At 49.2% G+C, this 68,093-nt stretch overlaps 6 protein-coding genes and 1 long non-coding RNA gene across 14 annotated transcripts; all 7 read left to right on the plus strand.

Annotated features, from left to right (window-relative positions):
* Window positions 1-4,377: 4,377 nt before the first annotated feature.
* On the plus strand, window positions 4,378-7,119 carry HOXD10 (homeobox D10). Its single transcript, XM_005519829.3, has 2 exons — window positions 4,378-5,122; window positions 6,502-7,119. Exons 1-2 carry the CDS (start codon window positions 4,381-4,383, stop codon window positions 6,777-6,779), a joined length of 1,020 nt encoding a protein of 339 aa, XP_005519886.1. The 5' UTR covers window positions 4,378-4,380; the 3' UTR covers window positions 6,780-7,119.
* A 2,302-nt stretch (window positions 7,120-9,421) lies between these two features.
* On the plus strand, window positions 9,422-13,247 carry HOXD9 (homeobox D9). 6 transcript variants are annotated; one of them, XR_015773087.1, is made up of 4 exons: window positions 10,584-11,529; window positions 12,102-12,268; window positions 12,647-12,862; window positions 12,997-13,247. XR_015773087.1 is itself a non-coding variant. In XM_014249256.2 (3 exons), the coding sequence occupies exons 1-3, from the start codon at window positions 9,537-9,539 to the stop codon at window positions 12,341-12,343; spliced, it is 882 nt and encodes a 293-aa protein (XP_014104731.2). In that variant the 5' UTR covers window positions 9,422-9,536; the 3' UTR covers window positions 12,344-12,634. The 6 variants fall into 6 exon arrangements, 4 of the variants coding, with proteins under 4 accessions (XP_014104731.2, XP_087915007.1, XP_014104732.2 ...); XR_001331251.2 differs by having other exon boundaries at window positions 12,647-12,763; XM_014249256.2 differs by lacking the exons at window positions 12,647-12,862; window positions 12,997-13,247 and adding an exon at window positions 9,422-9,540 and having other exon boundaries at window positions 10,894-11,529; window positions 12,102-12,634.
* Window positions 13,248-17,010: 3,763 nt separating this feature from the next.
* HOXD8 (homeobox D8) lies at window positions 17,011-19,263 on the plus strand. 2 transcript variants are annotated; one of them, XM_005519833.3, is made up of 3 exons: window positions 17,018-17,414; window positions 17,694-17,841; window positions 18,419-19,263. In XM_005519833.3, the coding sequence occupies exons 1-3, from the start codon at window positions 17,289-17,291 to the stop codon at window positions 18,712-18,714; spliced, it is 570 nt and encodes a 189-aa protein (XP_005519890.2). In that variant the 5' UTR covers window positions 17,018-17,288; the 3' UTR covers window positions 18,715-19,263. The 2 variants fall into 2 exon arrangements, with proteins under 2 accessions (XP_005519888.2, XP_005519890.2); XM_005519831.3 differs by having other exon boundaries at window positions 17,011-17,841.
* A 3,174-nt stretch (window positions 19,264-22,437) lies between these two features.
* On the plus strand, window positions 22,438-53,892 carry HOXD3 (homeobox D3). 2 transcript variants are annotated; one of them, XM_005519835.3, is made up of 4 exons: window positions 22,438-22,796; window positions 46,768-46,851; window positions 50,144-50,689; window positions 51,120-53,892. In XM_005519835.3, the coding sequence occupies exons 3-4, from the start codon at window positions 50,194-50,196 to the stop codon at window positions 51,869-51,871; spliced, it is 1,248 nt and encodes a 415-aa protein (XP_005519892.1). In that variant the 5' UTR covers window positions 22,438-22,796; window positions 46,768-46,851; window positions 50,144-50,193; the 3' UTR covers window positions 51,872-53,892. The 2 variants fall into 2 exon arrangements, with proteins under 2 accessions (XP_005519892.1, XP_014104718.1); XM_014249243.2 differs by having other exon boundaries at window positions 46,768-46,842.
* On the plus strand, window positions 29,563-32,034 carry LOC148183853 (uncharacterized). The gene is made up of 3 exons (XR_015773090.1): window positions 29,563-29,652; window positions 30,966-30,992; window positions 31,687-32,034. It is a non-coding gene; the product is annotated as an uncharacterized LOC148183853 (long non-coding RNA).
* HOXD4 (homeobox D4) lies at window positions 34,643-36,531 on the plus strand. The gene is made up of 2 exons (XM_005519834.3): window positions 34,643-35,492; window positions 35,897-36,531. The coding sequence occupies exons 1-2, from the start codon at window positions 35,084-35,086 to the stop codon at window positions 36,199-36,201; spliced, it is 714 nt and encodes a 237-aa protein (XP_005519891.1). The 5' UTR covers window positions 34,643-35,083; the 3' UTR covers window positions 36,202-36,531.
* A 6,610-nt stretch (window positions 53,893-60,502) lies between the features above and the next one.
* On the plus strand, window positions 60,503-64,505 carry LOC102107287 (homeobox protein Hox-D1). Its single transcript, XM_005520009.2, has 2 exons — window positions 60,503-60,923; window positions 61,061-64,505. The coding sequence occupies exons 1-2, from the start codon at window positions 60,503-60,505 to the stop codon at window positions 61,330-61,332; spliced, it is 693 nt and encodes a 230-aa protein (XP_005520066.2). The 3' UTR covers window positions 61,333-64,505.
* Window positions 64,506-68,093: the final 3,588 nt, after the last annotated feature.

The raw sequence follows: 68,093 nt of genomic DNA on the forward strand, positions 1-68,093 counted from the left end.
ATGTTGGCTTAGTCATATTCCGCATTTTTTAAAGCCCGGTCTCTCGTGAACGCATTTGTTTTGGATTGTTGGTGTGTGGTTTATTTTTTTCTTTTTCTTTGTTTTTTTTTTTTTAGAAGTTCATTGTTAACACTTTCCTAGAAATAGCCTTTCCGTCGGTAATAAAACGGCATTGTACAATCCAAAATCCTTGGGATCCCTGAGGCCAGAGGTATCCCTTGCAGGCAGAGCCGTATCCCGGAGGAAAATACCCTGGTCTCTCGGTGGACATACACTTTCCTAGGGGGAAATGTTTAGCGAAGTTTTGGTGTTTGTTTTTCTTGGCATGAGAGGGCTCCTTGCGAGAGCCCACACGAACCCCGAGCCCACCAGCCTCCATACGAGGTGCTTGAAGCCCTCGAAATTCCAGTGAGGCCGAACTCAGAGAACGTGAATGGGTGATGGGAGCCAAGGTGCTCTGGGCACTTTGGAAAATTCTATCTATACCTCAGAACATGGAAATGCCGGTTTCTTCTTTTTTGGAACCATTGTGTAAATGTGATGATTCTGTGCGAGTTTGTAACCTCTTCTATTTTTCCTTTTTACCCCTTTCTCAGTTAAATTCCTCTAGATAGAAAAGATTGTGAGCTATTACCAAATGTCTTTGCGTTTGTCCTTTACGTAGAATGAAAAGGGCATTTGCTTATTTTCTGATTAAAATATAAACGCGGCAGGAATCTGCCGAAAGATAAATGTGCAGCACAAATACCGAGGCTGAAGGCTGCACCGGCCACCAATATGCACGCTAAAATCTCATCACACTCAGGCACTTTTGTGTCCACAAAAATATGGAAATACTATAGGAGCAGGGCTGGGGCTTAGGGTGAAGTTGAGCATACTATGGTCAGTGCTACTGTGCGATCCTTACGCTCAGAAATAGCACCTTTGAAGGAAAGACCAGCCTGCTATTTTGTTTATTTGATAAGCTCTCATATTTAGGAAAAAGCATAATGTCATCAGTATGTCTGTCCCCTAACCTCGGACAAAAAAAATCTAGAGAATCTGAGCCCTCAGCCCAGACGCCGACTCTTTCTATGAAAATACGGCACATAGAAATCTGGGCAACGTGACAATTGTTTTATTAAAAGAAGAAAAGACACAATATCGTAGCCAATTTTTTTTCTTAAATAAAACTATTCTTCGATGTCCCTGCAATATAACAGCGTGGCATAAAATATACAGTCCGTGCGTTTAAAGGCACCCTAAATAAAATGGTGAAATCAAGTAAATCAAAGGAAATTTGCTTAAAGCTTCCTGGGTTCCAGCCCATTTTAATAATGAGACATTTCTCGCAAATACCTTTGTTACTGAAGGCATCTGCAAAATATCTAGCTTCTTTCGTACCCCTCTCCCATCCCCCTCACATAATGAGACACAAACACAGCAAATTGCAACTATGAGAACGCTCGGCACAGCCGAGACAAAAACATAATCATATCACCAGTAATAAGGTTCAGGGAGATAAGGCAGTGAAAATTAAGCCCTGCTGCCACGTCTGGTAACCTCCAGTTTTTAGCCCTGACATTTGCTAGAGGAGAAAACTGTAATGTCCACCTATGCTTTATTACAAACAGTAATTTACATCTGCATGGACCCATTGGTTGGGGCATTTTTCACCCTCGTTCCGAAAAATATGGGGCTCTGAGAGCAAAACCTTTATATTAATGTAGATTGTATATCTCATTTATTGCACAATATTGATTTATTTATTAATGTTAATTACTTTATTCCATTTTAATATGATTTAAAACAATAGTGACATTAAATGCCCATAGCCTAAGTCCACAGTTCCCCAATGGCTCTCGCATGTTTATTCAACTTCTATTTACATCAAACTTAAACTTTCTACTGTTCATTTTCAGTAAAAAATTGCTGCCCGTTTTTAAACCCCTCATGATTTACCGTGAGCGAAGGGTCTTACGGAGCCGTTTGCCAGTCCTGAACGTAATATTTAAATTATTATAATCACAACAGTCATCTGAGTTTCCGTGTAGTGACATGCATGAAATTAATATTTTCAATTACAAAAAATCAAAGAGCCCTCATGTCTAATCAGGAGCTCAGAATTCAGCTCCTCCAGCAGCAGCAGCAGCAGCAGCGGCAGCAGCAGCAGCAGCAGCAGCAGCGAGGCCGGCGTGGAAAGCAGCTCAGCATTTGCTTATTGTTTTAACTTTACTGTTGGGCGAAACCCGCCGCAAAGCTCTGCTCTGATACTTTCAGCTGGGATATTTCTGGGACCCCTTTTCTTACAGTGTAAATAAAGATTATGAAAGAACCATTTGATGGGCATAAAATTCCTGATTAGATTTAATAGTCAAGCCTTAAACCGCGTCAAGAAAAATAGTATTTTGTTTCTTTAAACTCTGTGGGTTGTCCAGGCTGTTGTTGAAGAGGAGGAAATTGCTAGAAGGCGAGGAGGGGGGGGACGCGGCGCTCGGAGGGAGCGTCGTGGGCTCCTCCGCGGCTTCTTCCCCGGCTCAGGCGAGTGTTAGCCATGGCTCTGATCATGATCTTACACGGCCAGCGCTCCGCAGCGCCCGGCGCTCGGCTCAGCCCGCCCGGCCAAGCGTGCCCGGGCCGGGCAGGGGCTGCGCCAGGCGCAGGGGATGTGCCGAAACAGCCTGCGAGCAGCGAATATTACGAAGGTAATATTTAAACTCTCCGGCAACCCCGGAGCTGGAGACTGCGGCTATAAAAGACGCTGGCTCTTAACCTGACAATGATGTTGTATTTGAACAGCTGCGATAAGGTTTTAAAAGGTCTGTCTCATTGCCACCGCGAAATTTTAAATAGGGTTATTGTTTCCAGCAGTCTAAAGTGTACGGTAAAGTACAAAACCGTCCAAATGCCAGGAAACAGAGGAAAATCCAAATCCCCGCTGGTGGAAAACGCATGTTTGTAAGCGTGCGAAAGAGGCATTTAATTTTTTTTAAAATCCTTTAACGTGCTGCCTGCTCTTGGGGATCTGAAAGGGTGTTTTGATGGTAGGAAGGCCCAAAATAAACAGGCGAATGAGTCCCAAACAAAAATTATCAACAAGTTCACTTTGTGTGCATGAGGGTCCTTGACAACATTAGTCCCAGATAAGAAATATTCTAGTTTGGAAAAAAAAAAAAAAAGGAGAGAGAGAGAGAGAGAAAGGAAAGTAAAACGATAAAGAGTAATAAACAGTTTCTACCGCCACTATTTAAAATGTAGTAACTGCGGGTGCAAATACGGGTAAGGAGTGGGAGGAAAAACAATAAAACACGTTTAAAATGTTGGGACAGAAAACTCTAATCTGCCATGTAGACAGTTACTGTTGCCTTCTGTTGGTTGCTTTCTTTGCTGTTTGTTTGCTTTATAATACAGATACATTTATCATTCTTATAAAAAAAAAAAAAAGACAGAAAAAGTTGCTTAAAGGAGTTAAAGGAGTTGCAGTGAGGATATGAGTTTCTGTATGTTTTTTGATGAGCAGTACTACAGAAGGAGAAATTACCTTTTTGATGCTTTCGGTTTGCAGGGCAAGTGAAAAACCCACTTTTTTTTTCCCTCTCTCTCTTTTTTTTTTCTTTTTTTTTTTTTTTTTTTTTTTTTTCCCAGGCGGTCGGGAGAGAGCATTGTAAAATAATTTTAGGAATGTAGCTTCCCTATAAAATTCGAGTTATGACAAAAGTCCACCTTTTAATATTTGACGATTTGTGTTAAAACAAAAATTGACCTTCTCGGTTAGCAGCTAGGAAAAAAATCAATAGTATAATTTTCAATAATTCATAACGCGAACGCCATTATGCTAAATCTTAACTATTAATCTTATCCTTTACAAAGTCTCGATTGATTTGTTAATAAAATATCTTCCCGTGCGCGGCAACAGAGGGTATAACTCTTGAAAAAGCTTCAGAAGCAAGAAAATTACCGAGTAGCCCGAGAATGCAGATGAGGGTTTTATTGATCGCCCCTGATTCTCCTTAATACGCATTAATAAATCCCGCAACCTTTTGTCCCCGCACTTGTCAGCGGCGGGGCTTTCAGGGGAGCGGCGGCGGGCGGGCGCGGGTGTTCCGCGGGCGCGGAGGCCCGCCGGGGGGCGGCTCGGCGGCGCGGTGCCGCAGCGCGGGCGCGGGGCGGTGCGGTGCCCGCGCGGCGGCGCAGGGGGCGCTGTTGACCGCGGCGGGGCGCGGCGGGGCGGCGCGGCGGGGCGCGTCAGCGGCGGGGCGGCGGCGCGCGGGGCGGCGGGCGCTGCCATTGGCCCGCCTGTCATGTGGTCGCGCGGAGGCATCCGCAATTACACGGGAATGTTTTCCTAGAGATGTCAGCCTACAAAGGACACAATCTCTCTTCCTCAAATTCCGCCCCAAAATGTCCTTTCCCAACAGCTCTCCTGCCGCTAATACTTTTTTAGTAGATTCTCTCATCAGTGCGTGCAGGAGTGACAGTTTCTACTCCAACAGCGCCAGCATGTATATGCCACCTAGCACAGACATTGGGACGTATGGGATGCAAACCTGTGGACTCCTTCCGTCTCTGGCTAAGAGAGAAGTTAATCACCAAAATATGGGTATGAATGTACATCCTTATATACCTCAAGTAGACACTTGGACAGACCCGAACAGATCTTGTCGAATAGAGCAACCTGTTACACAGCAGGTCCCCACTTGTTCCTTCACTACAAATATTAAAGAAGAAAGCAATTGCTGCATGTATTCCGATAAGAGATCCAAACTCATTTCTGCAGACGTCCCTTCCTACCAGAGGCTGGTGTCTGAATCATGCCCCATTGAGAACCCCGAGGTTCCCGTCCCAGGATATTTTAGACTGAGCCAGACCTACGCCACTGGGAAAACCCAAGAGTACAATAATAGCCCTGAAACGAGTTCAACTGTAATGTTACAGTTAAACCCTCGCGGCAGCTCCAAACCGCAGATATCTGCTCAACTTCAGCTGGAAAAGAAAATGAATGAAAGCCCGAACAACCAAGACAGCACCGCTAAAGTCTCTCAAGTGGAAAGTCCCGAGCCCAAGTCCACGTTGCAAGAGGAGCGGAGCTGTCTGCCCGAAGGCTCCGTGTCCAGCCCAGAAGTCCAGGAGAAGGAGAGTAAAGGTCTGTATTACCGAGTTTAAGCCGTGCCGTGGTGTAACTCCAACACGCCAGCACCATAAAGCACGCTCGAATATACTAACGAGCATCACAGCCATCACATTTAATGCTAAGGAGTATCGGGCTGCAGGTGCTGTCTCTCTGAAGATTTTGGCAGGCAAAAATGCGACACAAAACGGTCCAAAGATTTTCCGTAGAGATCTGCCTCTCCCGTGCACGCAGACAGCCTCTGTGATGCGGGGAATATAGCCGTGTGCTCCGTAATGCACTGCAGCAGCCAAAAGCAGCCCCATACCTCTAAAAAAAAGCAGGTCTGGAGGTTGTAAAATACGAGCAGCTCAACTTTTCTTCCGAAAGTATTTCGCCTTTTTTTTTTTTTTTTTCCACCGAGCCTTACTGCGGTTTGATTGCATTTAAAGTTAATTACGATCCTCTTAAAATAGGTGAGGAATAGGTGCTACCAGGCTGGGTAAAGTTGGAAAGAAATGCACAATGAAAGCAGCAGCCCGCTATCTGCCTGGTCCAAGGGTGGATTATTTCAAAGTGGTGCTTTAGATAACCTTGGGTTGGTCTCCAAAAGTGCACCAGTATTTTGAAATGCTTTTGAAAGCTGAAAATGGTGGCACTCTGATTTTATTTTCCTTTTTAAAATGCACTAACGCCTTTCTTTTGAACGGCGTATTTCGAAGAATCCCAAAATGAGAATTTTTCTGCTATCAAAATGTACTTTGCAACCTCTAGGTCGATTTTTACCTTCTGTGTGCTTTGAAAATTTCTTTATCTGAATTTTGTTTAGTAGCCCAGGTCTAGCTCCATGTGGGGTAAATTTATTTCTGGTGGGGAAAAGAGAACCTAAAAGGAAAATGAAAAAAAAAAAAATCCAAGACAGGGGGTCGTAATTTCTTGTATATCATTTTGTCTGGGAAATGTCTGTATCTGTTTATAGGTGTGCTTGCGTGATTCAGCTGATGTGTGTGGGGATGCTGCTTCAAATTACAGTGCGAGACTATTTTGTAATTGGAATATTTTAGTGGCAATTGTCGTGGGAGCCCGAGTCGGCCATGGCGAGGCTAGACCCGCTAAGATGTGTCCGTGGGGCGGATGGCAGGTTAAATATTGTTGAAATGTTAAACGCCGGCCGAAAACTTGAGAGAGCCTTACTGGCAGGAGCAGGAGAGCGGGGTGGCCGCAGGGCAGGGTGCCGTGCTGGGGACAGGCGAGCCCAGGTCCCCTCACCGAGCCCACACCTCACCCGAGCGGTGTTTAATGCCCACATCCACCATATCTGCCAGACACTGCAGAGGAGGGGTCATGGCCAAGGGTACACGCTAACAGTCTGAGGTATTTTTGATTTTTTTTTTCTTCTTCTTTGATTTTGATAGAGGAAATCAAGTCTGATACTCCAACAAGCAATTGGCTAACTGCAAAGAGTGGCAGAAAGAAGAGGTGTCCTTATACTAAACACCAAACACTGGAATTAGAGAAAGAGTTCTTATTCAATATGTATCTCACTCGAGAGCGCCGTCTAGAGATCAGTAAGAGCGTAAACCTCACTGACAGGCAGGTCAAGATTTGGTTTCAAAACCGCAGAATGAAGCTCAAGAAGATGAGCAGGGAGAACCGAATCCGGGAACTGACCGCTAATCTGACCTTCTCTTAAACCCTAACCCCGGGGGGGGCACCAGTGAGGAATGGGCACAGCACCATCACTTGATAAAGGCAGGAGAGACTCTGGCAAAACCCGGCATTTTCCAGTTTTGTTTTGTTTTGTTTTGTTTTCTGATAGAATGTGACTCTTCGTCCTTCTTTTAGCGCTGCAAGTGAATATGTATTACTATGATGAGTATATATAAAACCTAGCACGTGTAATTTATTTTTGTTCTCATCGTAATGCAGGGTAACTATTATTGAATATTATCATTTGGTCTTAACTTATTGGAACTGTCGAACATCCAAGCAATGTGACTTTTTCATGTTTTTACTAACAAAATGGTATTTATGTGGGGCTGTTACACGGGCCATAACATTTTGAGTACATTCAATACTTTCAGAAAAAGAGCGGGGGGAAACTGTGGGGGAGGGGGGAAAGAGAAGCACATTATAATGTAACTATCCTCTCAAATGAACTTAGAGATTGTCCTTCGTAAAATGGAATATCTCCTTCTTCTCCATTGTAGACATTTCCTTGTGGTGCATATGTGGAATAGTAGTCGTTCAGCAGCAAATTGTCCTTCTTGTGCATGTTCTGTTTGCATGTATAATGCAATAAACTCTGTAAACTACTGCGGTTCCTTTGGTTTTCTACAAATGTTTGAAGCACAGATGCAGGTTGGTCTCCTGATCTTTCTCTATCAGCAACTTTTTGGACTGGTGTACCTTTTTTACCATATTCTGGTCTTTGTGTGTGTCCTCCTGGCACTCTTTCTTTCTTTTCCTCCATTTTTTCCCCCCCTTCCTTTTTTTTTTTTTTTTCCTAAGGGGTGGGGTGGAGACTGGGCCGGGAAATGATGTAAACCTAATTAATTTATAAATGTGTCTGTAAACAACTGATTAATTGATAAAATGTTGTGTGATATTCGCAGTCTGACAAACTGAATGCAAAAAAACCCACAAAAAACAAAAAAAACAAACCAAAACAACAACAAAAACCCCAAAAACCAAACCAAAACAAAACAAAAAAAAAAGAGAATGGATAAAAAAAGTTGTAAAATATTATGACTTAAACTGGACATCCTCATCCAATCAACTTGTACAACTCGTAAATGGTAAGTGATAAAAATATCTTTCTACTACAAGCTGTCAGGAATATGTGTGTCATTTTATTTGACGTTTGTACATTGATTTAAAAAATATCACTCACTGCTTGCTTACAATGTGCAGACTTTGCTTTCGTGTCTTTGCTCGCTAAAATAAAGAAGGAAAAACCAACAAAAAACCTCCATAATAAACGCAAAGCTGGGTATAAGTAAACGTTAAGGAGCTCGATTTTCGGTCGGCTCAACAGCTTTCAGAAGACCGTGGATGGAAAAAATATTCCCTCAAAATATTCTCAGCATCTGGCGAGGTTGGCTTTTTTTGAGCAAAAACCCTCCCAGTCGTGCTTACAAAAGTACACCAGTCTCTTCAGACCTACTTTTGTCACCCTGCACCGTTTCTGTTTGCTCAGAGATCGTTTTATTTCTCGCAATTCCATTTTAGTAGCACACATCCAGCTAATGACGTTCACGACTCTTAACCCTTTCTGTACATAGCTGAAAAATGGTATTAGCAGGACTCTGCGCTGGAAGCTGAGGCAGGGCATGTGTGCTGAGAGCGGGGCAATGCCCGTGTGAGCAGATATACTAAGCAGAACTGCAAATAGCTTGCAAATGAACATGACTTCAAATTGAAGTGCAAATACTTGGGCATACTTTCACCTTCAAACGGGTACTGGAGAAGTAGCGTGGCTACTGTTCGCGCTGGGAAACCAGCTTGCTCACAATCAACGCCCATTTCTCCCCTAAGCTGTTTTTAAATCAAGAAATTAAACTCAAGATAGTGCCAATATTGTGCGACTTGGTGACAGATACTGCTCACAATGCTGTTGGTGGCATTGTGTTTGCTCTTTCGTCGCTGATATTTAATTTAAGCCAGTCCTTCCTCATGTGCACATTTACTCATAGGGAAGAGGCTATGTATTCCTCAAACCGAGGCATCATCATTTTGGAGCTGGGAGAGCCACAAGCACCTAGGTATTTTGTGCTTGCTCCAGTTTCGAACGATGCTCAAAAAAAAAAACCAAACCCAAAAAAACCTCAACCCCAGAACCCCCAAAACAACAAAACAACCCCAACTCCTTAAATATTTCATACATTCGCACGGCCTTTTCTTTTCTTTCAGCCATACTCGCTACACCACCAGAGAAGTTTCGGCAGTGGGAAGTAAATAGCTGGCTCCATACCAAGAGTTTAACGCATGTAAAAAGGAGGCTCACTCTAATCTGCCTGCTTTAGCAATTTATATCTGTTTGAAGTGAGGGGCAATTCTCCTCCATACCACAAACCCTGCTTCTAGAGAACAATGTAACAAAAATTATGAAATCGCAGAAGAAAATGCTTAAGTCAAATGACCAAAAGAAAATATAAAAAGGGAAAAAAAAAAAAAGGTTAAGGAAAAGGAAAAAAAAACCAAAAAAAAAAGCAAAAAAAAGGAAGAAAACAACCTAGGAGAGCAATAAATCATTAAATAAACAGGAATTTCAGTCCCTTCCTCATAACGGCCCGCGAGTAGGAAGTGTTTTCCCAGCGCTGCTGTCCGTGGCCCCGGCGGGCTGTGCTGCGGGCTGTGCTGCGGGCTCGCCACTAACTCTCTGCGTTTCCTCCAGATCCCGGCACAGCCACGGTCCCTCGCCCGGGGAAGCAGGCGTGGGCAGAAGACCATGGGTAATCCACTTTTCAATCCTAACGGGGCATCGCTTCGCTCGGGCAACAAAAACCAGGCCGGGAGGGAAGGGTGGGGATGGAAGGCATGGAAAAGAAAGCAAAGCGGGCAAAGAAAAATCTCACGTAGGCATTGAACGTGGCTCCCCCTGAACTAGGGGCGGAGGAGACGGCTCTGCCTGCGAGCTGGGGTCAGCGGCAGCCCCTTGCCCTCGGCGGGCCGGAGCCTGTCCGCCTGCGCTGGCAGCTGCGGGGCCAGGCCGCCTCCTCCGCGCTGCCTCTGCCCTCCCGGGCAGCGCCGCACACCTTCACGGGGGCCGTGTTAAGGCTGTGCAGCCCCAAAATTCCGCAGATAGAGGAGCGTGTGTTCAGCCACACGTCAGTTGTGCTCGGAGACACAGGCTTTGCTGTTTCCATCCGTCCATTTTATTAGGGACACATTAATCTATAATCAAATACACCTCATAAAATTTTTATTGAAAGGCATAAAATCATTACAGAGGTCTTCCACCTGTTTTAAAACAACACAATGGGCATCTCTTTTTAAAAGTATATCCTTTCCGTGGAAACTTTCTGTTCCGGGGTGGGGGGTGCGATAATAATACCCGCACACCCTCTGAAATATGGAAGTACCGCAATGTGCTTTTACTGTAACATTTTCCTGTTTTATGAGAAGTCGTTACAGTCCCAGCTTGCGATGGTTTGTTTTTACAGGCAAGAATCCCCCTTTCCCAGCGGGTTCCCTCAGCAGCTTGGAGTGTGATTAGCAAGCCAAGGCTGTTGGATTTATTTAAACACCCTGCCACTCATTGATTAAGAAATGAATGGCAGAAATCGCTCAAAGAAGGTGAAGAAATAGTCCGCACCCGCCTCGGCCGTGGGCTGCCAGCGCGGCCACGCCCGCCGCTCCCCGGGCAGGCAGGGCAGGCAGGCGGGCAAGTAGGGCAGGCAGGCGAGCAGGGAGGGCAGGACAGCACGGGCAGGACAGCACGGGCAGGGCGGGCAGGGCGGGCGGGCAGCGGGGCTCGCAGGGCGGGCAGGGCAGGGCGGGCGGCCCCGGCGCGGTGCGGGGGCGCAGGCGGTGCGGCACGCCGTGCGGGGCCGTTGTTGATGATGATTTTTTTTTTAATCACAGCAGCCCCAGTTTAGCGGATTGATTTACTCGCAGTATTGGTAAATATGATCACGTGGGCTCCGCAACCAATGGTTGAGGGTTGCAGTCTGCAAAATACTACGATTGTTCTCCGGGAGGGTATCATATACAGTTAACAGTGTAACCTTTTATATGACTAAGAGGGGAGCCTAAAATGTCGTCTAGTGGCACCATAAGTAACTATTATGTCGATTCTCTCATAGGCCATGAAAGCGAAGAAGTTTATGGGAGTAGATTCGTCCAGGGAGGTCACAGTGCGACCTCCAGGCCATCAGGTGTTGCAGAGAGTTCAGATTTTTCCTCTTGTAGCTTTGCACCAAAATCCACCGTGTTTTCCACCTCCTGGTCCACTGTTCACCATCAGCCGTCTGCGGCAATGACCGGGATCTACCACCCCTACATGCACCAGCCCCACTTAGGGGCAGCCGACGCTGGCCGCTACGTGCGCTCCTGGATCGAGCCCTTCCCGGGCTTCCCGGGCGGCGGCGGCGGCGGCGGCGGAGGCAGCGGAGGCAGCGGAGGCAGCGGAGGCAGCAGCAGCGGCGGCTCCGCGTCCAGCTCCGGCTCCTCCAACGGGCGCCACTACGGGATAAAGCCGGAGACGGGAGCAGCCGCCTCCTCGTCTTCCTCCTCCTCTTCCTCCTCCTCCAAAAGGACTGAGTGCTCCTCGTCTCGGGAGTCCCAGGGGATCGGTGTGCCCGAGTACACGTGCAGCTCCTTCCTCCAGGAGTCCCGGGAGAAAGCGCCTGCCGGCAGCTCCAAGGACCCCGCCGCCTGCAGCCACAACCCCAGCCCGAGCAGCGATCTGAAAGAGGAGAAGCAGCAGCAACTTGACCCAAGTAAGTAAAAGAAACAAAACAAAACAAAACAAAACAAAACCCCAAAAAAACACCAAAGAAAGAAAGACAAGAAAAAGAAAAGAAAAAGACAATCAAAACAAAATGGGGAGTGGGGGAGACAGAGAGGAATAGACACAGGAATAGGGGCGGAGAGAGAAGGGGAGAAAAAGAAAGAAAGAAAGAGAGAAGGAGAGAAGGAGGGAAAGTATGAAAGGAAGCAAGGAAGGAAGGAAGGAAGGAAGAAAGCGAGAGAGAAAGAAAGAAAGAAAGAAATAGCCCCTTTGATTTATTGCCGAAACCTGTAAGGCTCGAATGTGCAAAACTGATAGTTTTACTAACCTATAAAAACGTCTAGACGCCTACCCCAGCGCAAGCAGCAACAAGCACCCATAAAAGACTCCACATAACCACCTACCATCAAGACATCATTTGTACAGTAAACAGACTGGGGCATTAAGGCTTTTATGATAATTCCTCCAAAGTTGTGAAAACAGTCCATCCTTCGTTAAATTAATTTAACGACCTTTCTCTCCCCCCCCCTCCCCGTTCCCTATATACCTCCCTTCTTCCAGATAACCCTGCAGCAAACTGGATCCACGCTCGTTCAACGAGGAAAAAGCGTTGTCCCTACACAAAGTATCAAACTCTGGAACTGGAAAAGGAATTTCTGTTTAACATGTACCTCACCCGAGACCGCCGTTACGAAGTAGCTAGGATTTTAAACCTCACAGAGAGACAGGTCAAAATCTGGTTTCAGAACAGAAGAATGAAAATGAAAAAGATGAACAAGGAGAAAGGCAATAAAGGAGACTAACGCTGGGGTGGAAACGTAGCTGGGGACTATTGATTTAGTTTTGAGTTTGGATTTTTATAGGGGGAGTGTGGGGGTCCTTTTGGTTTTGGGTTGTGGCTGCTTGTTTTTGTTTGGTTGTGTGGGGTTTTTTTGGGTTCGGTTTGTGGGGGTTTTTTGTTGTTTTGGTTTTTTTTTTCCTTTTCTTAGTTTGGTTTTATTCTTCCTCTGCACCCCTTAGTTCCCCATACGTTCCTCCTGCCCTACTCCACCCCAGGGACTTTAAATCAATCGCGCTTTTTTTTTTTTTTTTTTTTTTTTTGGTAGAAGTGAAACGTGGTCTGTGTCAGGTATTTCGGGAAATTTTGTCTTGCTCGACAACGTGTTTTTCAGAGTCTCTTGATACTCCCCTTCTCCTTCCCAGACCATTTAGCTGACAATATTGTGAGTGCACGTTAGCTTTGGGAACTCTATCTGATGTTAAATGTTCGACATGTTTCTTAAAAGTGATGTAGACTAGATAGTTATTTTGCCAAAATGAAGGTAAGGAAATTAATTATAATTACGGTAATTAAAAAAAAATACATATTAAATTGCAGTCGCTTAAATCAATGGGGGTTGCTGTGCTGTCCACGACCTACTAAGAGGAAATCTTTCCCCAAACTTCTGCTTTCTAGGTCTGAATCCTTCGCAATAGATGCCACAGAGAGGCCACGAGCTGCTTCCCCCCCCTTTAGTGCACTGTTAGGAGGTTGTCTCATCCTTGGAGCCGCTCGCCATAGGCCTAACGCCTCCCGGTGCCCCGGCTCGCTGCCGTCCCTGCCCCCGGTGACTGTTGTATTAATTAACCGCTCCGTGTCTCGCACTACGGACCTGTTGTAATTGTTGTCAGTTATTACACAATAAAGTCTGCCGTGACCGAACGACAGCGCTGCGGTGAGAGGAGAAATCTGTGCGTCCCTCGCGATGTCCCCTGCGCCGCCGGCCCTTCCGCGCAGCGCCCGCGCAGCGCCCGCGCAGCTCCCGCGGGCCGAGCGCGTCCGGGCCGGGGGGAAAGGCCGGCCGAGCTGCCGGCCAGCAGCACCTCTGGCACCTTCCCCCGCCTCCCTGAGCCACATCTGCTGCCAGAGGTCGGTGCGGAGAGGCCGGGTAGGTGCCCCCGCCGCCTTGCCCGGGCCTCAGGTACCAGCGCTCCCTCAAACATCAGCGATCCCTTGGGATCGGTTAGGAAATACTTCCACACCAGTCCTCAGGAGCCAAGGAAACACAATGACGGCCATTCGGTTAAACGTGGTTCTTATTCCCAGGTTTTTTTTTCTTGGTGGGTCGCTTCTAACCTCTGCTTTCTGTAACTGGGAGGCTGGAAGCTCTGGAGGGGACACGGCTGCTGCCAAACGTTCGTTCGGCTTTGTTGGCGAGAGCTCATTTAGCAACGCGCCTCATGCCTTCTGCATTTATAAACACACATGACTTTATCAAGATAATTGAGATGAAGTTCATTGTAAAAAATGCTTTGTTTAAAGAGCAACCATTAAAATGAAGGACCCGTAAATATTTACGAGCAGTTCGGTTAATTCAAGATTAAGGGGAGAGCTGAGAGACCTGGTGTTGAATGTTTTTTACCTCTGGAAAAAAAAAAAAAAAAAGAAAAAGAAAAAGAAAAAGAAAGCAAAAGCATGCACTGCCAGGAAAAGGTGTTGCATTGCTTCCCATCCATTGTCGAGAAGATACCTATAATTCTTTTAAAACAGGAAGAACTATGGTATAATAAAACCATTGAGATGGCTAGACGTCTGGACCTAATGAGTTTACGATATGCTATGGCACTTTTCTTTGAAAGCACCTTATTTTGATGTTTATGTTTGTTAGGGGGAAAAAAAGGCAAAAAAATGCAGACAAACTAGGTCTTAAAACCTTGGACTATAAATTTCAGTATGTCAGCGTTGGGCCAAGGCAACAGACTGAAAAAAACCCTGAAGGTCAAGAAACAGAGATTTTACAAAGTCCGCTTATTTGTTCAAATGTATTTCATTGGATATTCTACTGCAATATGATGCCAATCTCAATATTTTCGCAAATACCCACAGAGGGGGGTGATCTGTAACAACACGTAAACAATATTCTTGTACACATAACTGCATTGTGTTGATTCCAGCAGAGGCTCTGTTAAGAAATTTTCACCAAGTCCACACCATCTTTTTAATATTTTATATCTGGCAGATTGACACATTTTACCTTGTATATGTATTTTTCCTTTTGTTTACCTGTTTTTAATATAGCGTGCATTTATTTCAAAATGGCAGAAAGAAAAGCAAACATCTCGATCGATGAAATGCAGTTCATCTATGGAAGTTACTTCTAGTGTCAAACAGAGTAATTTAATTCCTATCCATTGGTTGTGTTAATATATGTTTCCACATATGCACAGTCTTGTGCACACGCATTATATCGAATAATTCACAGGCATGTGCAATGAAGGAGGGGGTGAACAAAGATTCATCTTTACTTTCGTTTGCATAAATCAATCCATAAATACATAAAAGCACGGGCAAACAAAATAACATCTTCAATACAAAAACGTATAACTCTAAAACTACCACACATGGAGATTTCGTGGTGTAATATGTGGGGAAACATGATCGAAAACGCGATAGCAGTCGTCTTCAAAGCTCAGGCGTCTTTCCTGGCTGCCATGTGTAAACGAGGCACATTCTTTGTATGCAGTTAATTATAACTCTGGCAAAAAAATAAAAGAAGGTTACCGAAATGTGCTAAGAAAATGGCACTGTAAACTCAACGAGGGGGGGGGGGAGGAAAAAAAAGAAAAAAGAAAAAAATTTAAAGAAAGGAAAAAAGAAAAAGGAAGAAACCCAACCCAAAACCAGAAAGCAAAGGAAGAGTCGGTCAGCACTGGCCTCGCCGCTGTTGCGCAGTTTGAGTTTCTGGCGGGGCTGCGGTGGGGCCGAGGGGCCGGGGGCAGCGCGGGCAGTGCGGGGCGGTGGGCGCTGCCTGCCGCTACCGCACCGCGCCGCCAGAGTGCGCCCGCGCTCCACCCTTGCGCGCCCGCCGCGCCCCGCTCTGCGCGCCCGCGGCCCCGCTCCGGTCCCGGCTCCGCTCCAGCCCCGGCCCCGCTCCGAGTCCCAGCCCCGCTCTAGCCCCGGCCCCTCTCCAGCCCCGGCTCCGCTCCGAGTCCCAGCCCCGGCTCCGAGCCCCGGCTCCGCGGCTCCACCGCCGCCCCGGCTCCGCGGCTCCACCGCCGCTCCAAGCCCCGCGGGGGATGGTTCTGGCCCGCGCAATTACCGCCCCGGCGGCTGCGCGGGAGGAGGAGCGGGGGTGTCCGGCGCGGATGCGGGAAGCAGCCTCTGTGTGCCCCTCCGCAGGGTGAGGCAGCGTCTCTGGGCTGCCGCTCTCCCCCTGCCAGGCCCGGCCTTCTGCCTTCCTGCTGGTCCCTGGCGAAGGGTTTTCGCTGCTGTCTGTCCGTGCGTGTGTCCCCGGACCTTTCCCGCCTCCCCCGCCTTTCCGTGGTCTGCACGGGGGTCCCTAAACCTCCGCGAGTTCCTAAAGGCGTGCGGCCCGAGCCGCGGGGCCCCTGCCCGGGCCAGGGTGTCATTGCGGGCACAGGGCCCGTCGGGGTGCTCACATGCGGGGCAACCGGGCTGGTCAGCGAGACAAAGCGAGTTAAGCGGCATGGAGGCGTGGGGGTGGTGGAGGAGCGGGGTGTGATGGGGAAGGAGCCTGAGATGCCTTTTATGTAACCACAAGTATTTTTTTGTCAATTCACATCAGACGGTCACACGTGGCTCTGCCTGGGCCCGTATTATATTTCACCTACATTTTTCGTCTGTTTCCGAAATAGGGCGGATTCGAGCTCCTGAGGGTGTCTCTCGGAAAATATGATTCCCACTGAAGGACGAAGCGGGAGAGAGAGGACTGGAGACGACGCTTCTTGGGGCACGGGGGCCAGCGGGGGTGGCCGGCCCGAGCGGGGGCAGCGCCGAGCCTGCTGGGCAGCGTTTTTCTTCCTTCCTTCCTCCCGGAGAACAGGGCTTACTTATTTCGGACGGAGTCCCCGAGCGGTGCTAACCGTTCACCCACACATTTTTATTTTCTCCCCCGCCCCCCCATCCCCTTTGCCTCGGTAATGACGTCCACCAAGGGTGAAATGATGGAAAGTATATTCATAGGCATGATTTCCATTAAGTATCAATTAACCTGGAGCCTCAGCCATGCGTGCAAGGCGTCAAGGGTAAATGTGCATCTCATTTCCCAGCGATCTGCTCGCCTGGAAGGAAATTACCCGAAGGGCCCGTTGGCAAGGGGGGGCCTGGCCGCTGCACGCTGCCGCCCCAAGGGCGCCCCCCTGCCCTCTGCTACACCCCGGAGACCCCGCGATGGGCATCGGCTCCGTGTGAGGGGCTCTGCCCTTGCCGGCCGGCGGTACAGGCCGCGCTCCGGGCAGCGCAGCCTGGGTGAGCCGGGCGGTGCGGCCCCGGGCAGCGCGCCCGCGGTTATCGCGCGGGATCTGCGCGGCCGCCTCGCCCCTGCGCGGCGGGGCTTTCAGCGGCTCCTAGCGAGCGCACACCGGAGGGGGGAGCGGGGGTGCCGCGGCCGGGGTGGATCCGGGCAGGGCTGGGCCGAGTTTTTTTCTTGCCCGAGGAGCGGCACGTGTAAACTGAAGCCAAAAGTCCCCCCTGAGCTCATGTGCGTGTGTGTGTGTGTGTGTGTGTGTGTGTGTGTGTGCGTGCGCGGGCTGCTGTGTGCCTAATAGGAAATAGTAAAAGCAGTGAGGCAGGTCATTTTGGGAGCGATTATAATCCAGTCCTGGTCACCACATACACGGAGAGCAGGAGCGGGGAGCGCACGGGCCAGCGACGGCAGCGGCGGCATGAGCGCGGCGTAGAGGCACCGGCGGCGGCGGCGGCGGCAAGAGCAGCGCCCCGTGTCCCCGCCCGTCGCTGCCCCCTCCCCGATGAGCTCCTACTTTGTCAACCCGCTGTACTCCAAGTACAAGGTGGCGGCGGCGGCGGCGGCGGCGGCGGCGGCGGCGGGGGAAGCCATCAATTCCCCGTACTACGACTGTCACTTCGCACCCGAGGTGAGCGGCCGACAAGCCGCTGCCGCCGCCGCCGCTGCCGCCGCCGCTCTGCTCTACGGGAACGGCGCGGCCGCCGCCCGCTTCCCGCACCCCGGGCCCGGCGGGGCGGGGGGCGGCGGGGGGGCGGCCGCGGACTTTTACCAGCCGGCCGGGGGGACCCCCACGGCCCCCTACCAGCCGCCTCCTCCTCCCCCCGCCGCGCCTCCGCCTCCTGCCCCCTGCAGCGGGGTTACCTGTCACGGGGAGCCCGCTAAATTTTACGGATACGATAACTTACAGAGACAGCAGATTTTTACGACACAGCAAGAGGCCGAGCTGGTACAATATCCTGACTGTAAATCGTCCAGTGCTAATATTGGCGAGGAACCAGACCACTTAAATCAGAGCTCGTCTCCTGCTCAAATGTTTCCCTGGATGAGACCACAAGGTTGGACGCAGTCAAAAATTTGCTTCCATCTCACGTCTGAGTTTGAAACTTTCTTTTCCTCCTCCTGCTTCTTTCTCGCTGACTCTCGCTCCCTGCCTCTGTCTCCCCCACTCCCTACCTCTCTCACCGCGATTTCTATCGCCGCGGTGGCTTGCGATAATAAAGGGATGCAGTGAGCAAGCAGAAAGCTCTGCAGCAGGCAGCTACCAACCCAAGAGTAGCCTTTAAGACGCCTCTCGGACTCTGAGGCGCGGCTGATGCGCTCGCCTGTCTCCCGTCGCCGCTGCCTGAACGGGAAGGGTGCAGGGTTGGGAAGGGGGTGGTATACAAGATGATAAAGTGACCCTGCAACATCCTATGCAGAGGGACAGCTGAGGCGCTTCGTGCATTTACTATCGCTGTGCTCCTCTCGTGTGTAAAGCTCTAGACTCCTTTGTGCCCTCTGCTTTCTCTCCCGGCGGTTCTGTGGGGCTTCTCTCGAGGAATTCCGGAGGGACCGGAGTCCTCGCTGCCTGCCTGCGCCTTGTTTTGAACGGCCACACCAACCTCCAAACCCCTATGTTTTTGTTTTAAACAGCAGCGCCGGGTAGGAGGAGAGGAAGACAAACATACAGCCGATTCCAGACTCTAGAGCTGGAAAAGGAGTTCCTATTTAACCCCTATCTGACCAGGAAGAGAAGGATCGAGGTGTCCCACGCACTAGGACTCACCGAGAGGCAGGTAAAGATCTGGTTTCAGAACAGGAGGATGAAATGGAAAAAAGAGAACAACAAGGACAAATTCCCCGCTTCCAGACAGGAGGGAAAGGAAGGGGAGGCCAAAAAGGAAGCACATGATCTGGAAGAAGACAGAGCTGAAGGCCAGACGAATTAATTTTTTCCCCAAATGTCTTTGTGCAAGTCAATCAAAAATGACCAGGGCTAAAGCCCGACATCTCGGCTCATCCACCCCTCTACGTGATCTGGTCGTGGGACGAGTGACCCCATGTCCCTCCGTTTGACATTTCCCTGCTTCGGGTGCTTCACTTGTTTGTGCTTTTATTTTGTTTATAAGCGTATCCAAAACGATCTCCAGATTTAACATTTCATCATTATTTTTTTTCAAATTTGATACAGAGTTTGTAGCAATAAATTTCTAATTATATATAAATAAATATATATATATATATTTGCAACCTTAAAAGACGATGATTGTGGGAAACGACATATACTTCCTAATAATAAATATCAATAAGTAAGACATTTAACAACGCTTTATTAATCAAGACAAGTGCACTTGTACTATTTTAATTCTTGTTCTTATCTTATGTGGAATAAATTAAATAAATTTAACAATCTTGAAGAAAATATCATAGGAATATATTTAACCTTCTTCTATAATATTTGATTAAAATAAACAGAATTTATTCAATTATAAAATGTATCGGCCTCCCTTATATCCCTTTTGTAATGCACTCCTCAAGAAACCTTTAGTTTGCAGTGGTCCGAGCTAGCTCTCCCCGCGTCTCTCCTCGGATGCCGGTTGTTTCTGTGGGGTCTATCAATGGCACGTTGTGTTCAAAACCCTCTTTTTGCTCCCTGCCACGAGCTCTGCGGGCCGTGGTCCAAGCAGCAGCGGCCTGCGGGAACCGCGGCTCCACCTGCGAGTGGAGTCCAGGCTGCGGGCCGGCCCAGGGAGCCCCCGATGTGTGTGCCTGGGCCTTGCACTCGCCTTTTCCTGCCCCCCAGCCCGGGCTGCGGGCCGGCCTCGCAGGGGACCGGCAAGCACAGCCCTTACCCTGCGGAGCCGCTTGCTGCCGGCGCGGCTGGAGGGAGACACGGGAGCATTCCGGCCCCAAGCCATCCCCAAGGGCTGCTCCAGCCCCGCCACGCAAAACACGGCCAAAACGGGCCCAGCCTCCCCCGAGGATGGCTGACAAGCAGGTAAACACGAAGCTTTTGAGACCTTGCGTGGGGGCTTCTCGAAGGCTGTAATTCTTAGGAGTCCCAAACCATGCGTAGACCGGGAGAAGGATGTTTCTACCCCTAAATATTATCTTATGATGCGTTTCCCAACGAGGCCGCAGCTGGTGGCCGAGCCTGCCTCACGGTTCCCGCAACCACGGGAGGAAAGATCCGCTCTGATTAGCAAAACGATTTAATTTCTCTCTCCCTCTCCCCTCCCTCCTCTCGCTCTCGCTCGGTGGCGGGGTCCCGCAGAGTGCTGTATCGAACAGGACGGCCGAAAGCAGTCCTTTTTTAGGAGTAGGAGGCAGAGGGTCGAGGGATGGGGTATAAATCCCTACCAATACTTTTGCGTCATATTTTCCCTACCGGCTGACGCTCCCCTGAGTAATGGCTCCGTGTAGGAAATCGGATGGACGGGGCAGAAACTGCGACAAACACGACACATCTGCCCAGAAACGAGCGTGATCCCTACGAGGCCGGGGCTGAGCCGAGGCCTTGCTCGGAAAATCACAGCCAGGTTCCCGAGGAGGTGCCGGCCGCCGCTCTGCCCTCCCTCCTCTGGGCCCTTGTCTCGCATCCACCGCTCCGCTCCGGGAACGCACCCGGCGCGGCCAGAACCGCCGTGCACGGGGATGGGACTTGTAGGGTGGCTTTGGTTCCTTTCGTTTCCCTTCCTGTTCCCCGCTCCCCAGCACCGAGCTGGGCACGTTTCCATTGCTGCAAAGCGCCAGCTCTGGAGGGAGGCACGAGCAAGCGGAGCTATTGTTCTTGGTTTTATTTTAATTGCCTAGTTGGCTAAAGGTTGTAAACAAGGGAAAGCTGCAACAAAGCAGTGAAGTAAACATTTTTGCTGCATGGATTTGCATAAATACACCGGTATTCCTAGCGTCAAGGGAGGACGTGGGGCTGGTGGCTGCGCAGTTAGAGTAACCCGGCGGCCCGATGCGCAAAACCCCCTCGCTTTTAAAAACAATACTCGTGCTACTGGCACCGACATATTTGGTCTCCGGACAGGAAAAGCCTCTCGCTTTTGCTGCAGCAGCGGCGGAGGCTGGACGCAGCCCGGTTCCGGCGGCCCTGCTGCGGGGAAAGTCGTGCTGGTGCCGCCCGCTGCCATCCGGGGCTGCCCTCCAGGCGAAGGCACATCGAAGACCTTCATACGCCAGGGGGGCAGTCCTTAGGCTAGTATTTGTCCGGAAAAGAGCTGCCGAGCTGCTGCGGTAGTTGCTTTTAATTATCAGACAAAGAATAAAATTAAAATATTCCTGAAGAAGTTTCCGTTAGCGTCTCTCTCCTAGGACCGACTGGGAACGCAGCCACACAGGCAAAAACTGACTTCTCTGAGTGCACATAATTGGCAAAGGCCTAGTGGTAGCTGGAATCGCCCCTGTCTTACTCATTAAGAAAAAACAAAACATCGCTGTAGTTGTTAAGGTATTTACCCCTGTAGCCTGGCATCTGAATCTCTCCCTCTGTCTCACTTGGAAACTTGCTAAGGAAAAAGAAAACGGAGTCAGAAATTGACCCAGGTGGCCACCGAGTCCCCTGTAAAACCGAAGCCATCGGACTTTTGGCAAGGAGAAGCTGTAGCTACGCGGGTTGCAGCGGGAGCGGCGGGGAGAGGCCGCCTGAGACGGCAGCAGAGCGGATATACCGCGCCTTTGGTTTCCTTGGAATTTTCCCGTTCCCTTGAGGAGCAGCTCAGCGCGGCCGTGAGCGCTGCAGGGACACCACGAAAGTTGCCATAGCCTCCGCCTAGACAATATTCAAAGGTGTGCAACTGCCTGAAGCAGCGTGTTAAAAAGATCCAACATCGATCCTACATCTTTAGGCGTGTTTACTTTTGTTAGCAGTTACAATCAGCGGGTATGAGGGCTCTGGCTATTCCCTGAAACAAAACTTGGACAAGAAACATTCACAGTACTCCGTCTCCGAGCCGAGTATTCCTTGCGGACACAGGCCCATTTAATTTTTTTTTTTTTCCAGAATACTTTCTAGGAATCGGATTTTCCCTGTTGTTGCCCCGGGAAGGTTTTATGGGGGTGGAAGCAGCCTGCACTGGGCGCGGTGAGAGCGCCCGGCGCAACCTGCGGGAACCGCGCACTGCGGGGTGGGAGAAGAGGCTCGGACAATTTTTATGTCGGCGACGGCTTCCGCTTCAGTAGTGGGCGCTAAAGCAGATGTGGTTTCTTTTAGTGCCCGGCGGAGCCGTGGGGAGGGGTGGGAGAAGAGGGTGGGGATGCGGGTTAAGCCCCCTTTCGTTTGGCAAGAAACGGATCCTTGGGCTCAGCACCCTGCCCATGGTTCTGCGGTTCCGCGGCCGCTTGCCCCTTTCTCCGCGGCCCCCGCGGATCTCCCGCGTCCCGGCCGTGCTCGCGGGGCTCCGCCACCGCGCCCGTGGCGCGCAGGCCGAGGGCAGGCGGGACCGGAGCCTCAGTAAAAGCGCAGCGCGCAGGCGAAAGAAACATGGCGCTGGGAAGCAGTATGTGCAAAATCCGCAAGGAATTGCAGTAAATTCCTTTTTGTTTGAAGAAAATTTACAACTTGGTAATAGACCTTTTTATGACCTATTTGGGCTCGTCATTGGCTGCGGCTGGTCATGTGCAGGCAGCGAGCGCTTTCATGGCCTTTTCCTGATTTCCCTGGCGAATTTCCCCCTGCATTCTGCCTTCAGAGAGCCTCAGCCCCTCTTTTTCTAACCTTTGTCTAGGCTGAGGTGTATGGCAGTCTCCCTGATGTTTGTGCCCCGCTCCCCGAAACCCGCGGCCGGTCCCGGCGCGGCTGCACTGACACTTCCCCGGCCCCGCGCCGCCTCCTCTCCCGCGCCCACGGAGGGATGCGCGGAGACCCGCGCCCGCTGCCTCGCCGCCTGCAGCCCCTCGCTCTTCTCCCACCGCTCGATGCCCCGCTGCCGCTATCTCCTCCAGCACACGGATTGCTACGCGGGTGCAAAATGGATTACAGCGACCCTCCCCGGGCTCCTCCACAGGCGGGCAATGCCGCGAACTGGTAAGCACTCGGTTCCCCTCGGGCTGGTCGCCGGTACTCCGCGATATGCGGCACGGCACCGGCTTCCCTGTCCTCCCGTCCCTCTTCGTCACCTGTCCCTCGAAAACCCCTCTTATTCCTTTTAGTATCGCTATTACAATTTTTACCACTATGATTGCTCTTGTTCTTGCTGTTGTAATTATCGGTGGTGTTATTATTATTAATAGTGGTTGTGGGCATGCCGCAGAGTGAGAGCGGCTGTTGCGCGCGGTCTCTCACAGAAAATGAGCCGCGGGCCACGATGTCTCGGTGTTCTGCGGTGAGGGGCGGAAGGCTGGGGCGCGGTGCGTGCAGGCAGCGCCTCGCCTGCCGGTGGGGTTTCTTCCAATATAAGGCCCTCTGCTTTTGGGATACTTTCTTCCCCTGCCAGCCTGAAGCGTGCTGCGGTGATGCTCTAGTTTGTTTTCCCCATGGCGGAAGGGCGGTCGAGTAACTTTAAAGCTTAACAGGTGTTTTCGCAGGAGAATCGGGGTCAGTGCTCCCGCGGGGGCGGAGGGCGCGGGGCGGCTCCGCCGAGCCGGTCGAGCCGGGGGCTGTGCCCGGGGCCAGCCCGGGAGCCCTAGGCTGCCCCGCCGGGACGTTTTCTCACATCCTTGTCCCGCTGCGGCGCGGAGCCAGGGCTGCGGCTCCGAGCGGCTCGGGGTAGCGCACGGGCCGGGCTCGGCAGCAGCGCAGCGCCGGGACACGGCCAGGAGCGCACGCCCGCAGTACGGCTGCTTACCCACGTGGAAATCATCGGGGGCTAAATGGGGGCCGAGTTCTCGAAAATAAACACAACAACAAATCCTTGGGTTTATTCTGAAATATGTCGAGGAGATAGAATAGTTAAGTAAACTATTCCTGCGTTATATATGTATATACATTTATATTCACATTACCTGTATACATATATATCGTATCTACACCTCTACTTCTCTCTGTAGAGCACATATTCGTCGGAAGTGCGTTGTTGTGAACGTATATATGCTTTACTCATCTCATCTTCATTTTCAAACTGCTAGTGCACGGTAGAAAACCCGCCGTTTGGTATTTGGAGTTCACATCGATGGTCGGTGGCTGCAAGTGCGCCGTGCTGTTGCACTGCAGGAATTTACCGACTCTCCGTTTACCCCGAAAGCAGCCAGTTAATTGACGGTAAAGCAAAACGCCTGAATGAACAATACACAGTGAGGGTGGAAAGGTGCGAGTCATGCCCCGAGTACATATTTTGAACCCACAGAAGAAATTGTTCTTTAATCCACCCCCGAGCACCCCTCCAGCCTGCTAAGCCAGAGCCCCACTACAGAAACGATAAGATACCTGTCCCCCACGCTTTGCCTGTTTGCACTAGCCGGCCGCCCTGCGCTCCTGATGGAATTGGGGATTATTTGGGACGAATCGTTTTCAACATAGCAACAGTCTTCAAGAATAACGTGGAAAATATGCGCTGCGTTAAGTTTCACTCTCAGAATCCCTCCTAGGTGACACAATAATTACAGCTATTTGACTATAAATCTCTCCAAAAACTTCGGAAAATCTCATCCTTGAGCTGTTTTGAAATTATTCGTAGCCTGGGGGGAAAGAAAAAAACAAAAGCAGGATGTTCTAACGAATTCTAATGTGCATGTGTGTGTCTGCGGGTCCATCTGCTGACACATACGGATACACATATGCATTTATGATTCCACTGGTTTATGTGAGAGTTCGGTTTTGTTGGTTTTTTGGGTTTGGTTTGCTTTTTTTTGTTTTGTTTTGTTTTTGATTTTTTTTCCTAAATGGCTTCCTTCCTGGCTTGCTTTTGCTCTTATTCTTTTTCTTATCGGATGTATGTATGCATTTATTTATTTTTTATTAACATTCAAGTCTGTCATAGGTCTGTTTATATTCTTAAACATACCTATGGAATTGTAAGTAGTCACAGCAAATAAATACTATGTTTATATATATGGCACATGTATATATTTGGATGTACATATGAGGACCGTATTTTTATATCTATTTATACGCCTATAAAACGTGGTATGAGTATAGATGTGTTGGTGTGCTGAAATTTTTTTAGTACAAAATTCACAGTCAAATTTCTCGCAATTGTTTCGTTTCCCGATGTGTTGGGCAGAATTTATGATTCATCTCTTTTCTTTTTTATTTTTTTTTGTGTGTGTGTGTGTGTGTTGAAAGGAAACAGCCGATTCCCAATGCACTCTTTACTGACGCACAGGCAATACAAAAACAGCACCGCGAAGCAGCTGCCAGGAAGCTGCAGCCTTCTCTCTCTGGCAGTGCCGGGGTACCGCTGGCACCGGCTGCCATTTGGGAAGTCAGGTTGGCTCCCGCTTAGCTGCTGCAGGTTGCTGGAAGAGAAGTGTAGCCTCTGTCCCTCGAGTCTGGCAGAGCTTTGGTGCAAGGAGAGGGGGGCGATGTGAACTGCGCACCCGGGAAACCTGATAAGACTAGGAGACCATATACACGTTGGTTTTGCGTTCTTAAGAACTGAAAATCCCGCCGATTCATTTTCTCGTTCCTCGAAAAATATAGAATTCTCACGGGGTGTTTTATGAGCGCTTTGGGACAGAAAAAAAAATTCTAACAAAGACTGTATTTCATCCCTCGGTTGGCAGGCAGCTGTTAAAGGTATTTACTGCTCTACTGCAGTGCGGCACTCAATGCTGCTGGAGCGGGAGAGGAAAAAACAGGAAGCGAAAGGAAAAGATGAGGCACAATAAACATTGCAGCAGGTCGCGGAGGCCGGGCGGGGCGCGGAGGAGACAAGAGGCAATAAAAGTGCATTCAGCGGCAGCAGGCTCTGCCCAAACTCAGCACTCGCCTCCCATCTCCCGCGGGGGAGGGGGCGGCGAGAAGGGGAGGCACTCCGCAGTGCCTACCCAGCGCCCCACGCCGGGAGCCATCGGAGCTGAAGCCCGTGAGGCTGCGGGGCTGGGGGGGGCACCTCAGCCGCCCTGCCGGCCCCGCCGCCGTGGCCCGGCTCGGCCGTTCCTGTCGGCGTGTGGGCGCCCGCCCCGACGGACCAGGACGCGGTCACCTGCCCGCGGCCCCCGCCCTCAGGGCCGCCGAGCCGGGCCGTGGAGCCACCGCCGGGGGCGCGACAGGCCCCGGCCGCAGCCACGAGCCCTCACGTCTCGGCGGCCTCTTCCAGGAGAAGGCGCTGTAGGACAAGCCTGGCCACTCTCCCCTCGGCGGGGCGAGGGGCCCACCGCCCCTCCGCCAGCCTCGGGACCTGTACCCTGCCGCCCGCCCGTCCTCCCGCGGCAGAGGCCCACCGGCGGGCGGGAAACATGGGCGGGGCTCCACCGCCCTCCTCAGGCTTCTCAAGCCGCGACCCGGTTGTCCCGCTCCCCCCGGCGCCGGGATCCCCAGTCCCACCCGGGGCCGCAGCGGCTGGCGCGCCCCGGTGCGCTCTCTCGCTGCCTAACCCGCGGTGCCGCGGGGCTCCCCTCGTGTGTACCGCTGCCCTCCCGGTCACCAGCCCGGGCTTTGATGTCGGGCACCCGCCTCTGCCCTCCCTGTTCCTTTGATGCGGGTGCCAGAGCACCCTCCTTCCCGCCGGCTCCTTTCCCGCGGGCACAGCCCCCGGCCCCCGCACATCCTCCCTCGCCTCCTGCAAGCCGGGGCCCGGCAGAGTTCCCTGCCTCCGCCTCACCTGTTGCCTGCAGGCTTCACCTTCCCCAGCCGTGCCCGGACACGACCCTGGCGGCACCCACCCCCACGGGCCGTGCCTACCCCGGCGAGACGCTCCCACGGCCCCAGGCCTCCCCTCCCTGCCCCTTACTCCTCGCCCTCTTCCCCCGCGGACCTGAGGTGTCGCCGCCGCTGCCCCCGTTTGATGTTGAGGCGCGGCTCGACGCCGCCCTGCCCGCTCCGGGCCTCTGCTGCCACCGGATCTGCCTGCGGGCGTGGGCTGCTGCGGGCAGGGGCCTTTGCATGCCCACATCCTGCTCTGCCAGGGCATGGGCGACGAGGTGACTGTTGAAAAGTCGGGGTTATGATAAAAGCAGAGGGGCAAAACGCGTTGGACGCTATCAAGGTGCTTAGTAGGTCTTCAAAGTCAAAGATGGAGCCTGTAATTTTCTGGCAGTGTGGTCCTCGGGGTAGGATGCCGGTAGTCATGTCTGTCAGGTCTCATTGAGAGCGATGGTGGCATACACATGTGATTCAATTCTCCCAACCTCTTTATCACAATTACCAGAGGGAAACCAATTGTTACTGTGTTATTTCATTATACCTCTTATCTGTCTCCAGATCATCAGCCCCAAATATGAAAACTTGCATAGAAGCCTAGAGAATGAACTGGCCAGACCTTCAAAGTCAACTTTCACATCTGCATTTTAGAATAGGAAATGTGAAAATGGTTCTAATTCCCACTTCAAAAATCTCATGGCTAGAATTACTCAGTTACTGAAACATTTGTCTTGACCTTAAATGAGAGGGAGCTGTATCTCAATTATCAATTCCTCACTATCTCACAGCCTCACTTTTCACAGCTTCAGTGTCCTGGACGTGTTCCTGAAGCACATGCCCAGCCTGGGCCACCCCACTTGCCAGGGACTGACACTTCTGTGGCCTGACTGCCACACCACGTGCCTCACCATGGCTCCTCTCCTCCTGCACACACCAGGCAGTCTCTCATATCCAAACTATGGCCTTCTCTTGCCCACGAGAAAGACCAGGAGAGCTGAAGTGATGGCAGATGCTTAGGGAGGGATGTGATGCTCCCTGTACTAGCATAGGGTCTGGAGCACGCCCACGGGCCCCACTGCCTGGGACTTTACTTTTGCCATACCCAGCACTCAGTGCCAGGCCTGGGGCAAACAGACTTGACTCTGCATTGTAGTTCTTGTCCAAAACTATCCCTCCCCATTTTATTGCACTTTCTCATTACACCCTCCCCTTCATATCCCAGTACATAGCCTTTTCTTGCCCCTTTCCAGGTATGGCCACTTTGGCTCCCAGCAGCTGCCTGCTGCTAAAGCCCTTCTTCCAGAGGCCAGTGAGCATGATGTGTTAGGGGAGGAGGGTAGCTGGAGGCTACCACAAAGCCTGATCCAGGGCCCAGTATGGCCAGGCCCACGTGCCTGAGCCAGGCACCTCAGAGAGCTTCAGAGAGCTTGTCCTTCTGCCTGCCCAGGACTGGGAGCATGGGCCATGCACCAGCTGAAGGAGAGCTTGAAGTCAGCCCCGTGCAAGGCAGCCCACTCCTTTCTCTGGGATGGCTAGCTGGAGTCCCTGGGACTGACAAAGCTTCTCAGACCATGCACTGTGTCTGAAATGCCACCTCACGCACTGTCCCTGCCAGCTGTCCTGGCCAGGGGAAGGGGAAAGGTCTATTCTACAGCTTAGGCCACTAAAAAAGCATGAAGGCAATGCCGTGTGAGTAAGGCCTTGCAGAGAGCAAGAGAAATAGTGGAATGCAAAGCCACTTTATCATAAAGAAGGAACAGGGAAGGACCTCGGGATGCCTTTTGTTGTCTGAAGGAAAACGACTTGTTCAGCTGTGACTGGAGCCATCCAAAGAATATAGTGAGAACTGAGCTGGCCCTTTTGGGTGACTTCATACTTGTGTAGCTAGGTTCATTAGGAAATGGCCGAGTAAGAGCAGACTCTAGTGTTAAACAGGCACCACCCAGTTGGTGCCACCACCCAGCAAGGAATTGCATTTGGCTCGTTTTTCAGAGCTGTGCCCCCGGGCGGAGGCGCACTCTCACCCGCGGGCCGGGCGAGTGGCAGTGTCCCCTCTGCGCGCAGCCGGTCCCCGGCGGGGCTGACACAGCTCCCGCCCTCTGGCGAAGGTACAAACCCTTCCTGGGATGCACCAGGAGCTGCTGGCCGCTCCGACGTCCTCATCTTAGCCATGATAGATTGGGAGCTGATGCCCGGGTTTCTTCATGCTGTGTGACTGCCAGGGACATTTGACTTCCTGTGCTCGGGCTCCTTGAAATTCTCATTTGCTAACTCACACCCTGCTCCCTTCACACCAGGGCTCTTTTATTGCTTTATAACCGTCCTTAAACTTCCAGTCCTCAAAGATCTCATTGTGGCGGGCTTCACACTTTCTCCCTTTCCGAAGCCCTGTGCCCTCACTGTTAGCAGCAGTTTGGTCACTTCCAAAAATCCCTCGGGTGCCCGGCGAACCTGCAGCCCCTGGCACGGCTCTAAGTTTTGAGATGAATGCCTCAAAACCATTTTGCGGGGGAGCCTCACCAAAATGCCATGAACACCCAGGGAAGGGAGAAAAGGTCCCATCTTTCAGATGGTTTGGTTTTTCTGTTTTGGTGGGACTTTTTTTTTTTTTCTTTCCTCCTAAAGATGGGCTTCCTTGTTCCCTAAGAGCTATAAAGAAAGGTTTGAACGGGTACCCAGAGAAAACACCCCCGGCTCCTTTCCCAAGGGCACTTCGGGAGTGCTAAGTCCCCTTTGAAGCTTTTCCTAAAACACGTTCCTCAAAAAGGCCGGCAGAACGCCGTGCAGCTGAACTTCCACCCATCCCCGCTATTTCGACCCGGTCCCGTTTTATAGGACAGATTCAGAGAACCTTTATTTAGCGAATAAAAGTTTAAAGCCGTAGGTTATTTATGGCTCCGCAGAGATAAGTCCTGAGTGGCTATTTAGAAGCACGTGATTCCAATAAACTTTGTTTTATGGCTTGAGAGTTGACAAGCCAAAATATAATTCCCACCATAAATTAGTTTAAGAGCATACAAGTGCAGATGCTTTCGTTCCTGGAAGCAGTAATCGGGAAAGTGTTAGCAGGGAACCGTCGGTGGAATGCGACCGTGCAGGCACCTCTGCTCCCGGGTCCCCCAGGCCGCGGGGGGAGCGCACAGTAAGTCCGCTAGCAGCCTCCCCTCCGCCGCCGCGCTCGGGCTCTCGGGACCCGGGCAGCTCCGGGGAGCGGGGCGGCAGCGCCGAGCAGCTCTGCCGGTACCGCTCTGAGGTACCGCTCAGCTGGCTGCGGCTGCGCCGGGATGAGCCGGCTGCTCTGTCTCTGAGATTTCTGAATTTTATGGGGTTTCTTAAATGGACAGAAGCCTGTTTTTTTTTTTTATAATAATAATAATAATAATAATAATAATAATAATAATAATAATAATAATAATAATAATAATAATAATAATAATAATAATAATAATAATAGTAAAAAAACCCCAAAAACATTTCTTTTAATAAAAATTGAAGGAGATAAAAGGAAAGGCTAGGTAAGGGAGTGCTTAGTGCCAAAATGCTGATATTAATCCACTCTCCTCGCAGGCTATGAATGTTATCTAGAGTGGGGAGAACTTAAAAACAGAAAAAAACAAAAAGAGGAAAAAAGAAATTAACCAGAAAGTTGTTGGGAAACTCTGTACAGTGAACTATTGATAACGAGGCAATTGCTCTGAGTTTAATACAATAACTGGCCAAGATATCGTAGGAAGGCAATACAGGAGATTAAAAATCGCTTACAGAAAAGAACACCCCCCAGTAATATTTACTTTTAAATATACGGCGCATTTCAGGAGCATTAGACTAAGCGTGTGGACTTGTTTCCTTATGTGATCTTTGAATATAATTAATAAAATATTTGAAGGAAAGTTCAAGTCAAATCTATCTTTCTATAATGCAAACAAAGACGCATGTCTCGTGGTTACTGGTAGGTTAATTAGGTGATCTTAAAAGAGATCTATCTTGGAGTAATCCGATATTTATTCTAATAAAATTGTAGGTCTTTCTGTGTTTAGCACGGATATAATGCTGCATGGTGTATTTTGTGGGTGATGGTTTGGCAAAGGTGATGTGAATGTGACTGGATTCCCACCGAACAAAACAAAAAAAGGCCTTTGTTATTCTTTTCCATTAGTGAAAGAGGGAGGTCTAGCTCTTCGTTTCTTTAGAAATTATCCGGTATAAAATTTAGACTATGAATATTAAAAGTGAAAGATCATACCCCAGGCACAGGGAAAACGTGTATTCATAAAAAACTGCCTGAATGCAACGTGGTCCTCATCTGGAAAGGGCTTCCATCCCACCACTCCTCTGCTTGCAGGATTTACCACCAGCTCCTCTCTGCCTTCATCTGTCAAACGTGGTTTGTAACTGTTCTCCAGAAATATCACCGTGTGTGGAATACAACAGTAACAAACGTTTTTATTGCAACAGGTTCTGCAGCATGGAAGAACATCCACAGTAAGTGACCTTTTATTTCTTGTAGCGTTTTTGTTATTCGAAAATCCTGGTTCCTCCCTTCAGACCGAAAAAAAACCCCAAACTATAAATCCTGATGAATACTTCTTCCCTCTCCTCTCTCCCAAAAAAAAAAAAAAAAAAAAAAATTGAAAAGGAAAGAAAGGACTATGTCAGCATGTGAAGGTTCTTGAGGAATCAGTTTGTGGTACCATGTCATAATCCTGGCTAGCATTAAAAGCAGAGGTGCAGTCTCCTGGGAGTTTATTACAAGGCTGTACAGGTGTCGTCCTGCTTTTAAGCACTCCAAAGCAATTAGCAGCGTTTCCATTTTAACTCAGCGGGACTGTACAGCGCCTCCCTGTGCAGAGCCCGGAGGGATCACGTTGTATCCCAGCACCTCATACCCCTGGCTACCCCCAGTCTTTTCTCCAGACGGGGTCCCAAGCAGATCCGTGCCTGCTCTCTCCCTCCCCTCGTTTGGCACACACTGCCGGCTGGCTGAAGGAGGCTGCAGGGGCTGGGGCGCTCAGACCGGCCGGGGCAGCCCAGCCGCAGCCTGCTTCTGCGGGCAGTAGAGCTGATCTGCTGCAATGACATGTCTCGGGGCAAAGGAGACTCTAACGTGGATTTAAATGCTGTGAAGGCGCGGAATAGAATGGGTGTCAGAGCTTAGGAGGGCAATCTTTTACTCTAGGGATTTTCGCATCCCAGAGGGTCTTGCCTGAGCCACGGGGGATCGAGGGAAGGGCAGAAGATCAGTGTGCATCAGGAAGTGCTGTTGAACCTTTCTGGCTCCAGTGAGGAACTAAATTCATTGGTCCTGGTTCTCCAGGCTGAGTCCGGCTTGTGTCTCAAAGAGGGAAAGAAAGCCTGCGATATTTGGAGATTCATTAGGTTGTATATTGCCCTTCCCGCTTCTGCCAGCCCCTCTCTGACCCGGAGCATGTAAAGGAGAGGAGTGTTTGCGTGTGTGCTTGTTTGCGTTTCCCTGCTTCCTCTCCCTGTTTCCTGACAAATAATCTGTTTCACTATATATGCCAAGCTTCTCCTGGATTTTTTTGTCTTCCGTTGCAATATTGGTTTTCGGGTCCTATAAATACGAACTAAAGAATCGCCTCCAGCGTTGCAATTTTAATTGTGTTCCATAGGTAACTTTCCTCCCCCCATAGCTCAGTCCTGTGCTACGTAGACGCCCTTGGCATTTTATTACAGGGTCGGCCCTAAATGTACGGATTACTTGTTTTCTGCCATCGTACATTTAGCATACTGATTATAAACCAGAATACAAAAAGGCTGATAGATCAAAAGTATTTTGTATGGGCAGTTGAACAGGAGGTGAATATATAACGCTTTTGTTCATCAATAACTCTTTGGCTTTGACCTGTCTGAGCAAGTCGTGCAATAAGGTGAAACGCAGGTCACAGCGTCTAACAAATATGAAAATGTGTAGTATTAAGCAGAACGGGGAGCTGCTGCTTCCCCAGCTCCATCGCTACTCCCTGGGCAGCCCTCGGAGGGCTTGTCCGCTCCTGGGGGCTGCCCCAAACGATAGCTGGCTTTGGGGGGCGGAGGGGAGTTACCCTGCCACTTCAGCCGGCTGGTAAATAACCCCCGCTAGGGCGGGGGAGTATCCCCCCTTCCCTCAGAGAAAGGATGAGAAAGAGGAGAGAGATGCTGGAAATAGTTGGGTGGGGATTTGAAGAATCCGGGGGGAGATTAAGGACATAAAGTCGTTTTGAGTTGCACTTGCTGTGAAGAAGGCACCACCGCAGTGGTAAGAAAGCAGACGTTTAAAAATAGCATCTTCCCAGCTCAGGCAGCTGGGATTTGGAGCCAGCCCAACAACCCGGTACACATCGCTCGGATAAGCGCAACACCCCCAAATCTGCCCTCCGCAGTGGTTGGATGTATCACACCCGCACCATTATTTGTCCTTATGGTGCCTGTTTTAAATAGTAGAAGGAGAAGAGGTTGACCGCAGGACAGCAGTGAGGAGCTGGGTCAGACACAATTCATGAACTTTTGTACTCCTGTGTGCCGCTGTCGACAAAGTAAAAATAATGAAACTTTGTGATATGTTTGTAAATGATTTCGGCTGACCTCTCGCCCTGCCCTTCACCATAAACGCTACGGCAGGGAAAACCTGGGAGGGTGCGAGGCTGAGGCTCGCAGGCAGATCGCGGGGATAATAGCTAGACCAGCATAATAGGATGAAGGTAAATTTGGAAACTCTGTTTTTCCCGAGAGCAACTAACTCCAGCTTTTTATCTCATCTCTTTCACCAACCGCTGTTTCTGTTGTCGGCTGTTTTACCTCTGTTTCGATTTTTTATAAATTCTTTTTATTTTGGGGGGATTTCTAATTATGGAGAATCTCTTCAGATTCGTGTTAGCTTAAATATTTAAAGACTCCTTACTAAATTACTTTAACCATTATTATTCTAAATAGCGCAATTTGACTGACCACGTCCATTTTCCATAGCGAGGATGTAAATGGCAGAGAATTTAAAGAAAGCGGCAGGTCTTTCTGAGAATTTGGTAGGCGAAATTCGTCGCTATGAATTGGTGGAGGGTCGTATAGCTCTATTGCAGCAATAATAACAAGCGTGAATCTTTTCTGAAATCCTACCTTCCTGCAAATCTGTATTCCAGAACTGAGTCCCAGCAGAATAGTTTGCATTCCTCAGAAGACAGTAAGAGACTAAGAGAATTGCAAAGACCTGCTATATTGTAGATGAAAACAGAATGTTATTACGTTGTCTATATATACCCTGTAGAACCGAATTTGTGTGATATTCATATAGTCACAGATTCGATTCTAGGGGAATATATGGTCGATGCAAAAACTTCACCTTTCTGCAAATGGTTAGAAGCTAAAATACTGGCGGAATCAAGAGGCATGTGCGTGCTGAACATTCAGAAATTATAAAAGTTTTGCTGCCTCGCTCCTATTCGCTAGGTTTTAGGACGTTTCTTTAAACTTCAGTTGTTGTTCAGTCCTAACTCTCACTGACAATCTATGAATTTAAACAGTTAAAGTCACCAGAAGTTACAAATTTTCTGGGGGAAAAAAAAAAAAAAAAGATATTATCTACCAATCAGTGAATGAGTCTTTCATAAGATACTCATAAATTAGCTAGATATGGCAGACGTTAGCAAAATTTCCCTGTCAAGGGTCCAGATCGCATCAAAATATTTACGACAGCACCAAAAGCAGCATTCGCCTCAATGGAATGTATTTACTTGTGCTCCAGGAACGATATTGATGAATGAAGACCGAATTTATCTCATTAAACCCGTGATATTTTTAACCTAATTAAATGACGTCTCCAGTTCAATTGATTGAACTTTAGTGGTTAAAAGTGAACTCTTTCTTGCCATCTGTATGATTTTACATACATACGTGTATGGATTTATAAATACAAGTTGGCATTTGCGTCTGTGCACGCACATGTATGCACACGTATATATTGAGGCTTGAAAGTGAATGAGAAGTTACTGATTGCCTAATTTTATTCAGCAGAACTAAATTCTGGTAACTTTTGGATGACCTCTGCCAGACAAAGACAGGACAGATCTATTGTACATCATATTACCCTCTTCTTTGATGGCTTTTCTTTTCCTCGCCTGCTTATCAGTTTCTTCCCTTTTAACCCCGCTTCAGCTCATCGCTCTGTATATTCCTTTCGATTCTTTTTCTTATTTTATTTAAAGCGAAGTACCGAGCCCCGGTGGCGATCCCGGCTGGTAGATCTGAGGGCAGGGCAGCGTTCCCCGGGGCTGGGGGAAGCCGGCTCAGACAAAAGGCTGTGGGCAGGGCAGCGGCCGCCGCCCCGGGGTACCCCTACACCTCCGGTACCTGGTTTGCGGGTGCGGCCCGCCGGAGAGGGGGGTCACCCGCTTAGAGGGATGTTATTGAGTGGAATCGCTGGAAATGCGGGGAAATGCGGCGGTGGGCGCCCGGCTCCCCATTGGCCGGGCCGGTCACATGCCCGCCTAACTTTATTCAGTTGACAGCAAGTAGGAGGGCTCTATGGCAGGGGAAAAAAAGACAACACGAGAAAAATTAGTATTTTCTACCTTCAGAAATTAATGGCCATGAGTTCGTATATGGTGAACTCTAAGTATGTGGATCCCAAATTTCCTCCTTGTGAGGAATATTTGCAGAATAGCTACTTAGGCGAGCAGGAGGCCGAGTACTACAGTGCCTCGCAGGGCTCTGATTTCCAGCACCAGGGACTCTACCCACGGTCAAACTACAGCGAGCAGCCCTTTAGCTGTAGCAATGCCCAGGGCTCTGCCGGGCAGCCGCGGGGTCACGGACAGGAGCAATCCGGCCCGGCGAGCCACTTCCCCGGCCCAGCAGAGCATTGTCCACCGCCTCCAATGTCCAACTCGCGAGCCTGCAGCCAGCAGCCGGCCCTCAAACCCCCAAACGGCTCCGCACTTAAGCAGCCAGCAGTAGTTTATCCCTGGATGAAGAAAGTCCATGTTAACTCGGGTAAGGATCCTCTTCTTACTTTGCTCTTCTACCCTGCTTCCGATCGTCCTCAGCGGCGCTCTCCCGCGTCCCCGCCAGGCTCGTGGGCGAGCTTTTTAAACCGAGGTGGCCAATTACACTCGCCATAAATTTTTATTGCTGAGGAAATAGGCCCTTGGCCATGCGGGGCTTTGCCGTGCAGGATAAAACTCCATTTTAGGAGCCTTCTAGAGGCTCCCAGCCTACCTAGCTGCGTGTGCCCGTAGTGCCTGCCTCAAACGAGGGGGAAAGCAGCCCGGCTATTGTAAGCAACTGGGACGAATCCAGCTCGGCCACATGCTCGCAGCTCGTAAGGTTTTCTTTTGTAAAGTCGGACCGGCAAGTCAAGATTAGCTTTGTAAAAGTTCTCCGTATTTTTTTCCCAGTGAATCCCAATTACAACGGAGGGGAACCTAAACGCTCCCGCACAGCTTACACCAGACAGCAAGTCCTAGAACTGGAAAAAGAATTTCATTTTAACAGGTACCTGACCAGGCGCCGCCGTATCGAGATAGCCCACACTTTGTGTCTCTCTGAGCGCCAGATCAAGATCTGGTTTCAGAACAGAAGAATGAAGTGGAAAAAAGATCACAAACTGCCCAACACGAAGGGCAGATCTTCTTCCTCTGGTTCAAACCCCCATTTACAAACTGGTTCCAAGGACCACCAGACTGACTTGACAACTTTGTAGAAGAGGTTAAATTTTCCATTTCATCCTTCGCTTCTGACCAGTACTGTACATAACTGACACTGCCCAAGCAGAACCTGCATGTAGCAGCTAAGGACACGAGAAACTGTCATCTTTCTTTAAGGTACTGTTGTACAAAGGAGACAAAATGACGCTACTGTGGACTTTATTTTATTTGCCTCTGCTAGCACAACCTAAAAAAGGAAAACAAAAGAAAAAAAAAAAGGGGAAAGAAAGAGAGAGGGAAAAACAAACAAACAAATCATCGTGCAGGCAGTGGGAATTGGGAAAATATTAAATGAGACCTTCTGTCCTTAAAAAATAATAAATCATTGGAAATTAAACTGTCCTGTGTTTCAGTTTTGAATTCTAAAGTGAAGATTGGATGCTTTATTCTGGGATTTATACTTTTAATTGTCTTTCTATCCCATGTAATTTCGGGAGGATGCATTTTGGGCAAGTTGAGGACAGGAAATTCATAGCATAGTCTTTTATTCGAACATAAAGACTAGTAACTGTGAACTTTTTTTTTTTTTTTTTTTTTTTGTGCTGCTTTACCTTTCTCGGTGTAATGAAAATTCTTGCTCATTTCCATAACGTCTCAGAAAGTGTGCATAGAAATGAAGCGAAAACGGGTTATTTTGTGTTCTGGTAATGTTCGTGTATTTATTTATTTGTTACATGGAAGAATGAAGACAAAAAGAAAAATAGTCAAACCAAAAACGAAGAAGGGGAGCTGAAATGTAGTATTTTTCCTTCCCAGTCTTATGAACACATATGTAATGTTTACTTGTCTTGAACGTACACAACTTTTCCCCCGGTTGTTTTTTTTTTTATTTATTTCCTTCTTTGTGAATAGGAAAAGCGTCCCTGCGGTCCTTACCGTGTGCCATCCAGAGCTAACAGGCTTGAAATCTGTTTCCAAAGTCTGCTCTGTTCAGCGCTGTGCTTTAAACCATCGATACCTCATTTTAAAATGGAAAGAAAAAAAGAAAAAGGAAAGAGGGGAGACCACAAAAAACAACCCCACAAAAAACAGCAACCCAGACTGAAAAATTAATGTGATTTCTCATATAAACTGAGCCATTCAAAGCTGAAAGCTGAACGCATTCTTTCAATCAGATTTAAAATTTATTTTCTGCTAGAGAGAGGTAGTCCATGTGGGTTGCTGCTTTGTTTTGTTTTGGGATTTTTGGGCTTATTTTGGGGTTTTATGGCTTTGGTTTGTTTAGTTTTTAGGTTTGGGTGGATTTTTTAAGATTAGGTGGGGTTTTTTTTTTTTGTTCTGGTGGTTTTTATGGGTTTTTTTTTGGTTTGTTATTTTTTTATTTAGAACAGTGATTGTTTTTAAGCAAAAATGACACATGACTGCAATGGCTGGAAATCCCAGCAAGTTGCTTTCAGGAAAGACGAAAGGCTTGGATGGAAGCAGAGCTTGTCTAATACCCACGAATTTGTCCCTGACTGCTGGTTGCCAAAGTTTTAGAGCGCTCTAACTACGAAACCAAACCAAACCTGCTCCCTGAGCCACTTACACCTCCGCTCAGGTTTTAAAGCTCAGCCCTTATCTCCTGTAGCCTCAGGGCAGCCTAGGAGAGGGGACCATGTAGCCAAAATTGTAACGAGGTTGATCCCTTTATTAAAGAGAAAAGTGGAGAAGAAGGAAACTCATAGCAAACACTGAAGGGAGGTGGAAAGAGCAAGGGTGAGTTAACGTGCCCTTCTCCAGGCTGGATGCTTCCCACTGAGAACTCACGGCTCTCTGGGCTCGCTCGGGAAAACACTGGCCAAAATGGGCTTGAATTAATTCGAAAATAAAAGGCGAGCTTTTCAACAAGAGTGTATTCGGCAACGTTAACTGTGGCCAGCAGTTAATTTCTGCTCCTTTTCTCATCCCTTGAAGTCCGCAAAGTGTCTTTAAGACTTGGTCTTTTGTTTTAGAGCCTGGAGAAAACTCTTTGTTCTTCCTTAGGGTTAGCCCAGTTCTCAGACTTGCACATGGCAATACTTGAATATCTCCACGTCGTGATATTAAAGATGGATATTCCCGCATTATTCGCATCATTGTTTCTATGACAAAAAGCACCGAGTTCATACATAGTAAAGACGTCTTTTTTCTGACGCCTTCACGTTGAGAAGCTGAAAAGGTATTTTACTGAAGTTCGGCTAAATTGCAGGAACAGGTTCACCCAGAGGACAAATTTTCTATTCGATTAGTTGTATTTCAGCCGGGAAGAGTGACCTCTAAACCCTTAACCTTTTGGACCCAAACTACCCTTCCCTTTCTCTAGCATGGAGAGCAGCTAGCAGCAGCGCTTGAGGAGGGAATTCCTGAGACAAGTTTTCAAGTTTTGCTTCACCAGGTTCCTGCAGTAGTGTCCTTTCCTCTCCAGAGCTGTTCAAAGCCGTCCTTTTGCTCTCCATACATATCTATTAAGATAAAGAAGAAAAAAGAGTGTGGGGAACTAAAATCCCTCTAGCTGCCCTTCTTGAAAATCCTCCGCCCGGACCCCCGCTGCTTTCTTAAAGTCTGATAAGTTGGCTGCGAGCAGGGCAGAAGTGTTATTCCAGAGAGTGCTACCAACTTTGGCATCTGTGGTACAGTTCTGGAAAATAATGGCCTTGGATAAGCAAATCCTTGCTTTGTGCTTCTAATCAACCGAGATGGCTCCCGAAGTTAAAGGACCAACTTCTGCTCCCAGATTTCCTTCCCCCGCCCACTGAAGTCAAACAGGCATGTAGCTGCGAGCAGAATTTGTCTCATTGTCTTTTGAAATGTTAATAACTCCAGGACGAGTGTTGGCTTCAGCAGGCTCTTACAACCCTGTTTGCAAGTCCCCTTTGAGCGAGGCTGGAGCACTGTAGGTTTGCATAGGTGTAATTGCACCGTAAGATCGGAGAATATGTGAAGTGGAGACAGAGGGTACCAAACAGAAATAGTTTCCAGCTGCCAGTGCTCTGAATGGTCAGGAATGTCTGTAATAATGACCAAGAGCACCCACTGGTCCTTATCTCCCGTGCAAACCGAACCTGAGGTTTTTGGGTTTTATTTTAATCGTTGTAACCCTCCTCCAGAGTTATTTTTTGTATTAAGGGAAGCTGGTTATTTTTGTTTATCACGGGTGAATGTTGTGCATTGGAGCCTTTGTTAAACGGTCGTATTGTCCAGCACTACTCTCATCTCTGTTAAAGTGTGATGGTTTTATAGACTTTGCTGATGTTTTGCTGCCATTCATTAAAGCGTTATTTATACTAACTGTCGCCTGTAGTTTTGATGTAAGCCCTCCACATATTTTTGAAATAATAAAAGGTGTAGTGAAATAGATTCTGGTTTGTACCTTGAACAAGCAGTCCTTACAAGGTGGGTCTTTCTTCTGTGAAAATGCTGGTTCCTCCCATCATTACAGTGTTAAAAGATGAGTGACTCTGCATAGCATCCTTCCAAATGTCCCTTTGAACAGGTTTGCTGTTTGCCTCAGCCATAATGGTGTGACTCTAGGCCAAGCTGGAGTCTATATTTACTTTTGGGCTGCAGTTAAAAGTGCCTGTCATCCATTTGCTGCTGCTTTGCATTTAACAAGCCCTCCTAGAATGACTCCTGGATTTGTGCATGTGTGGTAGGAGGCGAGGAGCCACACCTGAAGCCACCTCGGTGCCCACACAGATATGTGTCTTTTAGGTGAGTCCTGGAAAGAATCAATTAAATTAAGAAATGGAAATTCGAAATTGCAGTGCAGAGAGTAGCTTTTCCTGAGCAGTAACTCTCATTTTCACAGCGGATATAAAAGAAAGATCACAAGAAAACACAATTTGGAGACTTTAAAGTTTGTCATGCACCCATGGCAATCATATTCTTTTTTCTTCCCAGCGTAAGCATCTCAGACAATAACACATGCAACTAGCCAGGAGAAGTCGATTGCACTATTTTTGTCATAAGTACTTGTCAGTGAGGGCTTGTCCTCTCCTGGAGCGTGGTCAAGGCACGAGTCCAAAAACACAGTCTCTGGCTCAGGCCGGGCAGGGAGTGGGGTGCCCAGCAGAAAGCATGTGCCCTTACTGCCCAAGTGCACTGAGGGGAGGTTGGGGTTGCCTTCCTAAGCACACACTCGCTAAGTTTAAATATTGAGGCATATCTTGTGATCATACTTTCCCTCTCTGCTGTTTAATGGCTCCTCCTGTTACTCCCGATACATCAATACAGTTCTGTATATTATATCACCACTAGTCGTTAAGGTAAGGATGAAGAGGAAAGGCAGAGTCAATAGCAAACCCCTCAGACTGTACAGTACTGTAAATAGGGACCTCTCGGTGCAGAGCCACACCGCTTCCAACGGCCATGTTTGTTAGCCCTTTCCCCTGATTCTTTTTTCCTTTTTTTTTTTTTTTTTCCCTCCTTCCCCCCAAGCCTAGAGACCAAAATAATCTTGCTAGGAACAGTCATAACAGGCAGAATTTCAAAGTGCAAGGAAGATGATAAGAATAGATTTCTACAAGTCCTGACCACGTGATTTGCGAAATAATTAATTCAGCACGTCCCTTAAGAAACACGGAGTCGTCATTAATCTGCCAAGCAAAGGACTCTATCAGACTTGAAAACTGAAGAGATCCCAAGAATATAATATACAAAGGGTGCCGTCCCTCTCCCTGCACACCTAGCTCTTTGGTAGCTGCTGAAAAAGAGAAGCCCGGTACGTAAATATTTTTTACTTTTATTCCTCCTTATTTAAGCCTTAATGAACTCAGCTGTCAAACACTTGACAAATAGGGCACGCTGCTTCCTGATTTCCAGCGCGGCAGCGGCCGGGAACCGGACCGGGCGCAAGCGATGACCTTTGCTTCCCAGGGAGCGGGGGAAAGAGGACGAGCGCGGAGAGCCGCGGAGCGCCGCGGAGCGGGGAGGCTGATGGCCAGCCCGCCTCCCGGAGCGACGGCTGCCCGCGCGGGGCGGCGCGGAGCGGAGCGGAGCGGAGGAAACAATGCGGCTGTCAAGGCAGCCTCTGCCCGGTCCCAGCGGCGGGGAAAGGCCCTCGGCTCCTTCTCCAGCGGGGTCGTAAATTTTGCCGCGAGTCTTTGACAGCGGGGCCGGAGCCAGCGCCGGGCGCGCCCTCGCCCCGCCGCCCGCACAAAGGCCGGCTCCGGCTCCTGCCCCGGCCCCGCTGCCCCGGCAGCTCCTGCCCCGGCCCCGCTGCCCCGGCAGCTCCTGCCCCGGCCCCGCTGCCCCGGCCGCTCCTGCCCCGGCCCCGCTGTCCCGGCAGCTCCTGCCCCTCCGCACGGCGCGGGGCTGCCCGGGAGTCCGGGCGCATCCAGCCCCCGAGCGGGCATGCCGGCTTGCAAGTCCCCGATCAATAGCCTTGACTGGGGAAAAATCGCGGTTTTGTTTTTATACAAAGCCACTCTCTATAAACTCCGTAGAATACGGACGAGTCTGAGATTTCTCCGTGAAATCCCGGTCAGCTGGAGATACCTTCTGCAAACAGGATATTCTTTATTATCCCTTGCTGGAGTAATTTCTAAAAACCCTAGATTGTAGCTTTTTATTGCTTCCGTTTCGGTGGCAGGACAAAGTTTCCTATGTTATGAATTATACATTCAAACAATAACACATTAATTCAATTATTCAAAAATGACAAATGTTTATGTGTTGTGGTAGTGACTAAGAAACAGATTTGCTACTTCACGAGAACCCCTACATTTTTATCAATGAAGTTTTATATTATCCTATTGGGCCGAGAAAGAAACCCAACTCCACCAAGACAAGCAGTAAAATGGACCTGAACATAAATCGCTACCCTTTCATAAGAGCGTTTATTCTCGCATATAGCCCGGGCTATTTTATCAGTTTGACAATTGCCGGAGTTGTTGTTATAAATCATCATAAGTAATTCCTGAAAGGGTGCGAGGCTGCTGGGGGGCGGGCGGAGACTGTAAATCTTTCTGTTTTATTGCTCTATGAACATATGCTCCGATTGAAGAAGTCTTAGATCCTTTACTGGAGACAAATTCGCGCAAAGCTGGAGTCCCACCAGCCAAAGGATTAACATTTCCTTAATACTTTTTCAGTCCCCTTTACAATATCTTAATTCTGGTGGTAGTGGCGAAAGTGCTCCTTTCTTTCAGCTGTCCTCCATTTTCACGTTAAATTTGTGGGGTTTTTTTCTTTTTCTTTTTTATTTTTTCCTCCCGGTGTTTTTCTTTTTCTTTTTCTTATTTATTTTTTTTTTTTTGAGCACTAGACTGAAAAGACACCAAAGGGCTGTGAGGCTTTCTCCGGGGGGTTCTGAACTGCCCTCCAAAAAGGCATTTTCTTCTGAATCCTCTTCGTGTTCTTTGCTCGTGTCCAGCTTTTCCTCTCGCACTTTTGTGTAGGAAGCTAAAGACCTCTCCGTCATCCAAAATGTCTAAACAGCGGCCAGAATTATGTTCGGCTTTGTGTGCATGTACACAAGTATGCAGAACACGCTGTGCGTGTAGGGGTTGCTGTATGTACACACAGACACGCGAGCGCGGGGGGCTCGGCAAAACTACCCAGCCACCAAAATATATGGCTGACTGAAAAGGATATAAAGAACCATTACCTCTTACTTGAGGCTAGATTTAAGTGCATCATTTCGAAGAAATATAGGATTATAAATCCGAAGCCATACACAATAATTTACATTGAACTTACGTTTCCATCACTGGACTCCAATCTTTTTATAACTGGTTTGCAAAGTCAGGAAAAGCAATGTAATTTAGATAAATGTTACAATGCACTTACGGTTAGTATTGTTAGGTAATACGTTACTGTCACATCCCCATGCTTTGGATGGTAATGAAATCATAGCAGATGTTAGATTAGGTGTGGTGTATTTATAGCTACAGATACGTTACCAAAAAAAACAAACAGAGAAGCTAATATATATATATATTTTTCTCTTGCCTAACTGGTATCATCGGGGAGCTTTGTGGGCCCACATGACAGATATACACAGGGTTTACTCCATGTCTCTTCATACACACAGAGAAGGGAGGCAGGCTCAGGGCAGACACACACACGCACAAATGTCATGAGGGTTTTTTCTCCCAAAGCTTGTTTAGCCTCCAGGCGGGGGTAGTCCCCGCTGCCCCGCATCTCCATGGTCCGGAGAAGGAGAAAGCAAAAAGTCGCGCACGCCAGCGGGCCCCAGCGCCTGTCCGCCAGAGCAGCGTTGCTGCGGAGCTGCCCCCGGCTCAGGCTCCCGGCCGCAGACGGTTCCAAATACCTCCTCTGTCTCCGCTGGGAATTTCTGCCCTCTGGGATCATCCCGCGGAATTCACCTTTTTCCCCTGCTCCGCCGGCCCCGCGGGGCGCGTAAGTGCGGGGGCCGCGGAGCGGAGCGGGACGAGAGCGGGCTGGGCAGCGCGGGCAGGGGCGCGGGGGCCGCCCGCCCCACGGGGCCCGGCACGGCAGCCCCGCTGCGCGGGGGCGCGGGGAGCGCGCCAGCCTCGGCCCCGGAGCGCTGCTCTGCGATCACGTGGGCCAATATGCCTGTATTTTAAGGCAGTGCCTATATTTCTGATTATAAAGGGATTTCTCCTGCTCGCCCCCAAAATTCATCAATGGCCGCACGATTTAAAACCAAAACAAAACAAGAGCCGGCCAATTGCTGTCTTTGGTTCCGGGAGGCTGATGGCTAAAGGGTTGTGTGTTGATTTTTTTTTTTTTTAAAAAAAGCCCAACAAATTCCGATTTCCACTCGCTCTCTTTTATTGGTAGTTGAGCCTGAGCCTGTTTTCGTTCTATCGGGAATTCTGGTGTATGGAAATATTTGTAAAACCGCAAGATCAGGTTTTAGGAGAGTATTGTCTGCAGACAAAGGGTGAAGGATATATTCTAAGAACTGCAAGCGCAGATCCTGAAAAGTGAGGAACCCAGGTTTATGATAAATTGATACACAGGTAAGCAACTGCATGACAAAAGGGGACGTTTAACCGCAGGGGCTGTATTATCTCCTTTACTCTGAAACGGTCTGGAATTTGTTTGAAATCTCTGCCCGTAGTGGCTGCAAATGTATGGACTGGTCTCCACCTACTTGAACGTTTTAAGCTGTATCTTCTTTTTATTATGTTCTTTAAATAAAAAGTGAACTCATTTCCAAAAGCTAGGGGAATAGATTTAATCCTATCCTTTCCCCAGTTTTCGCTGGTTTCAGGAAGAGAATTACAAATAAGCAAACAAACGAGGGAGAGAACTTTGCTAGATGCTCCCGTTGCCAAAGTGAGATTGAGCATCACGTTAATGCATTGCCGTGGTTAGCCGGGCAGGGGGTAGCCGTGTTGATTTGTAAAGGGCAATTTAAAATAGGCTCATCGGTAATGTAGCCCCTACATAGGATCTCTCAAATGTTCGTGCCAAGTGTGTCTTCCCGAACGTTTTTCCCTGGCAGTGCATTCGTGTTCCTTAGTGGCTGTTGTTTTCCTTCCGCAGTAGTTTTAGTACTGCTGTTACCGGTATGCTCATGCCTTCGAGTTACACATGCTGTTTGATGCACGGCTTGATATTTATCTACCGAGAAGTTTCTTGCCCTGCGTTTGTGTGGTTTGATCAATAAGGCGGTGGGAAGATGCCTAGGGGGGACCGCTGCCTCTCTGGGCGGACTGGGGGTCTGGAAGCGACCACACAGCCTCCCCGCAAACACAGCTCAGCTCCCGCTTGGGCTGTTGCAACTAGTCCCACTCTCCCAGGAACGCCTGTTTCTACTGCCTGCTGGCTTGCCTGGAGCCCGGGTGAACTCTCGGTTATGTCTGTTGTAAAGTCCCTGCGTAAAGCCCAGCGTCGTGCTGTCGAGCAAGAGTGTGTGTAAGGTTGGAACGGACCCTGCCCTCCCCGAGTCACCCGGGCGAGTCCTCGGCGGGGGTCGGAGTGCCCCGAAGGAAATAGGGTGGGAGGCCAGGGGAGAAGGAGAAAGTTAGGGTGTTTGTTTATTTATTTATTATTTTCTGTTGCGTGTTGCTCTGCTCGATCAGAAGTTAAAAGCACTGAACATTTTTCTTAGCTGTATGCCTCCAAGCTGCTGGCCTGCCAAGTTAGTCAGCTGAATCCAATTACTGCAAGCAGCATTTCATTTGGCTCGATGGAAGCACTCACTTATAACTTCACCTAAAATTTCAATAATACCTATATTGGTCCCACGCCTGAATAATTCTAAAGATTTCCCTGGGTTCAGCTCTGGCAAAGTCCTCTCCGAGAGCTGGGAGACGAGCACAACCCCAGCGTGCCCAGACTCCTCTCTCTCCACTGCACAAACTTTGGAGGTTATTCCTGTGGCCGTGGAAGTCTTGGTATTTGGCCAAGCTCTGGCTGAATAAAGCATGTCTAGAGCTAGAAGGCTATCGCTTGTGAGGCTGAGAAGCTGCTTCGGAAAGGGATGAGAAGTCGATAATTAATTAGGCACAAAATGAAAACTTACCGTGTTAATCAACAGCGGCTAACAATGACTCGGTTTGCAATATTATGATCTCTCCGCTCAGGGGCTAAGGTGCAACCCACTTTAGGTTGCCTTCATACACCGTGTAAAGTGCTATTTCTAATGAATTCTCTTTAAAAAAAATAAAGCACTTAAAGTTGACATACGCCCACGTGAATACATTATATAAGACGTTACCGGGACAGGCCCGGGCCAGGAACCTGAGCGAGCATCATGTGTAATCATGAAGCTCCACTTCCCTAACTCCGGTTTGCCAGCATAAATTAAGGTGATTTGGAAGGGGAATGTAGCATCCTACTGAGTTTGGTTAGGGAGAGAGAAGACTTGGTGGAAAGTTGTAAGGTCTGTTGTGTTGTGAGCTATCGGAGGCGCTTCTGTTGGTTGTTCATTAAGTGGTGAGTTATTGCTATATGAGCCAAAGGTCATTTCAAAGGCTTATGGTGGCTAGATATCGTCTTTATAATGACCTGGGCTTCTTTGTGGGGGATTTTCTGGCACTCTTTAAGTTCTTAAAGTCCTGCATCGACACACTGCACAGACAAAGGCAAAATACTCATTTCGAGACGCAAATGTTTGCAGCGCATTTTCAATGCTGGGACTTCTTCGCTTATCTTTCTCTCTCTCTTATTCGGTATCTGGGGGGACAAATGGAGAGAGATCCGGGCTAGCTTCGTTTCCGCGGGACTCCTCGCGGGCCGTGGGTGAGGGCGGCGGCAGAGGTGCTTGTGACCCTCGAAGGTGCCCGCAGCTCCCCGCAAAGGCGCTCCCTTTACCCCCATGCGCTGCCTCCCCTTGCCCCGGGCCGGGCTGGACCGGGCGCTCGGGAAGGCAGGCACGGTTCTCCGACCGGTGCGCGGGGCCCGTCGGAGCGGCTGTCGCAGGCCTCCCTGCCCGGCTCTGACCTGCAACCGGAGTATTTTGCACGTTTGTTTGCACCCCGTCTCTCTCAAAGCGTTATTAATAAATGAAGAGAAACATCTACCCTTTGTCTGGTAAAAGCTCTGACGCGGACGGAGTGACACGGTGAGGGGCTGCGGACGAGATGTGCATTTATTAACAAAGTCCTAAGGAAGAAAGTCCAAAACAAAGCAGTTTCCGCTGAGAGTTATCACTTCTGTTGCAGGTCCGTGCCCGCGGATTATCCAAAGGAACCTGAAGATCCTACTCACACATTTAAAGTCAAAAATCAAGAAAAAACGTAAGTTTGGTGAGTTCTTTAAATTTCCTTTTCCATCCATCTCTCGCTTTCCCTATCGCGACAGGCCGGTCGCAGGGAGCAGAGCCCGGCCCCGGCCCCGGTCCCGGCCCAGGCCCGCCGAGCGGGGAGAGCTGCTCGGTGGAAGCCGACGGCGGTGGCACCCGGGGCGCGCCGCCGCCCCACACGTCAGATAAAGAACAGCCCGCAGAAAGCCCCGCTGAAAGCCGCCCCTGTTCCGCGGGAGCAGAGCCCGGCTGGGGAGCAGCCGAGCCCGGCTGGGGAGCAGCGAAAGCCTGGAGCCAGCCGCGGGGAGCGGGTTGCTCCCCGGGGGGGCTCCGTAGCTGCTTTAAGAGGCCCCACGGCGGCCACCGCTCCGTGTCTCGCAGGGCTCCTTCGAGCTCCTCAGTGCTCTCAGTGCCCTCAAAGCCGAGACATCCCCCGGCTCAGGCGCAGCCCCAGCGGTGGGTGCCCAGCTGCCCTGCTTGCGGCTGGGTCCGGCGGCGGCTCCAACGCTTTCCTTATATACAGGGCAGCCCCGGGCCGGCGGCCGGGAAACGTGCCGAGTGGGGGATTCTTTTGCCGGGCTCCCTCCTACGCGCCGGCTGCTTTGCACTTCTGAAAGTGCCGGGGCTTGGGAAGTGTTTTCCTTTTCATTCCTGGCCGGAGCGTTTACTGCCACGGCGCTAGCAGTCATAAATTTTGCTACAACCGCAATGACAGGTGCATTGATATGCACCCTGAGAGCTCCGGCTGCTTTAATAACCGCTTCGCTGGCCGCTCTCACCGCCTCTTATTTATTCGGTATCATATTAGATATTGATCCGAAGCAGAATTAAGTGTAGTGGAAGTTTTAGTAGAGAACCGCTTAATATGAAGGTGTCAGGAGGAAAGAGACCGGCAGTGCTGGGCCGGTGCCAGCCTGAGCCAGCCGGGTTCCGTGCAAACGCACGGGTGGATGCTTGGGCTCCCAGCTGCTCTCCAGGCAGAGCCGTGAGAGGGTCGGCATCCCCCAAAAGCGCTGGAACCAGTGGCAGGACAAAAAGCCCCATTATCATGTGCAACGCCTAATAGTTCAGATGAGGTTAACCTTTCTGGAGAGGAGGAAGGGAAATCTGAAACACAGACATGGATACTTTGCGGTTTCCTACCCTTGGTGCCTCCAAGCCCACCTCCCACGGTTCGGCCTCACCATTTGGATGTCACTCTTTTTTCTTTTTTTCTTTTTTTTCCTTTTTTTTTTTTTTCCTTTCCCCTGGAGGCTGTTTCAGGCCAAACCACCAAGTGTTGAGTCCCCGCTTTGGTGTTACCTATAAAAACATCACCCCGGGCTTTTCACTCGTGGAAAATCAAACCCTGGATAGGTCTCCCTCTCCCTCTTTCTCTCCCTCTCTCTCTTCTTAAGATCTAAAGATGAGCCACCAAACAGTTGAGCATTGTCCATGTGATTTATGGCCCATAGCCTCCTTTTTAGGTTCAAGCAGAGTTCACAAGCCGTTGGTATTTCAGAAAAGAAATAAGGCTTTTAACAGCTTAACAGCAATATTCTTTCTTAAGATTCTGTGTATTCTTTTGGGAACTATATTTCACAAGGCATATAAAAGCCTAGGCTTAAGGCAGTGTTGTGCTAACAAAAGTCCTCAGTCCAGACCGGTCCCGAAAATGTAGATGATAGAAGTGGGAAAAGAGCTACAGAGTTATTTGGACAAGGTTATCACATCGTATTAAAACTCATCTGCATCGCCACCGTCCATTTCTGCAGACTTTTTAAACTAAAATTTTCCAGGAGAGAAAAACAGTTCCCGTTTTCGTCAGCTCCACAGATCATCTCAAGCTTTTGTTTAGGGAAGAAAAGGACCCCGGCAGTCTGTGACACGGGATAAACCGCCGAGAGCGGCCGTGGATTGCAGCACGCTGAGGTTATTTTGACTTACAGAGATGCGTTTCCCGGTGAATTTTAGAGAACAGATCAACGGTATTTGGCGGGACCAACGGTACTTGCGAGAGAAAGAAGAGTAGTCTCCTAGTATTGCATAAGTGTAGGCAGGAGAACTATAATTGTCGGACACCTTTCAAAGATTTCTAGCTAGTTTCCTCTGGTACGTTAGTAAGCTTAAATCCTGCAGAAATATAAGGAAGACTTAAGATACGTTGATTTACAGACTTACAGTGTCAGGTGAAGTATGAGCTAATTTACAAAATCACCAAAAGTGTCAGAGAAAACCTCTATCCCACAAGAAAAATAAGAGCAGGGAATATTAAAGAGCCGCACCAAAATTGCAGAACAGTTTCCATCTTGTACTAAGCACAGAGAAGTTTTGGGAGCAGCGAGGAGAAAGGTAACAGCACCCTGCCTCAAAACATCTGCCCTAAGGGGACCGTGCGTTTTCGGTGGGAGCAGACTCATATGGGAGCCGGGGGCAGGGAGGGGAGAGCCATAAGTTTGCAGGCTGAAAAAAGAAAAGAACCCTCTAAAAATTATCTCAAATGTCTCAGGTTCTTTCTACTGGGTACAAATAAAAGGGAAGAGAAACGTTGGGTGAGGGAATTTAATTCATCACAGAATTAAAATAGGGGAGCTGACCTGCGACTTCCTTTATAGTGCAAAGTGAAGGGAGTGAATGGCGCCGGTTATACTTTAACTCTGGAGGAATCCGGGGAAAGAAGAAGGGCGGGTTTACAAAGGGGACGGGATTTTTCTGCCTCTGCCCGGCCGCAGCCCGGGCTCCATCCATCATGTCAGCCATGCCCGGCCGTGCGCACGCGTGCCGGGCGGGGGGCGCGGATGCTCTGGGCCGAAATGGGCCAGTGGGTCTTTGGGGACACCACCCAGCACAGTCGCTCACTGAGAGCCCTTGCCTACAACCGCGGGGTCCGCTCCAGCCAAACTCGAGCGGGAACGGTCCAAAGGCAAAACAAAGCAAATGAAGCATCCCCCAAAACGCTTCAAAAGATGGCCTGTAGGAAGTCCCGTCAATGTGTTCCCGTTCCCCCCTTCACCATCGCTCTCAGGTGGCTCTTTCCCCGCAGTGCCGCGGGTCCTTCCCTGGTGTACTCTGCTCTCTTCCTGGCCCGGTTTGCCCTGATTCCTGCCTGGTGACCCTGCTCCTCCCCTTTAGTGCCTTGGTCCTTCTTTGGGGCCCCTGCTCCTTCCTTGATGTCTCCCAGCCCTCCCACGGATGGGAGGCCGAGGTCGAGGGTGCCGGAGTGCGGGGGGTGCCGGGACCGGCCCGTGCCAGCCGCTACCAGCCGGTTTCCCCCTCTAAAAGTCTCTTTTGTGTCCCTGCTGTTTCCCCCTCCCCAGGTGGCTGCGAGTGGCCCGGGCCGACGACGTGAGGCGCGGGGCGGCGGTCAATGTTATTTGAGCGGGGGCCGCGGGCCTCGGCGATCGCAGAGCAGAGGATGCAGAAAGCCGCCTACTACGACAACGCGGGGCTCTTCGGGGGCTACAGCTACAGCAAGGCCGACGCCTACCCCTACGGCGCGGCCCACCAGCCCTACGGCCAGGCCGGCTTGGACGGCGAGTACCCCGGCTCCGCCTGCTCCGTCCAGGGCTCTGCGCCCGGCCGAGCTCCGGCCCACAAGGGCAGCGAGCTGAGCGGGAGCTGCATGCGGCCGGGCGGGGGCGGCCCCGGGGGCAGTCAGCCCCCCGGGATCGGCGAGCATCAGCCCCCAGCCCTGCCGCCCTCCTCCCCGCCCAACCCACCTCCCAGTGTGCCCCCTCCGAAAAAAGCCAAGGGGGGCCCCAACTCCTCGGGCTCGGCCAGCGCCACCCTCAGCAAGCAGATATTTCCTTGGATGAAGGAGTCCCGGCAGAACTCCAAGCAGAAAAGCACCTGCGCCCCCCCAGGTAGCCCAACACCCCGCCCCGACCCACTGCTCGCCCGGGGAGCCGGGCTGAGTCCCTCGGCCTGAGTCCCTGGGCCTGAGCCCCCTGGCTCCGCGCCTTGTCTCCAGCTCCTCTAGCTGCCATCGCCCTCCTATCCTTCCCACACTGTGAGGGGTCCCAGCCCTGCCCGGCGCCGCAGGTGGGACAGGCTGGGGGCGGGGTCCCGGGGACGCCTGGCCGGGTGGTCTCTGGGGGGAGGCAGCTGCGGGAGGGTGTGTGTGTCGGGCAGGGAGGAGTGGGAGGCCACCCCCGGGCCCTCGGCACCCCCTCCCCGGGCGCCGACAGAGCGAGAGGCTATAGCAGGTTTCCGAGGGACCCCGTGAGGAAGGGGAGGAGGGGGGGCTGTCTTTCGTGGGGGGAACCAATGTCTCTTTGTGCCTCTTCCCTGCAGGAGAGAGCTGCGAGGACAAGAGCCCCCCCGGGCCGGCCTCCAAGAGGGTGCGCACAGCCTACACCAGCGCGCAGCTGGTGGAGCTGGAGAAGGAGTTTCACTTCAATCGCTACCTGTGCCGGCCGCGCCGCGTGGAGATGGCCAACCTACTCAACCTGACCGAGCGGCAGATCAAGATCTGGTTCCAGAACCGCCGGATGAAGTACAAGAAGGACCAAAAAGCCAAAGGCATCATGCACTCCCCCGTCGGACAGTCCCCGGACCGCAGCCCCCCTCTTAGCGGCCCAAACCACGTCGGCTACTCCAGCCAGCTCCCCGGCGTCAACAGCCTCAGCTACGACGCGCCCTCGCCCACCTCCTTCGCCAAGTCCCAGCAGAGCATGTACGGGCTGGCCGCCTACACGGCGCCGCTGAGCAGCTGCCTGCCGCAGCAGAAGCGCTACGCGGGCGCGGAGTACGACCCCCACCCCATGCAGAGCGGCGGCGGCGGCTTCGCCAACCCCAGCCTGCAGGGCAGCCCCGTCTACGTGGGGGGCAACTTCGTGGACTCGATGCCGGCCTCAGGCCCCATGTTCAACCTGGGGCACCTGCAGCACCCCTCCTCCGCCAGCGTGGACTACAGCTGCGCCGCCCAGATCCCCGGCGGCCACCACCACGGACCTTGCGACCCCCACCCTACCTACACGGACCTTTCCTCTCACCACACCTCTCAGGGACGGATGCAGGAGGCGCCCAAGCTCACGCATCTGTAGCGGGGCGGCGGCCAGCGGGCCCCGCTCCCCTCTCCATTACCTCACTTTTCTGACGGGACAGTGTTACTGTGCTCTCTAGTGCCAACAGTATCAGTGGATTTGTCTCCCTTAGCAGCTCCCTTCTTTCTTCCGCAGCCCCGAGTAGGTCCGTGAGCAGGAGTCTTTCTCTTAGAGCTGTTTTAAGCATGACAGTGCAATATACTGCCAACCGAGGGACTGATAAGCTGGTAATGATGTACTTGAAGGTAAGTCTTAGAGATGCTGTAGTGTTAGCAGCGCGTCATGCTGAGGTGTTTTAGACCAGTCGTGAGCCGTCGGAACTCGCCCGCGCGTAAGCTTATTTCAGAAAAGTTAATTTATGAGTTCTTCCGTAACGTAAGGATCGCATTGGACTAAATGATAATGTATTTATTATTTTAAGCGAGACATTTTTTGTATCACTGATTATTTATCCTCGTCTTAATGTATTTATGTGGGTATTTGTAGAATTTCTTCACCAATACTTCGGGAGAGGGATTCAGGTCCGTGGTGACTTACATTTCACCTATTTAGTATAATCGGTCTGAGCTAGTTGAGAGAGTAGTCTTGAACAGTTGTAACAGTGGCTGGTGTTCGTAGTTTATGTAAGGATTAATTAAGACAGCAAGTCGTAAATCATTAATAGAGTAAAACAAACTGTGGCATCACACAAAGAGCCGTTACACTTAAAAAATATTGAAAGTATTTTTAAAGTATTTATTTCTAATCGGCTGGCCCCACTCGAGCGCCTCGGTGGCTTGGCTGGCAGCTGGCTCGGCCGGGTGAAGCCACCTTTAGTTGGAAGCGCAGCCGCTCTGAGGAGGCGATCTACAAAGAGGGGCTCCTGGCCGTCTTGTTTCAGATCAAATCCTGCATATAAAAACCTCGGTGAGGTTAACATTTATTTATTGGCTGGGTATCTATCGCGCATATTATTTTGATGGGCTATTTTCTTTCTTTTTATTTATTTATTTTTTTAAAATTATACTCTGGCTATCCAAAATAGAAAACAAATTAGAAGCTTAGAAGGCAAAAAAAAATTAGAAACCCTCTGATTGTACTAATTTCATTAGGGTCTCCATAGCAATCTGCGCAGCAGCTGCCGCCTCCTTTGTTATTTTTATACTGTTGTCTTTATACTAACCATAAATCAATTTTTAGACATCTTTGGAAGCCCGAGCTTTTCCTCTTTTTTTTTTTTTTTTTTTTTCCTTTCCCATAAATATAAACTTTGAAAGAAAATTGACAATCAGATACACACAGCCGAAGGGAGACGCTGAGATGGAGCGCGGGCAGTGGCTGGGCGGTGCCGCCGCGCTCCTCCGGTGCCTGGCAAGGACAGTGCCACCCCGCCTGACCGTGGCAGAGGGGCACCACCACCTCTCCCTGCCACAAACACGACAGTTAACACGGGGAAGAAAAAAATAAAGTAATAAGAAGATTAAAAAAAAATAGGAAAAAAGAAAGGGAACCCTTGCTCTGAACCCTCGTGTTTCCTCATCTCTAGTTACACGGCTGTATTGAACTCCTCGCTGGATTTACAGAGATACTTCTTTTGTAAACGCTGTGATTAAAGTCTCTTCCTGACAGTACATATCGCTCTGAGAAGACTATTCTTATCTCTTTCTATAAGTGTTGAGTTATATATTAATCCAAACTTCTGTATTCCCCACCAAAGTGTCTGATGCATCACTTTCCAGTTTGACAAACACTGCAGCTCCTACTCCATCCTCTAATGACAGACCTGGCATTCCTATTGTGAGAAATATTTTACCAGCTCCCATCCTGGTCAATACAGACAAGTTTTCTTTCATTTATTCTTCTTTCCCATCCCTGCTTTCTTCCTCGCCATTTGGCATTTTTGTTCAGCTGAGCACTAATGTTTCAAAACATTACATAGGGTTTTGTTTTCCCCTCTGTGAGATTTCAACAATGCTATGCTACAGTGAAAAGTGTATATTTTGTTAAATTTCACTTTTAACCAAGCAAATTTGGATATACGTGTTACAGATCTGTAAACAAAACAGAACAGAATAAACTGCTTTGTTTGGAGACATATTTTAACCCTTTAGAGCCCTAAAATTGTATTCTATGGAAGTTTTCACACAAATTGTTTCTTAGAAGCACCACCCAGGAGTAAACAAAACATTGAAACAACACAAAAAGTAATGCTGGACACCACTTGTGATTTATACTTCTGTAATATGCCATAAATATATGCATATGTTTGTCTCTCCAAAACTTTCTGCAATCAATGTGCTCACAAACAAAATTGTCCATGTAGGTTTTTTGTGTGTTCTTGAAACACAATATATTTTGCATCACCTGTTTCCATCTGCGAAACAGCAAGGCACCACTATTTCCACAGGACACCCAGTGTCCTTTTCCCTTTTGCTTTGTGCTCTGTAGGCTGTTAGTCAAACAGTATCTGCCCTGATTTACACTATTAATCCTTCATTAAATCTGTTAAGAAAGAAAAGGCTGTTCAGAGATGTGGGGAAGGAAGGGAGTTCAGAGGAGCCCTGACCACAAACACAGTGTTACTGAGGCCCACTGCCCTGAATTGCTTTCATATTGCAGGAAAACGGGGCTAGCAGACATGGTTTCTAGCGGGGGAGGAGGAGCATGCGTGAGGGAGAATCTTCTTGTAAATAAATTCACTTTCTTCTCCATGACTCTGGCAGAGGCATCTTGTTTGTAATGCAGTAGAAGTCCATGATGATAACCTAATTATTAGAAGTAATGTAACTTTAGCAAGATCGCTGGCATTTTTACAATGTTTGTACAAGCATCAGCAATCTAGAGGAGAGATACACTTTGGCACAAGCCAGACTTTTTCTTGGCCCACCATTTAAAACTCATAAATTATGAACAACCCCCTTTCACGCTCAACAGGAGCTCAGCTCCTCTGCAACAGCATCTGATGTGATGAACTCCAGTCACCTATATAAAACACAACTAGTCAGCCAAGGCCAGGCCTGGGGCTGATCTCAGCCTTGCCTTTCTTTACAAATAGGAGACAAAGCACCCCTTCCTTTCCTTCCCTGCTCCTTCCATCTGCTCCAGACCCATAAAAGGGTCAGTGAGCCAGGGCCTCTAAATACCGGCAGTGATGTTGCACTATTTAGGATAGGGAGCACTGGTTGAGAGGTGTCAGGGGTGCACCAAACTTCAGTGAGGCCGTGCAAATTCTTCTGTTTGGACCAGCATGGTTTGGGTCTCCACTTTCTGGTTTTTACAGTAACCTACCATTTAATGGTGTTCCAGCAGTTTCCCCAGTGCAAAAAGGAGCTGAGGCTTTGTGTTATCTCCATGCTGTCAGTGCAGGGCTGAGCATCCCGTTTCTTTCTGAGGGGGGGCCCATTAGTGTCCCACTGTGTATGGCCTGGTGAGCAGCACCAGGGCAAAGGAACCTAGGCACAGCTAGGGTCTTCCAGGGATGCCACAATTTTGTAGGTGCCACTTCTGTGGAAAGCCACTTCTGTGCTGGAAAAACAAAGCCAAATGCCTCCTGCTCCATTAGCAAGTACTTCCTGAGCAGACACTGCAGGCTCCCAGCCCTGGTTGCTGGGCAGGCTAGTGAAGGACTCAGGGGCACCCCCATGGCTTCCACCATGAGACCATACCAGGGTCATCTGGGACTGCAGGCATCCAACGATGAAGAGGAGGCAGCTGGCTGCAATCCCAGGAGGCAAGGGCATGCAGGAAGGGGGCTGGCTAAGAAAGAGGGAGCCCACCAGCATCAACTAGAAGTCCCCTGACTTTCTTGAGGGCCACCTGGGTCTTTTGGGCTCCATGGCAGAAAGACTGAAGGCAGGATCCACCACTGAGGTGTCTGCACTTCTCCAGCCCCATGGAAAGCCCTTTGAAACAGCCTGCAGGGAGGTCCAGGCACTAGAAGGACTACTTGACTAGGAGAAAAAACAGGGTCAAGGTGGTGAGGCTGCTGGTCTACCAGTGGGGAAGATGCCTTGCTGACAGCTGAGGAAAGGAGCTGCAGGTTGTGATGCCATCCTTCTATGTGCCAGCCTGCTGTCCATGCCCAGTGACCACACACAATGTCAGCCTGGCGAAGGCACAGTCTGCTGCACGGTGGACAGAACCAGATGTCCAGCACTCCACTGCAGACTTGACTGGGAATAAAAACTGGAGCTGGGCTGGTGCTGCCAGGGCAGTTAGGGTCGTGGTGGTTGGCTGGGTGTCACATGGTGGTATACATCGATGAACAAGATACCTCTGCTTTTAAAAGGTGCAAGATAAGCTAGACCAGAGCTCTGTTGCCTGCAGCCATTTTTCAGGGACTGAGTGGCAAGTTAATCCCTGAACTGGCGATGTCTCTCTGTTCCCACATGTGGTCCCACCACCCAGCAGTGGGTACCCTGTGATCCTTGCTTGGAGCTGGGCTGCCAGGGGAGTGAGAGGGCTGGCTCTATTAAAGGTCATCAATCACACAAAGAGCACTTTTTACTCGACAGTGGTTCCTCCTACTTCTGCTTGGACCTGAGCCAGCTGGGACCCGAGCAGAAACCCCATCCAGGAGAAGCAGAACACAGTCCCAGAGCCTGAGAGCAATGGAGTAACATGGCAGGACCGAACCCGTTTGGTCACACAGGCTGAGATACATGGTGGGACACAGTGAGGTATCTGTGCCTGCACACCCCTAGGCCTCTGCAGATGCTGCTCAGGAGCAGACGTGAGTCTTTGTCTCTCCTTTTGCAGCCCAGGGTCCTGAGGCTTTCTGAACTTTCTGGGACAAATTACAGAAAAGCTCAGCTGCAGTGACCGTAAGCACAAAGCAGAGTGAAAACAGCAAGGAATTTGTTACTAGACAGGATAGATATTTTCTGGGCAACAATACTCATGAACGTAGAATTTGAACACTAGGGTTCATTTTTTTTATTTGCAGATGTGCAGTTTTTCTTGCAACAGCTGAAGTTTTGGGAGCGGTAGGCAATCCCATGCTGAGTGAGGTACACAGCCTCAATCTTTCTTCCAAGAAACCTGGTCCACATTTTAGGATCTTCAGGAGCAAGAAAGACTAGACAAGACAGAAATCTTGGCTGCAAACTCATTGACACGTGTGTTTTGCACACAGCCACATGGCTTACCTTGACACCTCTGGGTTAGCAGTATGTGTAATATCCACCAAATTCACAGCCATGGGACAGGAAACAGGGCTTTACATGGCAAGGGGCCAACGCAGAATCACTCTTCAGAGCAAATCTTTACAAAAGAAGGGATAGACTTTTCTCTGTGTCCATATAGAGGATATTTGTCATTAATCCCACATACTGGGAGAACAGAGGTTCCTGCTCCAGGGGTCATCTGGGAAAGAGGAACTTGTGGCACGGAAATATTGATGGCAGAGAGAAACATACCTTCTTGAGGACTGCTGTGACTGCCTGCAAGGGCTGTGCTAGTGTGGGAGCTGAGGATGGCCCCCCTAGAATGCCAGAACAATTCCCCATCTCTATTCTGGTGTCTCTGTTCATCCCTGGTTTTACTCACATTTTACAAAATAAACTCCCAAGGGCTTCCCCTCCTTCTGTAATAGCCTTTCTCCCAGGAGCCTTTGGTGGTTTGTGCTAACAGGGCCAGTGGTTAATACCCAACGTTTGTTTACCTCCCTTGAGGATGCCTCCCCACACCAGAGCTGTCTCCACACCATGGATGTACATCCTCATTTACCACTGAGAACCAGCTTGGCCCAGCTGGCAGTGTTGTAGCAGCAGAGGGGTAAGAACAAGGTAATGCTCGAAGCACACCTTCCAGGCCTGGGGGGTGGGGAGGGATCTGTTGGATCTCCTGTGCGTTATTGTGACAAGTACAAAGGGTGGACTCTTGGCCACGTGTTCCAGTCTCAAAGCAGTGTCTGTGGCTCAGGCTGCCATTGCCTTCCACACACACGCTGCTCAAGCAGCCTCCCTAAGGTGAGTTACTGGTGTCTGCAGCCAGTGGGACTCAGGGCTTTTTCCAGCATCATGTCTTGGTTCTGCAGTGCTTTTCTCAGGCTTTGTAGAGGCCCTCATATTTCCAGAAACATGGTGACACAAGGACTCATTTGTTCATTGTTCTCACAGAGGTTTTTGCTACAGCAGCTCCCCTGTCTCACCATCACTTGACTACTCACACAGGCATCCCTAAACCTCACAGCTATTCTCAAATTGTCTCTGACACCATCATGTTTTTCACATTCCTTTTCCCCTCACTTTTCTTCTTCCTTCTTTTGGCTTCCAAGGAGTTCTTCATCTTTCCCATTAGACTCCCTGTAAAAAAACAGCAGCAGTCACTATTCTCTATCCTTGGAACTTAACTATTTAAGTCTGAGCACTGAAATTTTTACATGCAGAAAAAGCACCCCCTCAAAAGCCAGAGCATCAACGAGAGATGTTTTGCCTGTATTTAGCCACTGATTTCTGCTTTTGTCACCCTTGAAAAGTCCTGCCAAAATGAACAGAAAACTTGTAACAGCATCCAGCTGGGTAAATGGAAAGATCGTATGCTGGTGTGAACATAGACAGCTTTTCTAGCATTTAAAACAGTCTTAGGTGTAATTAAACCAGTTGCATTCTGCGAACACAAGACTCAAGTAAAGCAGCAGCCCTTCTCTGGAGCCAATTTTCTTTCCTTCACTGCAGGCAAGAATTTTTACAGCAGGGGAGACTGAAGAGCACAGATGCTCTTCTGCATGGACAGCCATTCTCTGCTAAGGAGAAAACCTCGTGTTTCCAGGCTTCTGATTTTTCAGAAGATAACATTTTCCAAACTTCTCTGATTGCCATGGGAGTGCTGAGGAAGTTTGTATCATCCAGAATTTAACCCCTTCCTCAAAATGTATGTTTCCTGACAAAGTGTATTTAATTTAAACTGTTCTTCTAATTTATACTTGAATCCACTGAAAATAGAAATTTAGGTCATACTCCATTGTTAGTGTATTAGGGCAGCACAGCCCATCAGAGTGAACAAGTCTATGCCAGGAGAACACCGAGCCTAGGGTTCTGAGATTTCAGAGCCCTGTGTCTGTAGACTTGAAGTTCAAGAACCCTTAAGACATAATCTGTACAACCAGCCTTTGCTCTGTAATAGTTGTTTTATAGTAGATGGACAACATTAGCTGGGGAGAAAGTGGGGTTGTTAGGAGGCCATGTCACTGATCAGAGTCCCTGTGCAGGGAAGCGCTCCTGTACCTTTGCAGGCTTGCATTGCACTGCCTGTCCCAGCAATGTGTCCTCTCAGGGCCCCTGCAGGAAAAAAACCCAAACAGGTCTGCTCTAGATTCACCAGCTGGGTATAATGGTGGAGCTGAGCTGTAGAGCACAACTCTCCATGGGAAAGAGTTGATACCAAGTCAGTGAAATGGTCTGATTATGTCTCCCCATTATATCCTTTTCCTGTCACCAGTCCAGCCCTCTGATATCCAGAGGAGACCCAGTGGAATGTTTCCTTCTCTGGGGATTCTGGTTGCCTTCATGAGGTTGGCAGCATGCTTGGTCCTTGCAAAATTTGTGGCTTCTTCCTAACCACAGCAAATGGCACTTTGGCCAAGAGCTTGTAGAGCTCCTTGAGCTGTTGAGTGGAAGGCACTGGGTGATGGATGAAGGCATATAAATTTCATGCTTTTATTTAGAAATAAAATATATTTTTTAATAAAGTACAACCCTTGCATTTCCCAGCTGACTCCACATCCACCTACTAAGAATTAGAAAGTTGCAAGTCTATCAAAGCAGCATCTTTGTGTTCCTTGTGTGTCCAGTCCCAAGTTACCGAAGCCCAGGTGTACTCTGCCCAGCACACCCTTCTGCTGCTCTGAACTGCACTTACATGTGGTTATCTGCTGAGGCATTGGATGAAACCCATCATTATCCAAATCAAACATCAGCGTGGCTCAGACTGGATGATCAAGTGTCACTTGGAGACATTTAGGGAAAGATGATCACTTTGAGAGTCCAGATTTCACCTCTTTCACCTTCATTATTGTTTCCTGCCATTCTGGGGGATTGAAAACCAGGAGAGAGTTGGACGATTTGGCCGGGTAAAGCAACTTGGTGCTCTCTGCCAGCTGTAAACACTCAGTAAACAATGCCGAATAGTCAAGGGAAAAATAAAAGTCCATTAACGGTGTGAGCCTGTTAACGGTGAGAGGATTCATTTTTGAGAGCCTACAGAGCACTTATCTGATGGAACGATACCATTAAGTGCCACGGCTGCAGTAGCAACCCGCGCCCCGCCCCAGCCTCCGGGTGTGGAGACCTGGGTGTGCCCGTGGGAGCCTCCAGGAGCCTGGCCGGCTGCAGGGCAAGGGGGAGCGCAGACCCGTACCCGGACGGGAGCCTGGATAGCGGGAAAGCGCCCACTCACCTTCCAAACTCCCGGCAAACGTCCCGAGCGTGCGGCGACTCCGTCGAGTCCATCGGGAACGGCCTGTGCCGGGGGAATCCGGGTGCGGCGCGGAGGTTCTGCCCGCCGGCCAGGGGAGCTGGCGGCGCCCGGGACCCCCGGCGGGGGCTCTCCCCTCCCGGCTCCCATTGGCCGCGGGGCGGGACGTGCCGCCCCGCTCCAGGGCCTATATTAGGGCATATTGGCCCGGCGGGGCGCGGTGTTGCCCCGCGGGTCATGGACCTGGGGTACTTCGCTCTCTCCTTTCCGCCGGGGCTGTGCCGCGGGGCCCCGCAGGTCCCGTACCCCCATCGAGGGGACGACGCCTTCCTGGCGCCGGGCACCACGGCCAGCGCCGCGTCCCCCCCGCAGGCGCTGGGGTACGCGGCGGCTGCCCCCGCGGGGCTGGGCCCCGGCTGCCGGCCGTCCCGGGGAGCCGGACCGCCGGGCTGCGCTACGTCCGTCCTTCCCGGGAGCGGCTGCCCGCCGCCGCAGGACCCCGACCGCCCCCGGCTCGGCTCGGGCGGCGGGGGGCTGCGGCAGCTCTCGCCCTGCCCCGAGGCCGCCCCTTCGCCCGGCTCTCCGGCTCCCGCGGCTGCCCCGGCAGAGCCCCGCACCTTCGAGTGGATGCGAGCGAAGCGGAGCCCGCCAGGGAGAAGTGAGTGGGGCGGCGGGGAGCGGGCGGGGGATGCTCCCATCCCGGCTCCCCTCTGCCCTTCTCCCGCCTCGACCCCCGCCCCGCTTCCTCCCCCTGCCTTTGCCCCCGCTGAAGCGCGGTGTTTTTCGGCGTTGCAGGCGGCGAGGCGCCGTGCGGGGGGGAACCTCCCGCCTGCTCCGCACGCACCAGCTTCAGCACCCGGCAACTCACGGAGCTGGAGAAGGAGTTTCACTTCAGCCGGTACCTGTCGCGGGCCCGCCGCCTCGAGGTGGCCCGCTCGCTGCGCCTCCGCGACGCCCAGGTGAAGGTCTGGTTCCAGAACCGCCGCATGAAGCAGAAGAAGCGGGAGCGGGAGGCGCTGGCCGCCCCCGCCGCCGAGCCCGCGGCTGTCCCGGGGGGCCCCGCCTGAGGCTCCGCCGCCCCACGGAGGGACCCGCGGGCACGTCGGGGCTGGGCTGGAAGCTGCGGCCGGCGGGGCACCCGGGTGTCCTTTCACGCGGGACCGCGGAGGTGCAGTTCCGCTGCCGTTTCTCTTGCAACTTTATGTACAGCTTTATTTATGAGGATTCAGGGAAAACCGCCGGCCCGGAGCGCCGCTGCTCCGTGTCGGACCGGGCCGAGGCAGCGGGCGGGTGCAGCTAGGAGTTAGCGGCTCCCTAAGGCAGGGCTGTGAGCGGTTCTGCCAACTTCACTGGGTTCGGGGGCAGGTGGGTGCGTGGAGGGGCTGCCCCATGCTCCCGACCGTTTCTTCGTTTTGCATTTAAAAAGACAGATCCATGGGTTCAGGCAGAGGTGATGCAGAAGGGGAGAAACCCAGAGAAGGCAGGGCAGGAGAGAGCAGGGAAACCTCCTCTTGCAGGAAGGGTCAGGGATGGTCATGGCATGACTCCAGGATCCCCTTTTGAAAGAGGTGTCCTTGTCTTCTGCCCTGCCCTTGGCAAATCTGATGAAAAAAAGAGGCTGTTTTTGCTTGTATTCATTCATTCATTCATTCCCCTTCTTTTTCATGATGTGGCTGATTTAGTTGAAAATCTGTTTTTGATAGAAAAAACTGCGAGGTAAAATTTAAAAAGAAATGAAAGTCTTAAGAGTAGCACCTCTTTGCTTTTGAACTGCAGAGGTGCTGGGATTTCCCTTGCAGAGGCTCTGGGCAGCCCAGGACTGGCCAGCAGCTGCTCTGTTGACTCCAGCTGTCCACATATCTGTTGTATCCACATATCTGTAGACAATATAAAGCCCCTTACAGCATCTAGGGCCAGATTCAGTTCATCTAGCTCTCTCAGTATTCATTGTATCTTATGGTTAAAAAATTGCATCATTATGAATCCAGTTTGCAACAAATCTCACCACATGCAAAACCTCAAGACCCGTTGAAGCTCAGAAAGATGCTTGGGTTTGACCAAAGGCTAATGCTGCCAAAAGGACAAGAGGATTCCTGGCCTTGAACTTCGATATTTGCACAAAAAAGATTGGCAATGTTCCCATAGATAAAATAATGGTATCAAAGCAGACAAAGGGACCAAGTTTAGACTTTTTTCCCATTTGTACTTGGGAAAGCATAAGAGCATTGTGGAGAGGAATGACATCCGGATTTACATGAAGATGATTTTATTTATTTGTGGACAGGGCAAGTCTCTTTCTGCCCTGGATTTCTGCTGTGTGTTGGACTTTGGGGTGAAGAACCAATTTTGGGACCAGGGGAGATAGATGTCAAGGGGACCTGTGAAATGCCCTGGGTCCCTGTCTGGAAGCCAGCCCCAGACACCAACTGTTAGTCTTTGTTGGATGCTTGCTGGGTAAAATGAACACAGAGAGAAGATGAAGATGGGTGTCTCAAGTCAAAAAGTCTGCAATGAAGAAGATTCTTACTCTCTGTAATACTTTCCACTCCCCCAGGAGCCCTTCTGCTTAAGGTTTTCTTCTGAAGACCCTGCTGAAGAAGCCACTGCTGATGGAAGCTTCAGCAGAGGTTGGTGGGAACCCTGGGAAACTACTCCCAAAAGCTGGGCAGGCAAGTTGTGATGATGTTGTGGCAACAAGTCGACAGCTAAACGGGGGCAGGAGCCTCCTTGGCAAGGAGATGGGTGCTCCCCCTCAGTGAACATCCGAAGGAAGGGACTTCCCAAGACAGAAGGGTTTGGTCACACATCATATCCTGACTGACCCGGCAAAGGACAACAATGGTAGAGGCTCACGGCTGTGCATGCACACAGGCACATTTTTGTTCTGTATATAGAGTCATGGTTCATGTCCCTGGGGCTGGTTCACTTCATGGGATAGGCCTAAAAATTCCCAGGATTGAAGTACTCGTGTGAAACTAGCTGCAACCAAAATATGTGGTTTGCAGTTCTTCATTAAAGTAATGACAGCAAACAAGCCTTTATAGTGCAGGCTGATCATTCATTAAAAACCAGGAAATAATATTTCTGCCTTTTTTATTTTTTTTAGGTGCTATTTAAAGCAGAATAAAGCAAAATCTGGTAAAATTAATGAAAATTTGAATAAATCAACTTTGTTTTGCAAGTTGAATTTTAAAGGCAAGTAAACTACTAACCAGTTCTTTTCTGCAGCTATTGTTAAGGTCCATTTTTATGAACTCCTCTGTTACTACTCTTTCATTTGTTTCATTTTTATACTACAAATGAGCATAGACATACAGCTAGAATAACCCATCTTTCTCAGAACATATGTTTCACATACAAACTTTAGAAAACAGCTGTATTTTCAGTTGCCTCCAAGTTTGTCTCATGTCTATGGGGTTGTCTGTTTGTCAGCCTTTTATTTTCCTAATGATTTTGATATTTGTGCCAGGCACTTTAGGAATGCTTTCTGTATTGCTGGCACACTCCTGCACTACCAGCATGGAAAGAAAGACTCCCATTGATTTCAGTGGTACTGGATCACACCATTAGAACACACTAAGTCTTTTACAATGAGTGTTTTTGTGACATATATTTTCCTGAATAAATAAATACATGTCCTGGCCTTGTAGCAGTGCACAGTTCTGTATCCATCAAAGTGACACAGACCAAATGCACAGAGATTTACTCTGAAATTAAGATGAAACCTTATGACTCTTTTATGGCAGTCTGAATCAATTTGGTGGTATGAGCACAACTGTATTCTGTCTTAAGAAGCAGTACTTAATATTAAGTGTAATTTCTGCTCACATGACAGGGCCAGTTTAATAAGATCTTTCTCTTCACAGACAGTTCTAGCTGTATGAGGATTAGATATTGCTCCTTTGCACTATTCTGTCAGCAAGATACCCGAAGGAAGGAGATAATACAGGTCATGTGCCAATTCTTAAATAATTAAATAAAAATGCCTGTGATATCCATGGGTGCACACATGAGACAAATAAATGATAGATAAGGTCTAAGATTCACTCATTTAACATTAATCCCAAGTGTTGTGTCTCACACATGCTCAATTTGATGCTGAGGTAAGAGCACAAGCTGCAGTTTTCACTGCAATCAGAACAAAATACTCCAGACTGGACTCAATAGATACCCACCACCATATAATTTATCACAAATTATGAAACTACTATTTCCTGGCCTTATTTTTCCTCAGCCATCATCAGGAACCACAGAAAGACCATTTTCTTTCAGTCATATATTAATTTTTGCCTACTGACTGTTGCTCAAAGGGTCCCAGGCTACAAAGGGATATGAACAAAATAATTTTTTATGTGTTCCCATTTTGCCTGAAACAGAACAAAAATATTGATTTGGAAGGCTTCCAAGAGGAAAAGGAGTTGTAAAATTACTGTTCCTAAGTGGTATACATGAATGTAGAGATTTCATTTCTTTGGATAGGTAAATGATAAGATTGCACGTCTTTGAAAACCACACTTAGGCAAGAACCCAGGCTTGCCTGGGTACCTGTCTTCCCAAGATTTAGTATGTTACTGCTTGGAATTACAGCACAGGGAACACTTTGCTGATGGTCAGTGACTCTGTTTTATGGTATAAGCTGCATATCCAGGTTTATTTTGACCATGGAAGTAGCCAGCAGTAAGCTAGAAAACAAAAACATGCAACCCAATCCCCCATGTTTTGATCTCCTTTTCAAAGTGTCCCTCTCCATTAATTATTAGTACAACCTGGAACTGTGGTTTATGCAAATAATGGTACATATATTGATTGCTAGCAGAGGAGAACAGACTATTACTTCTTTTAAGAAAAATCTTTGCAGACAAAATTAAAAATTGCAAGCATCTCCTTGGAGTTCCAATACTTGTGTCTAGCAGCTAAGAAATCATACTTATGATTTGTTCTGCACTGCCTAAGTGTCAAGGAACCCCCAAAAATGCTTGCAAATCCGTGATGACTGAAGAGAAATAGGTATGGAGAGAAACCCCAGATGAGACATGGCTGTCATCAGTTAATCATTAAGAGGTGACTGAATTTTAGGGGGCACACATTCTATTCTATTTGCAATATATAGTTACATACAGCTATGTGTTTATGTGATTCACTTAATCTCAACCATTGTTTTTTTTTATGACTTTTCCTAATGTCAGGGAACTCAGGAATCTTTGGCTAAGGAAAGTCACCCTGATAAAGAAAGGTGAACCAAATGACAAGTCATTCTTCTCCCTATCATAATAATATCTATTATTCACATGTCTACTTAACCACATCTCTAAAATGCCTCCCAAATAATTCTGGGAAATACATAGGGAAAAGATGCTTCACAAAGCCAATGTCCTACTGCAGCTTAGCTTTATCTGGAAGACTTTTGCTGTTCTTGATCATCAGCCAAGTGAGCAAAGTAACCCTCAGCTGTAAATCTTGCTTGGCTGTTTAAGCCAATTTACTCTTACACAGAGTGTTAAAATCTCAGCTGGAGATACAGTCCTGAGACCTTTTATTAAACTAGACAACGCTTCCTTTACATGGAAAAATAATTAGACAACTGGTCTACAAAAGAGCTTTTCATAAACAATTTTGGTACTGTTGTGTTTTTGTTTCCTCAAAAGGCAACAGCCACTGGTGATTAGCAGATTGAAAACCAGCAGTTTAAGAAAACAAACACACAGAGGAACAAATCCAGTCAGTTTCTTTTCTACTAGCCTAGCAGACTTCCCACCACCTGGAAAATAAATCTTTTTTCTATGCTTCATCAGAAAGCATAGTATAGCAAATAATAGCAAAAAAAAAAAAAAAAATCATCATTTTATTCTGAAAAATGTGGCATTTTTAACCAGGATGGCATATCATGTCTTATGGAGGTGTTTAACAGGTCTAAATCAGTCTGGCCCATGGCCCTGACCTTAGAGTGAGATCCCTACACAGACTAGTGTGGGGGACACAGCTAACCTGGGAGCTTGAGCCCTTACACAGGGAACAAGGACCTTTGCAATGCATCAATTCATGCTGCTATGGGTGAACATAAAATTCCACCTATGTGTGATCCAGTGGATCAGTAGACCTGCTTCTGTGGGGTGAAAGGAGCCATTCCTTCTGCCCATACAGCCAATGAAAAACACCTGCAACCCAGTAATATGATTTTAGTGACATTAGTATAGCAGGAGAATATGAGAGCTAAGGCTTTCCTGCCATTACTCTTCATCTTAACGGCAGTGCTACACTAAATCTACATTCCTAGTGCCTCTTTTTATGTTCCTCTAACAAGTAAGCTAGATTAAACACTATATAGTTTAGAGTGGCATTTGAAAATAGATAAAAATATCACTAAATTTTTTAATGACTACTCAGATCCGATTTTTCCCAGTTACTGTTCAGATAATGGAAACAGTTTCTAATCCTGGCAACCTCTAGTATTCGATTCATATCTTAACATAGATATTGGTATAATTATTTTTAATACACAGACATTCATAGATTTATAAACTATGCAATTTATGTGGAGTGACATTTTCTTCAACATCCAAGTGTATCAAATCCAATTATAATTATCAAACAGTGTTAAAAACCTATCAATAAAATAATCTCTTTCCCTTTAGAAATCCAGCTGAATAAATGTGTAGTAGATACATGGCACCAATGAGTGATCAAACCCATTTTCTCATGCTGGAGAGACTAGACCCCCAACAGTGCATGTAACAGGGTGACATCTTCTAATAGGGCCAAGATTTTGTAAAATTTTCTAATTGTAACCAGCACTGTGTGCAGTGTGACTTTCATTTCAATGTGACTGGGCAGAAAATTCAAAAAAATAGGACAGGACTGGCTGAGCACTCTTAATGTCACGTCTCACTTAAGAAATGGACCACCTGGTGCTTCTGGTTGCTTTTCAAATGTAGTACTAAATCAAATAGATTTGTTAATCTGATTTGGGACTTTATATATGTGAATTGTTGCAGCAAGAGTTATACAAGAAAATGGCTCTCACAAATCTGGTGTAAGAATAAATTTGAAAGAAAGAAAGAAAAACAATACACCCAAACAAGAATAAAACAGTACATCCTGTCTGCAGGTTGTCAGTGTCATTCATCTGTGATGCTGTTGTGTCCATCACCAGTGATCTAAGGCCTGCAACAGAGCTCACCCATCCCAGAGGCAGATGGTCATGTTTTCAAGAATTGGAAGAACATGGCTTTGGCCTGTTTTTTGAAGAAAAAAATCCTAAATTTGAGTTTCATTTTATTTAATAAAAAGATGATGGTATAATGGCATATCCAGATGTTGTTGGCATCAGTCACATCCAGACAGGGACACCCAGATCTGCGATCACTGCCAGCCTGCAATTTGTATCCTAAAGTCTTCATCAGCTGCAGCCCGGGGCTCACCAGTGGCCACATGATGTACAAGGAGGGTTGCCAATCGCTCACATTTGCTGGATTTGTCTCAGTCTCAGGGCTTGTTCTGCATTGGTCCTCTTTGCATCCAGCTCTGCTGATAGTTCAGGCAGACTGGCCATCTGACTCATCACTGCAAGTCTTCTATACCAGCATTAATTTGACTAAACACATTTAGTTCTAACCATCTGACTAAGAAGGCTTCAGATCCTAGCAACATTACTCTTGTAACTTTTGCCAGTCTCCAGGGAATTGAGAGGAAGTGAAGGATTTGGAACATCATGCATACACATGGCTGCTAGCTGGACTAGGCTGGAATTTAGCTGGATTAAGTTGAAATTTAGCTAGCCTGTGCTCTCTGCACACTTATGTAAACTGAATACGGCTTATGTGGCTCAAAA

This window comes from Pseudopodoces humilis, chromosome 8, assembly GCF_049639895.1.
Source record: "Pseudopodoces humilis isolate 2021_Gansu_Grassland_sample_001 chromosome 8, ASM4963989v1, whole genome shotgun sequence".
Taxonomy (NCBI): Eukaryota; Metazoa; Chordata; class Aves; order Passeriformes; family Paridae; genus Pseudopodoces; species Pseudopodoces humilis.

Coding starts and splice junctions, on each gene's coding strand:
- HOXD10 (XM_005519829.3), top strand. CDS start 4,381: ATGTCCTTTCCCAACAGCTCTCCTGCCGCTAATACTTTTTTAGTAGAT. Junction 5,123..6,501: donor CCAGGAGAAGGAGAGTAAAG/GTCTGTATTACC, acceptor TGATTTTGATAG/AGGAAATCAAGTCTGATACT.
- HOXD4 (XM_005519834.3), top strand. CDS start 35,084: ATGGCCATGAGTTCGTATATGGTGAACTCTAAGTATGTGGATCCCAAA. Junction 35,493..35,896: donor GAAAGTCCATGTTAACTCGG/GTAAGGATCCTC, acceptor TTTTTTTCCCAG/TGAATCCCAATTACAACGGA.
- LOC102107287 (XM_005520009.2), top strand. CDS start 60,503: ATGGACCTGGGGTACTTCGCTCTCTCCTTTCCGCCGGGGCTGTGCCGC. Junction 60,924..61,060: donor GCGGAGCCCGCCAGGGAGAA/GTGAGTGGGGCG, acceptor TCGGCGTTGCAG/GCGGCGAGGCGCCGTGCGGG.
- HOXD8 (XM_005519831.3), top strand. CDS start 17,289: ATGAGCTCCTACTTTGTCAACCCGCTGTACTCCAAGTACAAGGTGGCG. Junction 17,842..18,418: donor TCCCTGGATGAGACCACAAG/GTTGGACGCAGT, acceptor TGTTTTAAACAG/CAGCGCCGGGTAGGAGGAGA.
- HOXD9 (XM_005519830.3), top strand. CDS start 10,845: ATGTCGTCTAGTGGCACCATAAGTAACTATTATGTCGATTCTCTCATA. Junction 11,530..12,101: donor GCAGCAGCAACTTGACCCAA/GTAAGTAAAAGA, acceptor CCCTTCTTCCAG/ATAACCCTGCAGCAAACTGG.
- HOXD3 (XM_005519835.3), top strand. CDS start 50,194: ATGTTATTTGAGCGGGGGCCGCGGGCCTCGGCGATCGCAGAGCAGAGG. Junction 50,690..51,119: donor AAGCACCTGCGCCCCCCCAG/GTAGCCCAACAC, acceptor TCTTCCCTGCAG/GAGAGAGCTGCGAGGACAAG.